Source organism: Rhynchophorus ferrugineus, unplaced genomic scaffold (genome assembly GCF_030347505.1).
Source record: "Rhynchophorus ferrugineus isolate W39M unplaced genomic scaffold, kcgeb_rfMv2 rfM8, whole genome shotgun sequence".
Lineage (NCBI taxonomy): Eukaryota > Metazoa > Arthropoda > Insecta > Coleoptera > Curculionidae > Rhynchophorus > Rhynchophorus ferrugineus.
This window is the reverse complement of record NW_027472587.1, coordinates 12,144,545-12,216,633: the sequence shown is the minus strand read 5'-3', so window position 1 is coordinate 12,216,633 and position 72,089 is coordinate 12,144,545. Positions and strand designations below refer to the sequence as shown.

The following is a 72,089-nucleotide window of genomic DNA, read 5'->3' as shown; positions in this document are numbered from 1 at the left end:
AATACAAAACTGAGTAATGAATTTGAAGCATTAAGAGGATTTTTTAAAGATTGACTTCATGAGATTGTCAGATATTGAGCAAATGGATTGTATATAAACTCACTGTGAACTAAGGTAATATATATATAACGATTTTATGATGTTTGTATAATAGCATGTACTATATATGTGCAGATAATAATGTATAATATGTATAGAACAGTTTCAAATGCATTAGATTTTGATTGCATCTAAGATTCTGGGCTATACACACTCAGGACCTTGAAGGTTTTGCATCCCAAGAGTTTTAAGATCAGTGTAGTTCTGGGTGTTCATGGCCTCCAATGAATTCAGTTAATTTCTAATGTTTCTGAAACACCCTTTTGGATGATGAGAAAAGGGGAGGTTCTTGGGAATAGTACCCCTCTTTTCTATAATGAGTATCTTAGGTCTATTGTTTTTTTGTTTGTGTCGTGTGTCATATTTTCTGTGTGTCGTTTATTTTACGCTAAATTCCATTAGCCGCATAGCATGTCTTGTCAGTTATCAGTAAAACAGCAATCAGTGTGACATACCGAGGATATTACTAACAATCTTATTCGCTTTAAAATATTAACATCTTGTCGTTGTTGGTACTTCTATAGCGTGTTACATATTCTAGTTTCAAACTAAATCAGCATAAGTGGAATACGATTTAAGTCCATCTAAATTCCGAAGGTTCTAAATCAACAAAGTAATGTAACGTATTCAGCGGTACTGTAATCACGTCTATTCAGATGTTCGGAATTCTAAACCGTTTGTATACGGGTTGTAATGTATTTAAATTACTTGAAAAAGTTAAAATATCCAAGTTTATTTGTGGAAATTCATGCGAAAGATAATCTAAGTTTATATATACATATATAGATAATTGTGAAGTTATATATTATGTATTTTGTGTTGTATTAACACCGGATTCAGTTTTCTAATAGTACTTGCATATTTTCTCATGAAGTATGAGGGCTTAATTCGGTAAATAAATATTTATTTTTATTAATTAATACTAAAAAAGGCATATAGTACAATAATTATAATATTAACTTAACCGTACTATTAACTTACGAATTCAACGAAATATGATACTGTGTGACATAGTGTGATGACATTTATATTTAATTATGGTAATGATAATTACTGAACTAGAAATTGACTGAAAGTGAACTTGTATGACATATATTTGAATTTTATTTTATATTAATATATAATATTAAATTAATTTTATGAATATTGAAACAATATTTATTTATAATATTAGTTAATATAATGATTATATTGGAAATTCAAAATTAGTTTATATAAATGAATAGTGAAAGTTCATTCAATAATTAGTGACAGGTAATTTAGGTGAATATCCCAATTTCTTTATGGAAATACATGCGGATGAAAATATTATTATGTATGTTGCTCTGCCTATAGTCCGATGTCTGTAAAACTATCATAGTTGTCTCAATTATAAATTGAAATAACCAAATTAATAATAACCATTCCAACAAGTATTCTAAAATAGTTCCAAATATTCTATATATTAAAATATAGTAAAGCAAGTGATATATGAAATACACAACATTTAATATTAAAACTACTATACTTAATAGATTCAAATTAAAATTAAAATTGCTTTATTTTAGTTTTAATTGAATAATATTTTTTATCATAAGTACATGTTTTTTTCGGTAAAACATATATGTACACTGTGTATTTACTTATATTCTATGTATAATAATGACAATTGTATTAAACACAGTTTGTACAAATATAGGCTTAGATATTGTATAAATATGTAATTTGTTGCAAGTCCAACATGCTTCAATACTTTATTAAACTGCGTTTTTTAAATAATCAAATCGATGTATTAGAGACTATTTGCGGCTACTGTTAATTATATTTCATTTATTTCATTATATTGATACATAAATATCTAAAAACTCAATTTAAGTTAATTTCAAAGTGTATATATTATAATTAACCATATGAAAAGTATGCGTCATACATTAAAAGAGTATAATTAAAAAACGAAAACATACGAATTCGAATATTAATTGTTTCTATTACCATGGCATGTAAACCACGTTGAAATTACACGCATGAAATTTACAACACATGGATAATATACACGTAATTCCTATATATAGACTATATCAGACAGGGAGACCTTCGAATAGATTTAAATTTAAAACCGCCATTCGCCGTGCGGGACATAGCAACACATGTTCATTTGAATATTTTTAGACGTTATTTACATCGATTATCTACCAACTTGGTATCAGATGCGGAAATAGGCGAATACCAATGTAACAATTAAAATTCGTGTTAAATGTTATGTGGTGAATAAATCTCGGCCTCGGACAAAATAACTTGTTTTTGTGGCTACTGACCATCGTGCTGTAGAGATATATATTTCTTATTTTTAATCCAAATTCTATTATTCCTTTTTGATACGTTTCTATTGTATCACCTTCACCATTTTATTAATAATTTTATATACTGAGGTAGATGTTTTACAGTTTCTCATTATTTACAATTTTTACAATTTTGGTCTGGTGTAGTAGTTTGGTTTTTGTCTCTTATATATTTTTACAATATAACGAGTTCTAATCTGTAATTTGACTTTTTGATAGTTTGTATATCTTTTTCATAATGATAAGTTTTATTATCTGTCGTAGTTATTTTAAATTGTCTGTATTTTATGTGCAAGTTACCTTGATAATATTTTATCTTTCCTCGCAGAATTTTTCCAAATGCGTGTTTTCCATGACATAATAAAATAATGCATGTTTACTATGCAACCAAACATACTTTTATTTTAGATAGAAAAATTTAAATTCAGTTGATTTAGAATTTCTGAGACTTGTTTTTTGATAAGGTTATACACATTTTGGTAATAATTATATATTGCACTATTTCATTTGGTCTGTTTAACATGCGGTACTAAATGTTACTTTATTTTTTAGTCTAAATATATCATTAATAACATACATTATATGAATTCGTGGCATTTATTTGACGTATCTTAATAATTTTATTTTATTTAATGTTGCTTAATAATTTATATAAGTTGACATATATTGAAGTATTTGTTTATACTAATAGTGTTATGGATTTTATTATCTAATTTTTATATACTTTTAAGAATGATTTTTTTTAGTACTTTTATGTCGTTGTAGGGTTTTCGTATTATTAAGTATTATGTCATCTGTTTACTTTAGTTATTATCTCTGCTATATTAGTGTAACATTTTTCATCTCGTGTTGAATTTGGTAAATATTTGGATAAGGTTATCGTAAATAGATGCTTCATGTGTAATGTTCTCACATGGATTTTATAAATTTTAGTTGTTGAGACAGCACAAATATTAAGGATTATTTTTAGATACTTATGTATGAAATTTATGTCATATGAGTTTAAGAATAATGGTAATGTTGATTTTAGGTAAATACAATTTATATTTATTAAGGCAAACATTTGAAACGAGTGTAGGTGTATAAAATGAGTAAATTGTTGGATAATTTGAGATATTATATATAGAAAATCCGAGCTTCAAACCGATATTAATAGTGAAAAATTCGACAGTAGATCATATTGATCATAATTTATGTAATATGTAAAATAACATATTGGTGGTGTATATTAAACGTTCTGAAAGAAAGTATGACTATTTTAGGTAATAGTAGCGAAGCAAGAAAAGGTTTTATGAGTATTAATGGAATATAAAGTGACAAATTATGCTAACAGTTGAAAATTATATAAAAATATCATTTAAATGAGATATATAGTAATATATGACGGGCACAATATGTGTTATTGTTTACAAAAATCTGTTAAAATCGAATGAGGTTCCGATTGTAAAGTATTAAAAGCGTCGAATACAGTAAGGTGTTTTATATACAGGGCTAGTTACAGTTGACGTATGTTAAAGTGACGGATAAACTACATGAATTAAGTAATAATGTGTTCAATATAAAAACATATATAAAGTGTGTAATTATATTATATTAAATGAAAGTGTAACAAAATGTGAAATGATTTTTGCTATATTATTCGGTATTTAAATATAACGAGTTTAAGAAAAGCAATCTAATTATTTAAGAACATTGAAGAAATGTTACGTATATTGTTAAAGTGATAGTAAGTTCATTATATCAGAAGTTTTGTGGAATAAAAGTAAAATAACATAGAGAAGAAATATATCATGAAAAATAAACTTAAATATTAATTTAAAATATAAGTATATATAAAATGTTATACTGATACAGTATTAATGTGGAAATATAGTAAAATTACAGATACAGTAATTAACAATTACAGTGTATTTAGTGTGTATTTAGAATGAAATAAAATTATGGTGTAACCAGTCGGCACTTCTTATACGTTGTCGAAAATAGTTATTTTATATGAAAGAACGATTATGTATATTTATATTTAATTTAATGATAACGGTTGATAGTTTCAGAAACAGAAAAGAAGGTTAAAAAAAAGTATTGGTTAATTTTATATAATTTTAATAATACAATAGAACAAATATATTTGTATGTATAAAAATATGGGGGTGTTGCGCGATATTAATTTTAGACATCATTATAATTAAAACAACATAATTATTTACAATATAAGTGTATGAAGGCATTGCATAAGCAACTAAAATGTGAGATATAGACAGGAGTGTTATCGTATATTATATTACAAGATTTATGTAATTACTTAAAACTAAATATTTCCGGGTTAATACGATTATGGTGATATGAAGAATAGAAAAATATAAAATGCTATACAATGTGATTATAAATATTTTTTATGAAATATACTATTTAGGAAATTTCATTTCTAATGAAATTAATAATTGACGAAATACTAAATTTATCATATGATGATGTATTGATATATGGCTTCATTGACGTATCGGTCTACAGTGAAAACTATTGCGATTCTATATATATTTTGGGTGTATTATAATACGACATTATATTTTACTAGTTATTAGTTGATCAAATGAGTAACAGTTGCTGAGTAAAAAACGAAATGATATTGAAAACGGATATTATTGTGTATACTAGATTAAAACATAATTAGCGTCATTTTTAACGGTTTTTGATATTATACGTCTCTTAATAATTAAACAGTAATGTAACAATACTTGTTAGCTGCTTTTTAGATGGGTGTAAGTAAATTGAAACAAAAATGGAATTACAAAATCATGAAACAAGGAAATCCAAATAAAGATGTAACGTGTGAAATTCAATAAAAACTATGTATTTAACAGTGACGTAGTGTTACTTAAAACATATAATATCTATAAAGAAATATATACTAATATATTAAAAAAACTAGTTAAATAAATATGCAAGAATAAGCGAGATAATCTTAATTAGAAAACAATTTAAAAAATAGAAACATCTAGATATAAACATATTAAAAACGCATTAGTAGGAAGGTGGATATTCTAATTATTATATTTGAACTTATGTTTATAACAAAGATATTTGGTGGTGAATAAATAAATACGTATGTATTATAAATGAACGCGTAAAGAGATTTTTGCTGGTAAATAAATAGATGTCTATATATTTTTATAAATTATTATCAAAAGTGATCGATATGATGAGATAAAAGCAATTTTAATATAAATGGTTCAAAATTAAACAGTAATATGGAAAACGTGAAGAAATATCTTAAAAAATTATATATATCGACCACGCAAATGAAAATAAGAATGTCTTTTCAAAATTTATGAAATAATATGTTAGGTTAATGAGTTTAATATAGGTAAATTAAGAATATAAAGCATTATTATAATATAAATAATTATTTCTTGATAAACTCATTGCGTTTTGAGTGCAATTATGTATTTACTGAATATGTAAATCGATATATTTTTAATAATATTTGAATAATAAAATGGGTTAATGAATGAAGATACTAGAGTTTCAACGTTTATTTAACAAACACTAAAATGATAATAGTTCTAATGATAATAGCTCTAATGAGTGACAAGTTGCTAAACAAACGAAAAGCTATAATATTTAAAACGAATTGTATTGTATGTATCAAATTAAAATATAATTATGTTATTCTTAACTTGTTAGAAACGTATTGATGAGAAACCTTATAAGAATGGGAAGAAAATTGTCGTGATTCTAAAATATGTTTTGGATGTGTTATAATATTATTAAATTTGCAAAACCCCATCCGGTTTTTTAGTTCACAATTTAATGATAATAAAATGATAATTGGATAAATATCAGAGATATCTTGATATCGCGAGTGCGAGAGACATAAATATAGATTTTAAATGTTATAGATTTTGCTTCACAGTCAGTTTTAGTTAAATAATCAAAAATTAGTCAATGGTAACTGAAAATGCTTGACCAGTGAGTGGTAGAGAGTAAGAGGCACCTTGATTCTTGGAATCTTTTGGGAAATATATCGATATATACTCATACATCGAAGGTAGGCGGGCATCCAGCGACTGATAACGGATAATTTCACGGGTTTTTCTTAGGTTTCTCTTCTCCATGCTTGACACACAGATTTTGTTTGCGATCAGTCGTGACCTACGATACCGCAACGACTTTCGATGTTTTTGTATCCGATATCTTGTTCTAACCAATATCCGACTATGCTTTTATCTTTTTACATGTTTTTCTTTTTGTTTCTGTCTGTTGTGGATTGTTTTTTTTACATTTATATAAACGTGTCACATATTCACTGTTCTTTGTTCTATTCTTCCCACCTTTACGTAATTTTTTTAATATGGGTGTTTTGTGGTTTATATTTTTATTATGATGTGTGAAACGAACAGGTTTAAGTTAATCAAATCGGTAATGAATGGACCGAAACCAGGTTCTTGATGAATATGGTGTTGGCGCGGTTGCCTATCATTCTTTGGTAATGATAATGGTTAGTGGTAATTACTAAAAATATTGCGCTGTTAATTATTAAACATTCTATAGAATCATTATATTAGTTACTTCTCAATATATATATATGATTGATAACGTATATGATTATATGATTATAAACATATACATAATTGTGTTTGTCTGGAAATATAATCACATAGGACACATAACCTTAATACTGACGGATATCTGAGGTTTTATTACATTACTATTATTACAAAACAAGTATTTCGGGCGACCAACACAACAATGTCTTAAAGGCAGATATGGTTGCACATAAATAAATAAATAAATAATTGCATTAGTCTTTAAATATAAGTCTATAAACCACAGAAACTTATTAAAATAATTGCGGTTATCTACGGCTTTATGACATTACTATTATTACAAAATAAGTATATGATGTAACTAATAACAAACAAAAATGTTTCGAAAATTATTTAGAAACTATATCAATGTTCAAATACTTAACATCGGTGTAGCTAAAAATTAATTATAAAGAAATAATTTTAAAAATTACAACGATTAGAAATTAAAAATAATTACATCTTCAGTTAGCACTAAAGTAGGTTTAAGATGCTTTAAAGATAAAAAATAGACATGACATGACGAAGGTTAGAATAAGATGAATTCTGGGATATGAACTATATGTTCGTTATTTGTTATATTTTTTCTTCTTGGGCCCAAGTATATTTTTATGATACATATAGATATATAATTAATATATATATGATTTATAATTACTTATATCGTATTGTAAACGGGTTGATTGTTACAAGTCATTTAATGAGAATAGGGTATATTATTATATATAAAATAGCGTTTTACGTTTAAAATACGTACATCTCGCAGACTGGTATGAACCAAAGAAAAATAATGTCGCTGGTAACAATGGTTTGGTGAAAGTAGTTCTTTATGGTGAATTGAGATCAAATATGAAAGGGATATGAACCGGGTTCTGAATTAGCATAAGATAGGTGAGCTAACAACAATTGTTTAGCAAGATTATTTTTCCAGTTTTCAATTGATTATATTATTGAGTGCGATATTCGTTATTGTGAGTTACTTAATGAACACATATAAATAACATTGGTGATTAACACTGATTAAGTATTATTAACATAATATATTTATATATATATATATTTTTTTTTTTGGCGGCAAGTAGATCATATAAGATAGTATGAAATAAAACGGTACAAGTGGTAGTCCAGCAAAGTGGATGTTAGGTATATATTGTATAATCAATACAAAAATAGTGGTGAATGTAAAGAGATACTAGAAATAACGAAAATACTAGAAATGCCGAATGCGAAATATGGGTATTTATAAAACAAGCGTGTGTAAAGGTGATATACAATACAAATTAGTATTCAAAATGATTATAGAACAAAAATTGTACAGGGTGTGATTGTACAATTTTAATTTCTAAGGCATAAGGCATGCGAGTATGCAATATATTTAACGATTATAAACTGGCTTAAAACATATATAAATATTATATAATATAAGCGGCAACAAATACATTATATGAGTTTGTAAAGCTTACCAGTTATTATAACAATAACTAAGCGTATTACGTTTTAAAATTAGTATATAAAACATAAAACAAATGATATAAATGAAGATTTCAAAAAGGTTAAATAAAATATTTATAAATGTTGGATTAAATCTAACAGAAACAGTTTTTAATTATGCTAAATAATTAGTGACGCGAGAGACAAAATCTACAGTGTGAAATGAAGGTATTATATATGTATGGAAGAACGAAATAATATACGTCGAAATTTTACATATGTGGTCGAAAGGTGATAAATATGGTAAATAGCACAGTAAAATATAAACAGGAATACAAAATAGTGGTAAAATATGTGATGATAAGTATGAGAATTCTATAGATACAAATGTATAATTTTAATAATAAGTACATAAAATGATATATTCTAATATCGAAATGACTGTCTAAGGGCACACATAAATAATTAAGTTTCATTAATTGTTGTGTTTAAATATGTAAGAATAAGCGGGAAAATCTTAATTGACAACAAAAACGGTGAATATATAAAAACGTATACATACAACAATCTAGGTATGATCATAATATATAAAAACAATAACCATCAAGGTTTTTATATATTCCAATTATTATTTCGTACAAGACGATCTTTTATAAACTAAAATTTTTGTTGAAACTAAAAGAGTAATTGTAAAGTAATAGATATAATGCGATATGGTAATAGTATGAATAAGGTGAAGAAATATCTTTAAAATTATATATAAACTCAGATTTATGAGGAGGGTGGAGGGACAAATAAGTTAATTAAAAATCAAAAAGGATTTTTTATAATATAAATTATTATTTCTTAATCAGTCATTGTAGCTGGAGAACAGTAATGTAACAATAGTGCAAATCAATATGATTTTATATGAAAAATAGATGTAGAAGATGAAGAGGGACAAAGATTTGATTGAGAAGAAGCAAGAAAGTATTTATAATGATACATTATGAGATAATATGTTGTTTTGTTATACAAATAAATGTAGCACTGAAAATGAAACAAATACGTATATGTGGTTATAAAATATATATTCTATTATTTAATGAGATAACATTAGTTATACATAATAATACAAGTCGTGAATGAAATATTAAACAATGGCTTAATAAAAAATATAACAAGGTAAATTCAAAATATACTGACTATACATGTCATGTGCTTTCGATAGTTCAACTCTTTCTTTCGAAGTCATGAATGAAAATAATATACAATAATATATAATAATGAAGACAGCAATAAACTAGAAGTAATATAATATAATATAATAATACGCAACTAGATATGCAGTTTAACATAAGTGTTTATTGGGCACTTACGTTTTACACTTTCTTAATTTGTTGTATTATTATTTTTTATATTTTTTGAACTAGTATAATCGGTTAGTAAGAGAATAAATATACCGATGATATAAAATGGATATATAATAATATAATAAATATAACATTTGATGAGGTGACAAATGTTTAAGAAAATAATAAACAACGCAAATGAAAGTTTACTTACTATATGTTTAATAAAAATGAGGGAGTTATATGAAATATATATAATGAGAAAGAAAATATTAATATAAAAAGATTTGATAGAAAAAAAACCATAAATGCTTTTATAATGATACATAATTAACAATGAAATGATATCAGAAATATATATGTTAACACAATAGTAAGGATATCAAATCGCCAAGAAAAAGGAATAATAGGCAGATAAAAGATAAAATAGAATTACATGTACAAATTTTAATTTTACAGTCTGAGTAAGTAATTAAATCAAATCATAGAATTATTAGAACAAAGAAGCACTAAATGAAGGAAATATATCTCAAACATTGATTGTTATATGGTGACCTTTTAAGAAAAGCGTAGACGCCTTTGTATCGTAAGTTCACAAGATTTAATAAAATAAAATGTACTACATAATAATTTATATCATATTTTAAATAAACAGTATGTTTAACTTAATTTTTCGAAGCTTAAAAGTATTATATGGTAATTTAACAGTTACATTACATTATAACTATTACTACATATCGTTTGTTATCTGATGCTCTTTATTTACAATATAAACATTAGTAACAATATCATTCGATAGAATGGATACATCAACGACATAATCAAGTATTTTAAGCACACAATTAAGGATTAACATCCCGTTTTTGGTGTGTTCATTCTCATATCGATTTGTGAACTATCGATGTCTCGGTGTCCGCTTTAGAGGCATTGATGCAACAATTAGTAGAAACAGCGTAGAAAATACAGAAAAAAGACAAAAGGATAACTTTATTAACACTAAAACAGAATTATCTTTAAATGCTTATAATATATACTATACAGTTCATACATGTTTGTATAAACTTTGTGTTTGTTTATAAACAATTTAATACAAGCATTTTATAATGGGTGATTAGACATATATATAGGGTTTGACATTATAAAGAAAATAAGTGTTAAAAATAAACCACTAGAGGTAATATATATTAAGTAGCATAAGCGGATAAAAGTACTTATTCGTATAATTTATTTAATAATATATGTAACTTTAGAACAGTTAAATTATGCAACTAGATATACAGTTTAACATAAGTGTTTATTGGGTACTTACGTTTTACACTTTCTTAACTTGTATTATTATTTTTTATATTTTTTGAACTAGTATAATCTGTTGAATAATAGTAAATATTATATGTTTAAGAGTAGATTTTGTTCTGGAGATTTGAATGTATATTTACATTAAATTAAATTAAATTGAAAAATTGTAATATAATTACATCTTCGGTTAACATTTTATAGAACAAGAATTACAGTTAATTATCACATGCTTGTAAGCAATTATATAACTAGATATACTTTTATATATTATTGTAAATTTCTTTTTACTATTTTATGCATTATATACTAGTATTAAAAATATAAAAATGTCTTGCATGAATCTAAAAAAACTGGAATAATTTGGATGTAACAATTTAGAATAGATTAAATTCACAGAGTGCCTTAGGTCGCTTGTATTCAGCCATTAAACAATAGAGTCACGAAAGAAATGCGCATTTAAATGCTTTTAAGGGATCAGTGATTAACTTTCAGCACTCAGTCACATTAAAATCTCATTTTATATATATATTGGTGTCATTTTGCATAATTTTCGATTTTTTAATCCATTTCCTAGGCGTTTGTTTTACATATTTTCCATATATATTTATATATATCGCTATTGTTTGGCTTTTAATATTAGACGGTGTTTTTGTTGATGTTTTATTGTTCGTATTATTGCGTTAATTTCCGTGTTTCTTAGGTGGCGCCGCGTGTGGCATAGGTAGCTGAATTCCAGCTTTCTACTAACGACAATTACAATATTTATAATGATAAATCAAGCAAATGTACAATGTTCTGAACTAATAGAAAGTGGGGACGAACCGAATGTGCTTGCATCTTAATACCTAGCTTTGGGCACCGTTTTTTTGTGTTTTAAGTTGTGCACAACAGAATCGAAGCTAAAACTACGGACTCTCTGGTATCGATTGAGGTTATGCGTTAAGGTAAAAACACACTGTATTTCCCCCCCTACCCCCATTAAATAATTAGGAAGATGCGTATCACAGATAAGTTCCGCTTGCTATAACTTTGTACCTTGCTATTTTTGTAAGTTTGTCTTAGATTGGAAATGGCCCTCTTGTTGCATATTTACGAGAAAGCATGCATTGGGTTTTGATTTAGATTGGATCTTATACTTATACGGTCATTATAGTTTGGCGGTGGCGCTGTTGAACGTACTTTATATCATATATTTGTTTTGTTATATCTAGAGATTTGTTCTGTTTATAACGATGTGTTATGATGAAATGGTAACGTTTAGGTTGTGGAACGAGTTTTCTCCGGATCCAGTCGAAACTTGAGCCGCTGCATCCACTCGGGATTCCGAGTTTTGCTGCTATCATTAATATTTTTTAAAATGTCGAGTGGCCGCAGTGGCGTACAAGAACATCAATGCCCAATGTTTACGTTCTAATTTCTTTACATTTGCACTGTTTGGACTTTTGATGATTTTAGATATCTGTTGTGTTTGGGATCGATGGCACTATCGTTGTTTTTTTCATTCATGTAGTTGTTTCTGGCTTTTGAAATAATACTTGTATTAATTCCTTTATTTTATACTCGGATGGTACTAATGTTTTTCCTATGGCTTTTTTTGACTGGATGGATAGTTGTGTATAAAATATAGTTTTAATTTTACGGACTAACTAGATCTTGGTAAAGGTAAATATTATCAGGTGTGTTTTGACGGATTATTTGCGGTTAATAAGTTTGGGTGTCGTTTTTTCATAAAAGCTTGTAACAAAAATGTGTTACGTGTGAACGTGTCATAGGTGAATGAACGAATAACATTTATTATTTTATTATATATAAAGAACAAATACATGAATAATGACAGTAAATAATAGTTATTGGATGCAATGCCGTAAAGATCACATATATAGACAATAAGAAAATAAAAATTAGCGATTTTTGAACAGAAATAAAATAAAATAAAACAAAAGGTATTAACCATGAAAAACATGGTGATGTAAGGTATCTGACGTATGATGATTGTGATATATGGTGAGAACAATATAAAAATAAGCATATAAAATAACTAAAAGTTTTAAAATTAAATACAACACGACGAGTAAAACGAGTAAAAGTATATATTAGGAATACAATAATAACATAAACAGGTCTACATAATGAGATTGTAATATCAAATAAGGAAACAGTAGAACCAGAAATTTCGAGACTGAATTGTACAGGTACTAATATTCGTATTTAAACCAAATAGCTATATAACTTAAGAAAATTATAAATAGAACGTAGTTCTAAAAAAGAAAGGAAACATTGAATCAGAATAAAGAATATTAATTAAATATATATTTGGTACATATATTATGATCAAATAAAGTGAGTTATGAAAGAATTAAATTTTCGAAGGTATTAAGCGCTTAAGAAAAGTGTAGCAAAATAAATCCAATATATATATAGCGAAGATAAAAACAATGTTTATGTGACATTTATAATAGAAAATAATATAATACTGCGGAAAATTACCAACACAAAATACAAACTTAGGTTAAAAAAGAAATTATAATTAATTAAACAAGAAAAAGGAGTGAACAAAATAGATATTAGTTAAACTAATAAAAACTTAAAATTTACCGAGTATATGTAGTAAAAATTGGAATAATAGTAAACTGAAACTAAACTTTTAAGTAACTCAATAAATGTATAAGCCAAAGAAATATTTGATGAGACAACAGGTATAATAATAAAGTTGAGTGTCCTTTTTTTGGTAAAAAGTTTGTAACAAAAATGTGTACATTTTGATGGCAAAAGTGCAATGTTCTTAGGGTTCTGAGATAATTCTGATTTATCGCATAATTGTAATTGCATTGCATAATTTAAATAATAAAAACGTCAATAATGACAGTATATAATATTTTTGTAAAAAAATGAGGTATTATCTTAACCAAACTGTTATAGACAATAAAAAAATAAAAAATAAAAATTTTTGAAAAGAAATAAAATAAAATATAGTAAATAGTATTCACTATGAAAACCATTGTGAGGTAAGGTATCTGACGTATGACGTTTGTGATATATAGCAAGAACAATATGATATAAACATCTAGGATAATTAAATTAACACAAAATACAAACTTATAATTAATTAATTCCAAGAAAAGACAACAAAAGAAAGGTATAAACTAAATAGTAATTTGCTGAAGTCACACATATAGTGAAAAAAGGTTGTATTAGAATGATATTAGTTAATCTAATAAAAGCCTAAATATACTGAATACCTGTAACAAATTTGAAAAATAGCAAACTGGCAGTAAACTTTTAAATAGTTGTATAAGTCATAATATATAAAAGTCCTAATAGAATCAATTTAATAAATATAAAGAACAAAAACTAAAAAGATATAATATAGTCATATGTATATACAATGAAAAACAGCGATAACGAAGATTATGAAAGCAAAGATGGGTGGTCAAAATAGACAGAAGTATGAACCAAATAAATATTTGATAAAATAACAGGTATAATAATAAAATTGAATGTTGTACATTAATTAGTTAAAAAAAAAACAGCAAATATACAGGTATAAAATAGAAATAAGATACAGGCGGTATATCTTACTTAAGAAATAAGAATAAATACAACAGTTAAAGATAGGAAGCTATACAATGACATAGACTGAAAACCAGTACAAAGAAAATTGTAAAACTAAACAACACAAAACACAAATATAGGATATATGGAAAATGTATACTAGAATGATATTAATTAAGCTAATAAAGCTTAAAATGTACGAATGCTTGTAATAAGATTATTAAAATAAAATAAAAATTGGTAATATAGTAAAGATGTACTAAACCTTTAAATAGTTCAATAAGCCATAATAGTTAAAAAATGCAGAAGAAAAACTGATAATATATCAATATAAAATGAAAATGAATGTGTATATACAATGAAAAACAGTGTAACGAAGATTATAAAAGCAAAGATGGGTGGTCAAAATAGACAGAAGTATGAACTAAATAAATATTTGATAAAATAACAGGTATAATAATAAAATTGAATGTTGTACATTAATTAGTTAAAAAAAACAGAAAATATACAGGTATAAAATAGAAATAAGATACAGGTGGTATATCTTACTTAAGAAATAAGAATAAATACAACAGTTAAAGATAGGAAGCTATACAATGACATAGACTGAAAACCAGTACAAAGAAAATTGTAAAACTAAACAACACAAAACACAAATATGGGATATAAATTAAATAATAATTAAACAAAAAGAGAAGAAAGGTTAAATTAAATACATATTTGGTGAGGTAACATTACATAGTGGAAAATGTATACTAGAATGATAATAATTAAGCTATTAAAAGCTTAAAATGTACAGACTGCTTGTAATAAGAATATTAAAATAAAATAAAAATTGGAAATATAGAAAAGTGGTACTAAACTTTTAAATAGTTCAATAAGCCATAATAGTTAAAAAATGCGGAAGAAAAACTGATAATATATCAACATAAAATGAAAATGAATGTGTATATACAATGAAAAACAGTGTAACGAAGATTATAAAAGCAAAGATGGGTGGACAAAATAGACAGAAGTATGAACTAAATAAATATTTGATAAAATAACAGGTAAAATAATAAAATTGAATGTTGTACATTAATTAGTTAAAAAAAAACAGAAAATATACAGGTATAAAATAGAAATAAGATACAGGTGGTATATCTTACTTAAGAAATAAGAATAAATACAACAGTTGAAGATAGGAAGCTATACAATGACATAGACTGAAAACCAGTACAAAGAAAATTGTAAAACTAAACAACACAAAACACAAATATAGGATATAAATTAAATATTAATTAAACAAGAAACAGAACAAAGGTTAAACTAAATACATATTTGGTGTGGTAACATTACATAGTGGAAAATGTATACTAGAATGATAATGATTTAGCTATTAGAAGCTTAAAATGTACAGACTGCTTGTAATAAGAATATTAAAATAAAATAGAAATTGGAAATATAGTAAAGTGGTACTAAACTTTTAAATAGTTCAATAAGCGATAATAATTAAAAAATGCGGAAGAAAAACTGATAATATATCAACATAAAATGAAAATGAATGTGTATATACAATGAAAAACAGTGTAACGAAGATTATAAAAGCAAGATGGGCGGTCAAAATAGACACAAGTATGAACTAAATAAATATTTAATAAAATAACAGGTATAATAATAAAATTGAATGTTGTACATTAATTAGTTTAAAGAAAATCAGCAAATATACAGGTATAAAATAGAATTAAGATACAGGCGGTATATCTTACTTAAGAAATAAGAATAAATACAATAGTTAAAGATAGGAAGCTATACAATGACATAGACTGAAAACCAGTACAAAGCAAATTGTAAAACTAAACAACACAAAACACAAATATGGGATATAAATTAAATAATAATTAAACAAAAAGAGAACAAAGGTTAAACTAAATACATATTTGGTGAGGTAACATTACATAGTGGAAATACATTACATACTACATACATAGTGGAAATACATTACATACTAGAATGATATTAATTAAGCTATTAAAAGCTTAAAATGTACAAATGCTTGTAATAAGAATATTAAAATAAAATAAAAATTGGAAATATAGAAAAGTGGTACTAAACTTTTAAATAGTTCAATAAGCGATAATAATTAAAAAATGCGGAAGAAAAACTGATAATATATCAACATAAAATGGAAATGAATGTGTGTATATACAATGAAAAACAGTGTAACGAAGATTATAAAAGCAAAGATGGGTGGACAAAATAGACAGAAGTATGAACTAAATAAATATTTGATAAAATAACAGGTAAAATAATAAAATTGAATGTTGTACATTAATTAGTTAAAAAACAGAAAATATACAGGTATAAAATAGACATAAGATACAGGTGGTATATCTTAGTTAGTAAATAAGAATAAATACAACAGTTAAAGATAGGAAGCTATACAATGACATAGACTGAAAACCAGTACAAAGAAAATTGTAAAACTAAACAACACAAAACACAAATATGGGATGTAAATTAAATAATAATTAAACAAAAAGTGAAGAAAGGTTAACATTAAATAGTGGAAAATGTATACTAGAATGATAATAATTAAGCTATTAAAAGCTTAAAATGTACAGACTGCTTGTAATAAGAATTTTAAAATAAAATAGTAGAAATTGGAAATATAGTAAAGTGGTACTAAACTTTTAAATAGTTCAATAAGCCATAATAGTTAAAAAATGCGGAAGAAAAACTCATAATATATCAACATAAAATGAAAACGAATGTGTATATACAATGAAAAACAGTGTAACGAAGATTATAAAAGTAAAGATGGGTGGTCAAAATAGACAGAAGTATGAACTAAATAAATATTTAATAAAATAACAGGTATAATAATAAAATTGAATGTTGTACATTAATTAGTTAAAAAACAGAAAATATACAGGTATAAAATAGACATAAGATACAGGTGGTATATCTTACTTAATAAATAAGAATAAATACAACAGTTAAAGATAGGAAGCTATACAATGACATAGACTGAAAACCAGTACAAAGCAAATTGTAAAACTAAACAACACAAAATACAAATATAGGATGTAAATTATATAATAATTAAACAAAAAGTGAAGAAAGGTTAACATTAAATAGTGGAAAATGTATACTAGAATGATAATAATTAAGCTATTAAAAGTTTAAAATGTACAGACTACTTGTAATAAGAATATTAAAATAAATTAAAAATTGGAAATATAGTAAAGTGGTACTAAACTTTTAAATAGTTCAATAAGCCATAATAGTTAAAAAATGCGGAAGAAAAACTGATAATTTATCAACGTAAAATGGAAATGAATGTGTATATACAATGAAAAACAGTGTAACGAAGATTATAAAAGCAAAGATGGGTGGACAAAATAGACAGAAGTATGAACTAAATAAATATTTGATAAAATAACAGGTAAAATAATGAAATTGAAAGTTGTACATTAATTAGTTAAAAACAGAAAATATACAGATATTAAATGGAAATAATAAACAGGTGGTATATCTTACTTAAAAAATAAGAATAAATGCAACAGTTAAGGATAAGGAGCTATGCCATGACATATAATAGTTCACTAAGCAATAATAGTTAAAAATGCGGAACAAAAACTGATAATATATCAACATAAAATGAAAATGAAAGTATACAATGAAATTACAATTATATATGAAATATACAATTTTTACAATGAAAAACAGTGTAATGAAGATTATAAAAGCAAGCATGGATTGACAAAATAGACAGAAGTATGAACTAAATAAATATTTGATGAAATAACAGATATAATAATACAATTTAAAATTTAAATATATTATAATTTAAAAATAAAATAAATACAACAATTAGAGATAGGGAGCCACACCATGATAAAAAATTAAAATATGGATATGGATATAGAATTAAAAGCAATAAAAAGAAAATTATAAAATCAAACATGATGAGGTAAGATGAAATTTATAATAGATAAATGCAGGAATTAAAGTTGATTAGATAAGGGATATATAACAAATGTAAAAATTGTTCAAACGAGAAAAATAAAATAAAATCATAATGAAATAAAAATGAGAAAGAATGTATATAAATGTTTTGTAAGAGCAACTTTAAAGAAGAATATAAGAACAGATATTTAACAGATAAACTAAACTACTAACCACAGTAACAATACAGTAAAATTGAAATATAAATAATAAGATATATGGTCCAAAATATTAGATGGGTATAACAGTTTACATATAATAGGTCACACAAGAAAGAAATGATGAAAAGACATTAGATAATTGAGGAAATCAAAATAATGATAACAATAAATGCGTAAGAAACGATAAGATGACTGTAAAAGGAACATACGAATTTAAAAAATTGAAAATAAAATAACAATGAAACAAAGAAGATAAATAGTTATAAATTAAAGGAATGTTGTGAGTTGAAATGGGTAAGATGTATAGTGGAAAAATAGAATATTTTTACAAGAATGGAGATTTGTTGTGGTAACAAATATATAGGTAGCAAAAATTCAGTACAACATAAAGTTAAAGAAACGATATAACATTATATAAAATGAAAACATGCAGTTGGTATCAATAAAAGGGTAGAGAAAAATAAAAACAAATGTGATGAAATTAACTATAGGAAATTGATATGACAAGACCAAATAACTAAACAGATTACAATATTACTAATGGCGGTGGTAAAAACTATATAGTGATATGAAGATAAAATGAGGTTATGTACAAAATATTAATTATAACAAAACATAGTACAATAAATGTAACAGTTCAACAGCAATAGTAAATATTAATAATTTTTATGAGGTATCCAAAGAAAAAATAAGTGTACGTAGGACTACGATAACGAAAACATTGTAGAGGTTCAAAATACGAGGTTTAATTAAGATATAATGAAAATAACTGAAATAATCTATGAAAATAACACTAGGTATACATACGAAAGATGTATAATATAAAAGGATGAAATCGGAAAAATATACAGTACTGGTTAGATAATGTCTATAATAGATAATGTGCAATAAATATAATACAAAACGAATTAAACAAAAATTAGTAATAATTTGTTGAGAAATTATAAAAGTAAGGTGTTAAATAATAAAAGGAAAAAGAAAGTAAAGAGAATAGGACAAATATAATAATTAGTATTAAAACAATAGATATGATAAATATATGACAAAAAATACATTAAAATCTGAGAAAATGAACTACTGGTTAGCAAGTTAAATCAACAATAATAGAAATAAATTTCTAAAAATTGTGTACGAATGATAGGCAGTGGGAAAAAGATGAAATACTATAAAAGAACAAATAAAATTATCGAATACATCGGAATAATTTGTATTTATGTTTAGAGAAATATATTTACAGATCATTTTATATCAATGTATGTATAATAACAAAGAAATGTGTATAAATCAAGTGTACAGTTTAATCTTAATTATCAAACTTACTTGAATATTTCTAGAGGTTATAGAAATAAGATAACGAATATATGAAACAAATATTTGCACAACACTCCAATTTTACAGGAAACATATCCTTGAAAATAATCAGTCATAATAAAAAAGTAAATAAATTCTAACCGTTTCTAATTAATTTTAAATTGATAAGGAGAAGAATATTCTAAGAATTTATATTTAATAATCTATAAAATGTCCAACAACATATTTAACAGATTCAGGTGTTTTACAATTTTTAAAGATATAAGATAATATGATTCAAGTTTAAGGCAGGGGCTTCCTAAAAACTTTATAACCCATTTACAAATATTCAAACTTGATTAAATTTACAAAAGTAAACAGTTGTATGAAGAAAACTTTTCTTTGGTACTAAATGTACAACTTTAATAATAAAAACCTTGGAACTATTTTGCAATATAACTTAAAAAAAATATAATAAATCATCGAAACTGTAGCCCAACAATATATATTCCCAGAATAACATTTCGTTGATACCAAAAACGTCTGTACTTAGTTAAACAAACTTAAATATATAAGTAAAATACTATATATTGTACTAAACATCACGGAATAAAGTATATAAAGTAATATATGTAAAGATTATGTACGAAAACATATGAGGAAGGTGATTCAAAAAGGTAGATATGTAGATAATTTGAAAAATATTTAGAAAATGTAAAAGATATTGTAAAAATGTGAGAATATGAAAATTATTTCGTGAGTACGAGATGAATTTCAGCATATATAAAGTAAAACTTTATTAAATATATAGAGAAAGAGTATTTTAAATTATATTTTAAAGTGGCGGGTGGTGGGCAAATAAAAAAACCAATAAATATTGTGGCTGATACATAAGGTTATATAAATATAGTTTATAACTATATAAACTAATATTTGTTAAGAAAGTCATATTTACGAAAATATATGGAAAAGGTGATAAATTAATTTAAAAACAGAAAAGGAAAAGGTGTTAACAGAAAATAGACATATCTTGTAAAAAAACTCATATAGATGAGAAAATGTCTAGTATATTAAAAAAAATTTTTGTATTAAAGAATTGTTTTAAATACTAAAACTAAAGTAAAATATTAATATGTAAGATATTGTATAAGGTATTAGAAAGTAGATAAGAAAAATGAAACAGCAATAGTTGTAACTTAAACTATAATATTTGTATAACAAAAATATAAATATATTGACAGTGATTGAAATGTATATTATATGCAGTTGTAAGGTAAAACAGTGTAAAAAAGTGTAAATAATATAAAAAATGTTATATGTAGAATATAAGAGATACAATATAAGACGGCCAATTAATCAAATATAAGAAAATAAGATCAAAAATAAGAAAAGAAACTATGATATAAAGTTATTCAGTATATGTAAAGTAAAACGTTAATAATACAATAGAAACAATATGAACATATCACAAATAATAATAAGTATTGTAGTTTATACATAATATGGTGATTTATAGGTTATTAAATTAATTAAATATGATTTATTATAAAAATAATTAAAAAAAAGAGATGCAAAAGAAAAATATTTTGAGAAAGGAATAAAGTAACGAAAAGATAAAATTATGTTATATAGAGTTGTATGGAAAAATGTAATATTAATCTAATTATATATTAGAAAGTAAAATATCATAATATTAGTATTAGTATATCTAAAGGAACAAAAGGAAGACAGAAATAGGCATAGACTTTTGTAAAAATGTGAATGAAATAATGGAAATAAAAAGCATATGATACAAAATATGTATTAAGTTATATTAGACAGTATTAAGAAATAACATAATGAATTGAAGAATTCTTCAAGTATATGAGATGTGCGATAATTATGTTTAAATATGATATAAAGGTTTTAAAAATACCTAAATATGTTAATTATAATAACAGCAAGTTATTAAAGATACATTTATTGACAGTGGTCTGACAGTGAAACGTATATTATGTGCAGTGGTAAAGTTAAATGAAAGTGTAGATATTTTAAGAATATAATACAGCGAAAATTGTGGTTAATGCAAGCGATACAATATAATAAGAATAATTTAAAGAGGGTGGTGGACAATACAACAAGACAGTGTGTGATCAAGAATAATAAAATATACTCTAATAGGGTATTTATAAACGAAGCCAGTACATGTAGACAAAATATTAATCGAAAATATATGGAAAAGATGATGAACGAACTTAAAAAAAGAGAGTTGCTAATAAAAAACAGACATATTGTAAAGAATAGGTTAAAATATTGAAAATATAAAATTATAATTTATAGAGTTGTATGAAAAGTGTAACGTGCTGTATGAAATGTATTAGTTATATTATATGTTAGAAGGTCAAATAATAATATGTAAAATTTAGTATAGCTATTTTTTTTAATGCTATAAAAAGGCAGGTATATATTGTAAAAATAGGGCAGAAAATATTTATTAAGTTGTACAATCGTGTTAAACGATGTCCAGTTATACAATAAAAGTGTAGAAAATATAAATATATATTACGCACAAAATTGTGATAAATATAAGAGATACATTATAAAAGATTAATTTGTGAGGAGGGTGGTTGGCAAATGCAAGTCAGTGAGTTATTAAAAATAAGAATATAAACTCTATACAAGTATTTTAATTTATATAAAGCATAAATGTAATTTTTATTTAGATGCATATTGAAAATAAATGAAAATTGTAAACGAATAAAAAACAGAAATGTGCTAATAAAATATTGACAGAAGTTGTAAAGAAGTTTTAAAATTACATAATTATGCAATTATTTATGTATACATATGTATAAAATGATATATAAAGTAATGTAATATATTTTATTGTATGAAGTTATTTTATTATCAATATATAATTTTAACATAATCTATTAATAATATGCAAAATATCGTAATATTCGTATCGTATATTATAAATAAGAAATACTTTAATATAAGAGTTATAAGGAATTTCAATATATGTATAATAAAAGGTTAATAATTTAATAAAATATATCTTATTGCTAGAAAAATATAGCATTTCTTTAAAGAGTAGTTTGGTGGGCAACATAAAAAAAAATAAGTATTGAAGCACCATATATAATATTGAACTATATAGTTCTTTAAAAATATTTTATACAAAATATAGATACAATTTTATTGAGATGATAATAGGTCTGAAAATATACGAAAATCTAGTAAATGAATTAAAAGACAGAAATATGACAATGAAAAATAAGTATACAATAAAACAAAAATGTGGATAATTAAAAAATATTGTAGATCAAAATTGTCAATAATATAAATATACTATATTCAAAGCAAACATGTTTAAAGAGGAGGGTGGTGGGTAATACAACAACAAAAAGTTGTTTTATTTATAAGTATGTGATCCAAATTAAGAAAATAAACTTTAATGTAAAATGTATAAGAAAATTCAATTTAAGTAAAATAAAATGTAATAATTTAATGAAGTATATTATGTTGGCAGAAAAACTGCAACATTTCTTTTAAAAGTTTTAGCGGGTAACATAAAATACCATAAATTTTGAAGCGCCATATATAACATTGAAATATCTGTAAATATATTTTATTTCAAATTTAAATACAACTATATTAAGATGGTAATATGTCTGAAAATATACGAAAAATGTAGTAAATGAATTAAAAGATAGAAATATGACAATAAAAAATAAGTATACCGTAAAACAAAAATGTGGATAATAAAAAAATAATGTAGAACAAAATTGTTGATAATATAAAGATACAATATTCAAAACAAAAATGTTTAAAGAGGAGGGTGGCGGGTAATACAACAACAAAAAGTTGTTTTATTTATAAGTATGTGATCCATATTAAGAAAAGGAACTTTAATGTAAAATTTGTAGGAAAATTCAATTTACGTAAAATAACATGTAATAATTTAATTAAATATAATATATTGGCAGAAAAACTGCAACATTCCTTTAAAAAGTTTTAGCGGGTAACATAAAATACAATAAATTTTGAAGCGCCATATATAACATTGAAATATATAGTTCTGTAAATATATTTTATTCAACATTTAAATACAACTATATTAAGATGGTAATATGTCTGAAAATATACGAAAAATGTAGTAAATGAATTAAAAGACTGAAATCTGACAATAAAAAATAAGTATACAGTAAAACAAAAATGTGAATAATAAAAAAATATTGTAGACAAAAATTTTAGATAATATAAAGATACAACATTCAAAACAAAAATGTTTAAAGAGGAGGGTGGTGGGTAATACAACAACAAAAAGTTGTTTTATTTATAAGTATGTGATCCAAATTAAGAAAAGGAACTTTAATGTAAAATGTATAAGAAAATTCAATTTAAGTAAAATAAAATGTAATAATTTAATGAAGTATATTATATTGGCAGAAAAACTGCAACATTTCTATAAAAAGTTTTAGCGGGTAACATAAAATATCATAAATTTTGAAGCGCCATATATAACATTGAAATATCTGTAAATATATTTTATTTCAAATTTAAATACAACTATATTAAGATGGTAATATGTCTGAAAATATACGAAAAATGTAGTAAATGAATTAAAAGACTGAAATCTCACAATAAAAAATAAGTATACCGTAAAACAAAAATGTGGATAATAAAAATATAATGTAGAACAAAATTGTTGATAATATAAAGATACAATATTCAAAACAAAAATGTTTAAAGAGGAGGGTGGCGGGTAATAAAACAACAAAAAGTTGTTTTATTTATAAGTATGTGATCCAAATTAAGAAAAGGAACTTTAATGTAAAATTTGTAGGAAAATTCAATTTACGTAAAATAACATGTAATAATTTAATTAAATATAATATATTGGCAGAAAAACTGCAACATTCCTTTAGAAAGTTTTAGCGGGTAACATAAAATACAATAAATTTTGAAGCGCCATATATAACATTGAAATATATAGTTCTGTAAATATATTTTATTCCAAATTTAAATACAACTATATTAAGATGGTAATATGTCTGAAAATATACGAAAAATGTAGTAAATGAATTAAAAGACTGAAATCTGACAATAAAAAATAAGTATACAGTAAAACAAAAATGTAGATAATAAAAAAATATTGTAGACAAAAATTTTAGATAATATAGAGATACAACATTCAAAACAAAAATGTTTAAAGAGGAGGGTGGTGGGTAATACAACAACAAAAAGTTGTTTTATTTATAAGTATGTGATCCAAATTAAGAAAATAAACTTTATTGTAAAATGTATAAGAAAATTCAATTTAAGTAAAATAAAATGTAATAATTTAATGAAGTATATTGGCAGAAAAACTGCAATATTTCTTTAAAAAGTTTTAGCGGGTAACATAAAATACCATAAATTTTGAAGCGCCATATATAACATTGAAATATCTGTAAATATATTTTATTCCAAATTTAAATACAACTATATTAAGATGGTAATATGTCTGAAAATATACGAAAAATGTAGTAAATGAATTAAAAGACTGAAATCTGACAATAAAAAATAAGTATACAGTAAAACAAAAATGTAGATAATAAAAAAATATTGGAGACAAAAATTTTAGATAATATAGAGATACAACATTCAAAACAAAAATGTTTAAAGAGGAGGGTGGTGGGTAATACAACAACAAAAAGTTGTTTTATTTATAAGTATGTGATCCAAATTAAGAAAATAAACTTTAATGTAAAATTTGTAGGAAAATTCAATTTAAGTAAAATAAAATGTAATAATTTAATTAAATAAATTATATTGCCAGAAAAACTGCAACATTTCTTTAACAAGTTGTAGCAAGTAACATAAAATACAATAAATTTTAAAGCGTCATATATAACATTGAAATATATAGTTCTGTAAATATATTTTATTCAAAATTGAAATATAACTATATTAAGATGGTAATATGTCTGAAAATATACGAAAAATGTAGTAAATGAATTAAAAGACAGAAATATGACAATGAAAAATAAGTATACAATAAAACAAAAATGTGAATAATAAAAAAATATTGTAGACAAAAATTTTAGATAATATAAAGATACAACATTCAAAACAAAAATGTTTAAAAAGAGGAGGGTGGTGGGTAATACAACAACAAAAAGTTGTTTTATTTATAAGTATGTGATCCAAATTAAGAAAAGAAATTTTGTTGTAAAATTTGTAGGAAAATTCAATTTAAGTAAAATAAAATGTAATAATTTAATGAAGTATATTATATTGACAGAAAAACTGCAACATTTCTTTAAAAAGTTTTAGCTGGTAACATAAAATACCATAAATTTTGAAGCGCCATATATAACATTGAAATATATAGTTCTGTAAATATATTTTATTCAACATTTAAATACAACTATATTAAGATGGTAATATGTCTGAATATATACGAAAAATGTAGTAAATGAATTAAAGGAGAGAAATATGACAATAAAAAATAAGTATACAGTAAAACAAAAATGCGGATAATAAAAAAAATATTGCAGAACAAAATTGTAGATAATATAAAGATACAATATTCAAAACAGATGTTTAAAGAGGAGGGTGATGGGTAATGCAACAAAAATTTGTTTTATTTATGAGTATGTGATCCAAATTAAGTAGATATACATTAATATAAGAGTTTTAAGTAATATATTCCATATATGTACAATAAAACGTTAATAAATTAATTAAATTTATCTTATTGCTAGAAAAGCGATAGCATTTCTTTATACATAAGACATATACAATCTAAGAAATAATATTAAGTTTTTATGAAGTATTAACAAAAATAATGAAATAATTAACTAGAAAAGAGGAGGGTGGTGGGCAAACTAATCAAAATAGTATGTTTTATAACTAAAATAAATATTAAGTAAGGTTAGTTACAACAAATAATGAAAAGTAAAACAAATGTTTATAATATTTTACTTAATTAAAATCAATAGTTCACAGATTAATATAAAAACAGAAAGATGACAGAAAATATAAGGAGTATCAGATAGTTTTATTAAAAAATCAAATGAATATTACATATTACATTAGTAATATACTGAATTAACGAGAGAGAAAAGGTTCTAAATACATTTAATAGCGATAGAAGGACCCTCTAGAACAAATAAAATATTAATTTGAAGTGGTAAATTAAACAACTATTACCCAAAACAATTTGGATGATATTGAATAAGTAAAAACATTTTATAATCAAAATAAATTATCTGCATAATATTTATTCTATAATAGGTTACCTCCCATTGCATTCACCACAATTCAATAAGGGCTATTATTTGTTATTTATTATAAAAAAATAAATAGGGTTGTCACGTTAAAAAGAGAAATGAGACATTTGTCGTAAAAAGCGAGGAGGGAGGTGGGCCAAACAAATATTATTAAATACATTTCAGATTATTATTAGAGTTAATTTAACTAATCAAATAAAGCATAAAAAAATAAGCGAAAGTATCAATTTAATTAGCGTTTTATTGTAATGTAATAAAAAGTATTAAATAAAAAATATAAAATTACATTATCACATATTAATATCGAAATATATGGACGAATAAAGAAATATATATAAAGACTAATTAATTTGTTTTATTACGCACCTGTCTTCCTATCCTTATATCCGCATTTACGCCTTATATTTACGTTCAACTTTATAAATGTCTAAAAGAGATCAGTAGAAATATATTCACATTTAATTGTATTATCAGTATTTTTAATAGCATTAAAAAAGAACTTTTAGTGGAAAGTCATTTAACAATTTTAATGCTTATTTTGATTAAATTACTAAAAGGTAACTTAATTTCATATGATTGATCATTTTCCATTCCAGCCAAATATTATTTTGTTTGAATCTGTTACTAAAGTATAATTAAAACAACATCAAAAACGCATTGATTAATAAGTAAAAACATTTTAAACTAAAAAGAAAGCTGTATAAGATTTGTTACACGATATTTCCTTTCGCATTTACCATAATTAACAGAGTCGATTGTCCGATTTTCTATCGTATATATCCCAGCAAAATAAAAACATTCTCATTTTATATAATATCAGAATTCATTACTATTAGTTGTTAATATTTACTAATTTTAATATATTGCTAGTATCAGTAAATGTTTTAAATTTATTAATTTAACATTGGAATAGAATAATAGGAATAGATTAGGATTTTATTTGTAATATTTTAATATTATTTTGATTTTAACTTCATAATATGCTGCATCGAGCATCTAGCAAAATATTTTAGTATAATAAAATCACTAGAGTAAAACAAAAATAGCTAATAATGTAATGTTCTCAAAGTTTGTGACACTATTTTCATCTATTAGGAACGGAGGAGGGGGAGTTTTATTCACATTGGCTTTCTTAGGAGCAAATTACAAGTAGAGTGGAAACTATTGTTAAGTTTTATATACATATATACTCATCAGTGTAACATAAATGAAATAACTAAACACTGCTAATAAAGATGTTATTTTTAAATAAATATGTTGTTTCTTTTAATTGCCTAATCCCATCTTTATTCCTGTATGTATCAGTGTAACATAATACCTAAATAATTGCTACATAATGCTGTTTATGTTGTTATCTTATAAGAATAAAATTAATAAAGACAATGCATTTAAAACGAAACTACATTTTAAGACTATACTGTAGCTTACAGTCCTCTCGACTTGAAGTAATGGCAAAGAATTCCAAAAATCACTAAATCCTAGTTTATCTGCTGTTCTCATTTCAATGTCATTAACATTATTAATATATAGAATATTTAGTTTGTCAACATGTCGATCTTGTGGTAACCATTCCACGTCCTTAAATTTCGGTATTCTAAAAATATAAAATTTACTGTTTTAAATGTTGTAGTAATCAAAATGCGCATTCGCCAAAATTTATAATAAAAAACTCCAATTAATTAATTTGAGTATTTTGCATTTGTTTTTATCATATTGTTCGAATATTTTGGCCTGGCTGGCTCACATGTATTGTAATTAAATTAGTAAAACAATAAGATTGTATTTTTAGATAATAATTTGAGGTTATTAAGGAGTAGCTATAAATGGAACCTTATTTTATAAAACCGACTGTAATAATTACTAATCATATGTTAATTTGTTTCTAATATTTATATAGAGAATATTATACATTTTTAGTTTAATCGCTTTTTACCGGTCGTAACCGGTTACTTTTCCAAAAATATTAAAACGCGAAGTAAATGTGGTGACATTAATTTTATATGGGCTTTATTAACTAATAATTATTTAGAATGAAAACTCCACAACACAATGAAACTAAAAATTATCATTTTCCCCTCACAAGGGATCTCGAATAATTTATAATCTTCATGTTATTTAGATTAGATTTGGGTAAAAACATTCGAATTCAACTGACAAGAAATTAATTTATTAATAACTGTTTAGTATCGAATAACTAGAATGTTTCGATAGACTTCTATCGAATTGGATACTCTTAATATATACATTTATCTTTGCCGTGACCTCGCATTTGCCATAATAAAAACAGTAACAATTATCACTCATAATTGGCTTTATAAATTCTATCATATTTTGTTTTGGGTAATAGACCAAAATATATATAGTAAGTTTGCATTATTAATTGTACATACCCTTTCTGCGCATACTCCGCTAGAAACTCTGTAAACAATTCCATCATTTGTTCATCATTATCTTGTAATTTACTAGGAGTTCCTATCATACCAAGCAATAACCTTGTGTCATCGCCATGAGAAGTACCTGTTATCAAACGATTTAATTTATTAATATCAAAGTACAAGTATTTTCGAATGTGGTTAGATATAAGTGTTTTGATCCTTTTTATCAGACCGAATAAAAATAAAACGGTTTTTTGATTTATAAATATTTCACCAAAATCAGTAATGCCTTTTTAAAAAATATATCTGAATGCTATTATGAAGCTTGATAGTATAGTTTAATTAAATTATTTCATAACAATATACTAGAATAAATGAATCTGAAGTTATTTGCTTAAAACTCACCTTTCACTTTCGAAGGTGGAAAGCTAGGCATTTTCAAAATGTAGGAAAATGAATAGTAATATACTTCTGATCTTACAGCAGCTGTATGCATCTTTATTGCTTCCTCGGCATCAGTTAAAAATAGGCGTTCAGTGAAGAGCTAATAAAACATATTTTATATATGAAATGAAGTAAACATAATACCTACATCAATCAAGGAATGAATATTTTCTTCAGTAAGTGGTTTATCTTTAAAGTAAAAGGTTTTGATTTTACTTAATACATCATGTTCTGTGTTTTTATCTAACTTATTATTGGTTTCTATTATATATGGCATTATATCGTACCATTGCTCATCTAAGAGTCGAAGTTTTTTAAGCCATAAAATAACTGAAATAAGTAAGTAAATATATATACATATACAGACATATATATATATATATATATATATATATATATATATATATATATATATATATATATATATATATATATATAGACTTACAACCAACAGGAAATAATCCCTCATCTTTTGTATTCGAGGTAATCCATGGTACATCATAGATGTTGCCATTCTCCATAATTTTATATGGATGCTCGCTGATGAAAGCATTTTCTGATCTCGGTTCTATAACAGGCCCAAAAATATTGAACGGTATACCATCCACGTGTTTGTAAAAGCTAATTGTTGCGTTCATCAAAGCGTTCCCGTCACATTCCCTCAGACAATCGAGGATTTTCTGTGACGATGAAGTTGGGCAACTTAAATTTTTTGCCAGAATTTTAGCATCATCCAATGGATTTAGTTTCAGTGACCAATGTTGCAAGGCCGTCCCGCTTTGAGATAGCCCTCGATGGAACAAACCTAAAATATCATGAACATTGACCTGGTTAAACATATGTTTTGTTTTAACGAGTTGTTTTACACCGACAAATGCGGTTAGTTGGAGCACAAGTATGTCTTGCTGATATAGTTATCTTGTCTATTAGTCATAGTGATTCATGTTTAATTTTAGGACGAAATATTTTTGTTATTGAATTATGCGAATAATAAACGACTATATATGATACCTTTAGAAAGTGGAGATAGGTAATGATAATGAACACTGGCAGCCCCTGCTGATAATCCAGTAAGAGTAATGGAAGTAGGGTTTCCACCAAAAAATTGAATATTATCTTTTATCCATTCCATAGCCAATACTTGATCTTTCAAACCGTTATTACCGGGTATCACGTCATCGCCGGTACTAAGGAAACCTACAAGAATAATTCTAAGCATATCGAACATTGTTTATCCCATTTTTACCTAATGAATTTAATCGGTAGTTGAAACTAACATAAACGATTTCTTTATCCATTAGAAACTCAGGGCCAGCCATGAATTTCGGGGAACCTAACATAAATGCACCTCCGTGGATGTGAACTACAACGTCCAAGAGTTCATTCGAGTTTATGATTTCTCTGGGAACGTATACATAAATATACAAGCAGTCTTCAGTTCCTGGAGTATATAATTAAAATGACTTAAACCACTGAAAACTACAAACATTACCTCTTGGACCAAAAAATAATGAAAATGGTATAAATTGGAGGCACTCGTATTTCTTATTTGCTTTTAAAATACCGTTCCATGCATCTGCTGGTACAGGTGCCTGTAAATTAATCAATTCGAACTTCGAATCGAATCATATATTTATTAGCGAATATTACCTGAAACCTCAAATTTCCAATGGGTGGTTTGGCGAAAGGAATGCCCTCAAAAGCTGAATATGTTCTATTCCGGTATGATTTCTCGTATGTACCTTTTATTAGACCTTGAGGAACTTGTACTGTTGGGCCATCTGATTCTCTTTGTGCTAGTGCTGGTATATCTATAATGTCTTATGTTAGAATTCGGCCGAACTTATTAAATTGTTCATACTGCTTAAGAAAATTATAAATAAAGTCCTCTCGCACCATAAAAGATTCATCATCTTGTCGATTGAAAGACTGATTGTCTAAATGACGATTTTTGAAATGATTGTCAAATTATTTTAAAAAGGTAATATAATAGTTTCGTCCAACAGTGGCTTACATTAAAATCTTTTTCTTCAAATGTATGTTATTATCATATAACAACACACGACACGCTACTGAGCAAAAATATTTTTGATTACTGGGAACAGGGTCAACAATTAAACAATTTTATTACAAGACTTCGTACCTGTAATTATATTTGAACATAGATTTATAATTTGAATTTAATTATTAGGTCTCTGCTGTGACCTGTAAAATAACAGGAAATGTGTTTTTACCCTTTCGTTAATTCCAAATAAAGAGAAATTTACAATTAAAATAAAGAGTGTCCTTAACTATGGTTGGTTCATGTAAAAGAAAGACCATTAAAGATTTATACCCGTTTATTATATCAATTAAAAGTAAATACATCAAAAACAAGCAGTATATATGTTACTGATTTCTTCACGTCTATGCCGCCTTGACAAAACCAATCTGTTTATTTCCCAAATCATAAATTGAATAATATTCTGATAAAAATGCCCCACCCAGTCCCCACATATTATTAAGGCTATTGTCTCCTATAAAGGCAGATAAACAAATAGATAATGAGTGCCATGTCATCTAGAAAACACCATACAACAATTATATAATATAAGTATTAATTATTATAAATATTACCTGAATTGTATAATCTCGACCTTTAAGGGAAAATGGTTTACCTCCAATGTAAAATATAATTTCAGGTAATTTGGAGATTGTATCGCAGGCAACCTAAATTGAAGAAGAAACAATGTTGTTTATATAATATAAATGAGCAAATAAATAAATATATTTATATTACTTACAGAATATCTTCCCAAAAGCCATGGCTTGGCATTAATATTATTATGTATTTGGTCTACTTGATCTTTTGGTCCATATATACTATTTGAACTGGTATCAGTTAATGCAGTGCATCCGGATGAACATAGCGTGATATTTGCATCTTTTGATCCATTAAGAAACACCCTAAAATTGCCATAGTCAGGAAGCCACAGAACAGTACTAACATTTAGTACATCTATTAACGTACTTATCCAGATCAAATTGCCAATATGTTCCTGATTTTATTGGCAAATATAAAATATCATCATAAATAGTTTGATTGTTACTATCCTTGTGACTATGGATATGCCTTTTTTCAATGAAACCAAGAATTATGTTTCCACCATGGTCTGATTGTTTATCTCTAAATAATATTTTTTTTTTAGAATAGTTAACAGCTTTTAAAAATTCTTTACTACCTGTTTAAATAAATACTGAATAATGGATTTTCTATTTTCTTTTGTTGTATGAGGTTGTAGAAAAATGGCACATAGGCGTCAATTTGAAGGCCCAAGCCAATTACACCATCTAACTTGCTAAAAATATAGGTATATGGAACAGATGTCATCTCTACAAACATCTGATCGGTCACATTGATATGGGAAACCTGGAATTATTGTGTTATGTTATAAAATCATAATTAACTATAAAGTACATACATATAAAACATCATATGAAAAAAATCCAGTTAAATTATAGCCTTCATCTTCAATTTTAAATTGTCGTCCATCTTTTTTGTAGAGGCTTGATTTTGAATGATCATATTTGTCATGTCCAACTAAAATATTCATAAAAGTAATTGTACCTATTCAGTTATAGTAAAATGAAAAGAATAAAAAAATATATTTTTTTCAGAATTATTTAGAATGTTTTCATAAAACTATATGAATTAAAATTGTTACATACTACAACCAATTGTGGTCCAAGGGCATTGTTCTGACATAAGCCAAGTTGCAGTCCATGCTGTATCAAATGCTACATTCATTGGCTGACTTGGTTTGCCTACTCTGATTTGGGCATAATATTCATTCTAAAACATTATATTATACATATACACAAATGTACATATAAATAAAATAAATTTATATATAAATATATAAATTTGTGAAATAGTCTTACATCTAAATATCTATATAAAGCAACCGAATCATTTGTTCTATTTTCTGTTAAAATATTAGTAAAGTCAATGCCATAAGTTTTTAACTCTTTGACTGAATTTATTAATACTTCGAATGGAGATTTATGCTTCGCTATTTTAATACTGCAAAATAATAATGATCATTAATTACATTATTAATATATTATTAGACTTACTTGAAACTTGAGCTCTCAAATTCAGCATTGCATTTAAGATATTTTACAAATAAAAAAAGTAGCACTATAGTAACTGTTTTATGAAGCAAATACATCTTTCAATTAAGTTTTAAAAAAATGAAACCTATATCTACAAGTTAAAGGGCGCTAGTACTAGAGAGTCTGTATTTTACACTTACATTGGCATAATCCAGTATACGTTTGTTATTTATAATCTCAATATTTGGTGATTACCCTATTCTATATATTATCATAATGTTGCCAAATTTATTTTTGTATATTAGGGATGTAGGAAAAATATAAGAATATCGATATATTTGGTGTATATTTTTTTGGCCAATATATCTATATCTCGATCTTTTTAGCCAGTATTTTTCGATATTGTGGACAACATCCCTATTGTATATATTTATATATTATATATTATATTTATATATTAATTATTAATCAGCATAGGATATTGAATGTTTACATTACTATTAGTAATTCTTCAATATATATATATATATATATATATATATATATATATAAATGGATTTGAAAATATATTTTTTGAAAAATTACTAATAGTAATGTAATGTAAACATTCAATATCCTATGCTGATTAATAACTAATATATAAGTATAAGTAATATATTAAGTAGTAATTATTTATAGTAATTATTCAATAAAAAATTATACATTTTCTTACAACTAATATAGGCAAAATACTTAATATTGAGCTAATAATTCGATACTGTACATTCCTAAACAAAAGTAAAAAGACTGACATAGCTACATAACCTCAGTTTTATATTTCTTCAAGTTGTGTTTAGCTCTAAATAAAATGAGGATTTCAAATATATTATTTAGCAGAATCGGCAAATGGTCAAAGCAATATGCAAATTTACCAGATCGATATATAAAAAGATCGATGGAACAAGTATACTGGAGGAATCCAAAAGGCATTAATTATAGGGCAAATGCTGTTATACAACGGAAAAAATTCTATTTTAGTGTACATAGGCCGTGGACTGCAGAGTTTAGAAATGATAATGCTCCAGGAGTATATAGACCTAAAGTGTTCGTAGAACCAGTTAAAGAGTGGAATTTTTTTTGTGGGGACAGAGTTGAGGTTTTAGTTGGTATTATTTACTTTAAGTTATGTTATGTCAATTATTAATTACATTTGTGTAGGTAAGGATAAGGGCAAGCAAGGAATAGTTAAACATATTTTTGAGGAGCGAAACTGGGTTATAGTTGATGGGTTAAACTGTAAATTGAAACAAATGGGCGCAGATAAGAAAAGAGAATTTGAAGGAATCTGGATGCAAGAAGAACAACCTTTATTAATAACAAACGAAGTCGCATTGGTTGATCCATCTGACTTAGCTCCAACTACAGTGGAATGGAGGTAGAACAATATTATTCGTTATTATAAGATATAAACTAGGTTTTCTTTTAGATTAACTGAAGCTGGTGAAAGAGTTCGTGTTTCTATCAGAACAGGTAGAATCATCCCTGTGCCAGCAACAGCATCACAAACAATTGATTATAAGTCAAAATCAACATATAAGGAACAACCCAAAGATACAGAAGGGAGTGTAGTAACTGAAGTCACATTTAAACCAAAACTATGCACTTTTGAAATGGATCTCATGGATAAAATGGGTATTAAAGAAGACAGAATACCTCCTAAATCATATTGGTATTAGTAATAAGATTATTAATAAATTGTCATGTTGAACACTTCCTTGATTTTATAATTATTATATGATGTGATTTTTTTGCATATTTATTTTTTTAGTTCATTATCCTAATCTTGTTTATTTTATTAATTGTAGTGTTAAAGAAACAGCTAATAAACATTCTGTTATAAAAATTTTATTTTCTTTATTATATACTGGATGCCATAAATATTAATTTTTGGCTGAGCTAAGAATAATAACTAGAGAAATGATGTGATTTTTGTTTTGTCAGTTTCATTGGAATTTTTAGTGACTGAGCTTACTTGTTTTCTGTCACCAATTAACATCCTTTGAGAAATGTTTCATTGTCATTGATGAATACTCTTTGGTGACCACAGTTTTTATTCCTTTGTTTATACAATTAAAAACATCTATGAATGGGTTATGCCTGATATGCAATGTATGTTGAAAATGATAATAATTTCTCCAAATGGTCTTAACAGTTTTGTATCATAGTATTTTGTTTTTATAAAGTTGCCTGTGATGTTTCTATGTGATAAATAAATAAATTAGCGAATTTATTTATTATTAGGTATATAAATTCTGAAATGAAAATTAGTTTTATTGTGATAGATCCAAAACTGTTGTTGAGATTGGTTGCACAGAGAGAATGCAAAATGACGTGTAGAACGAATTTTATGTGGGCGTAAATAACAAATATAAATTATTTTTAAAGGATATTTGTTTATTTTAGTTACAAGAAAATATATACACAATGAAAATGAACATCATATAAAGTATTTACAAACAACAATAAATCAACTAAATTAAAAGTAAACAGGTGGTAAACCTCTATTGAGGAAATAATCGGGCGTCAGTTCTGAAATAGATAAAAAAGTACCTGGGCAACGAATTTTCGGGAATAAGAATAAGATATAAAGAACTTTAAATTAGCCATATAATTATTAAAGGAATTAAGGAACAAAGGTGGTGATACTGATAATTAAGGCCAGTTGACTGGTAATCGAATTTGTACGTCGGTCTGTTGAGTTTTCAATACTAGATAGTGATAACAATGCCTAAACGTGTCATTAGAGAATAATGATGAAAGACAATAGCGATATCTGATAGCAATGATAAACTATGCTTGAATGAGGTATGACATGTGCACACAGTACGAAGGGATAGCACGCGACGTACCAGCTTATGCCCTAATACTAACAATAATGACGTGCAATGTGATCAAGGGAAAACGCGCGAGATCTGTTACTAAGGTTTGTAGGCTTCGCTAGGATTAAGCTGTATTTTTAAAATAAATAAACAAATTAACAAATGAACAGTACTGTTATTAGTGCACTCACGTCTCCAGCACCAGCTATGATGGATGTGCAATGCGCATAAGGGAGAAAGCTAAAAGCCACACGCCAGGTACGCTGCCATCAAGAGCCAGTAGCAACCACTTTCGGTGGCGTTTATGTATGCTTCAAATTATCCATAGATCATAACTATACATGAGAAACTTTGGCCACTATGGCATTAGACTCTGGTTTATAAGATAGCTACAATTTATATTTACAGTTGCAACCATAAAACTATTACCTTTGTTTTATAGTGATTATGAGTTATAATAATTAAATAAATGAATAGTGGAGAATGTTCAGAATAAATTGATAACTGAATAGACAAATGAATAGATAACTTACTAGGTAAATGAATAGATAACTGAATAGATAAATAAACTCCTCTAAATATACTCTGTGAAAAACTCATAATTTTGAAAGCTTGGGTTATGCAGCATAAAATACTATATAATCGACACGATTGAAAAACGTAGTTACTCTGGTGGTCGCGTCTGCATAAATGAACTTTGAACTTAAATAGAGCTCAAAAAGCCCTTGGGCATGTTAAGCTATCACATTTGGCAAATGCAGTCACGTTGCCAATTATGGCAATTGTTTTTGCTGCTGGGTGTCTACAAGGGTGGCAGATCCCAATCGAGCAGAGGTGACAACTTCGCTCTTTTAGTTTCTTAACCGGTATCTTAATTTTCCCAGAAACATAAAACACACCAATAAAATATCAAATTACCCTTAAAATATTATCGATGTTTTACCGTTAACGTAAACTTTATAACGGTCGATTCTGGGATTTACAACTCCTCGAACCACAAGTGTTTCTTTTTTGTTCGTTTTCAAATTATAGTTTGAACTTTTCATATATTTAAACTATAGATTGATGTGTTTCAATTATTGTGTTTAAAGTTTGCTAGATAAAAAAAAGAATACAAAATTGATTATTATACATTTTTAAGCGTTCAATAATGCATTTATATTTTATGTAATTTTGTAGAAATATAGGAGACAAAAATGAACAAATCATTTGCCATTGAAATATGTGATATTGCTTATCATTTAAATCTGTACTATTTTCTGCCACTGATTCATATTAACGATAGGAGATAATTTTATGTTTCTACACAAAAACAGTAGCCCAGTTTTCATGCCCAAAGTGGGAATTGGTCATTTCTATTGCGGACATTTTTAAATTGTTTGGAATCTCTTGAATGAGGGCATCATATATAAAGAAACTTTCATGGATATTTGAAATATTTCTGTCAATAGTCTTATATCACGCGTTGAATTGCTTTTGTTCTATTTAATCGAATCCGCTGCCAAGTTGAGCCTGAACTACCGGGCAACTAAGTGTTGGGGAAATTATCCTGCCCCATTGCGGCTTTTGTCAAACGCTATAAATATTCTCTGTTCGGTTGTCGGCCGTGGGCAACTTCATCGGCTTCGCTGTCGACGGGACTAATTTTAAAGTTGAATGTTGTTTAGGTCGGGTGTTTTTGGGGTTGTGTTTCGAGAATTTATGAAGACAATACTTATAATTTAGATAGGTTCGGAGTTGGAGGCAGTTTAAATTCCTCTCGAAACTAATTGTCTATGCTTTATTTATCGCGCTTCTAAATTTTCAATTCCTCAATTTCTTTATTGATTTTTCACTAATTATTTAAATCTTTTTAGCAACTTATTGATGATTTCTTAATTCAGACGATGACACGCGGAATTATTTTTGTTGTAAATGTAAATTTGTTATAATGTTTCATATATACTTATTTATAGCGTTGTGAACTATCGACTGAAAACAATCGAACCAGTCGATAGTAGTCGCAAAACAGTCGAAACAGTCGATAGTCAAAAAAATAGCTACTGAAAATAGTAATTACTATTTTCAGTCAAATTTACGGTTCGACTGTTTTTTTTTTCATTCGTGATTTCAGACAAAGATGTAGGAATTCTTGTCTGTATAAACTGTGAGATAGGAAAGGACGGAGATAATTGCTTGGATAATATAATTTTAAAGGCAGTAGAATTACTTTTATATTGAATGTTCTGTGGATTTGTAAAAAGGAATGGAATAATAACACCACAAATGTTTTATCCTATTTTAATATATTAATTGTTATTTTCAAAAATAACATAGTGTAATATTTATTAATAGTACAATACAACTTAAACAAAACCTAAACACTAAAGATGTTCAATAACCATAAATACTAAATAAAATGTAAACCTATACCTAATCATTGAAAAATCTAATCCATGACGAACCTAAAAATGATCGTACAATAATTACCAGACCCGTTTTAAAAAGAAGTTTTATTTATTTTTTTACGGAAATATTTTAAATTACTGTTCAGGAATATTATCATGTTTAACTTTTCTCCCGTGAGGCGATTTCTTCCATCGTTAATTATTTGCTCAGATTTTCAAAAAACTCGTTCCAAGGGGACAGATATTGCGGGCATAGAGAAATATTTTACGTGTAACTAATATAATTCAGGTAGTTTCATTTAATGGGTTTGCCAAAAATCCACTGGGTTTTCTAAACGCCTAATAAATGGAATTTCCAAATACTGCTAAATCTGTAAAGTTGCTGCAGTACTTGGAGTAATTACTTCTTTCATTCTAGCTATTTCTTTATTAAAATATCTCGAGATGTCAATACATTCTTGATCAGTAGTTGTGTCCTGAATTTCGAGTTGTGGAACTATATTTGTATTTTTTGAAGTTAGACTGGAAGCTACCTCTTTTGTGATAACGTTTTGTATCGCCTCAGCACTATTTACAATACTAAATCCTGCTTTTTAAAATCTAGGATCTAAAAATGTGGATTTTCTGCATATAATGTTCATTTCTAAGATTGCCAGTATTTTATTGATGACATCTAATAAACAATTTTGTAAATTTTTCCCCATTCACTTGTTGTATTTATTACAAATATTTAATATAATTTATTCACCTCTTTACCGTTAATATTTTTAAAAGAAATTTAACAACTACTGCAACAACTTCTTCAAATCTTTCGGAATCGATGCAATTTCTGAAATCTTTGGAACCTAATTTTATTTTTTAAAAAGTAGTAAAAAGTATTATTTATTATACCAGTCCAAAGTATTACCTATTATGCCAGTCAAAAGTATCTTCCTATTTATCATTTACAATTTTTTTTTGCCCATGAAAACTAACGTTCCAAAATGCTGCTATATTAATTTACAATATATAGTTACTCACAAGCAAAGTACAAAAAACATAAAACCACCTATATTACAATAAATCTATATAAGCATAAACACGGCACATTATTTTCAAGGTCGCGCCTAGGACAACACAGCCACATTGTTAAAATTCAGTCGAATGAACTTGTAGAACCTAAAATAGTAACTAAAAGTAAACGACTGAAACGGTCCATAGTAAAAACAGTCGAACCAAAAATAGCGACTGAAACAGTCGATAGTAAAAAGTAGTCTATTACTAAACAGACGATAGTCGATTTCAGTCGATTGTTTCGTCGATATAAGCGTCCTTTTGTTACCCATTCCAAGGGCCATGGAGAGGGAGTACTAACAATATATTTTTTTTATTAATGTATTATTTTATTATTGTATTATAATAACTATCTTAAGAACTAACGCTCACTAACCTTTTTTAACTGGCATTTAATTGAATCTAATTTCCGTTAAGTTTCAATAATCAACAAAGAATAGAAGTTTAAATTACTGAACTACTGAATATTATAACAAAGTATCATAAGTAAGATTATTTTTAGAACTCTAACAACTTTAGAGTATTATATATACACGATCTTTATTTACTTTTATGTTATATACATAAATATGAAATAATAAATGAAGCATGTTTGTATATGAACACAGAGCGTATATGAATAAAACAATTTTGAAATTGATATTTGAGTTTAGCACAATTAATTAATTTACAATTTAGTAATGTATACAATAATGAATATCTTATAAATATATTTATCATTAAATGGGCTATTTATTCCAAATAATTGACGCAAAGTTCAAACAATAAAATGTCATACAGTCCGATATGTTTTAATGTCAATAATTACACATCTTAATATTTATCAATGCTTTAAAATGTTTACAAATTTACCGTTAATAATTCATAATTTCTTATATTTGTTCTATATATTCAAATTATGTAGTTAGTTACATTTCATTTTCATTACTTCATTTACCTTTTATCTCCATATTTTTCACCCAAAGCATATATTGCAAAAATAACTAACGAACTAACAACTCCCCAACAAGCCGGCTTGGTGGCGTAGTTATAAAGGCGACAGAACGGTCCACCTATTGTTGCGATAGCCGCTGTAAATTTATGTTTATGACTGTTTAAAATTTGTGATTGTTCTAGGCAAGTGTGTCCGACCAGGGAAATAATCCCAGTCACGCCAGTAATTACCAGTAATCCTGGTCACTGGCCAGTCGGTAGGCTTAATGCTGAGAACCGTGGTTCGGAGCCCACGTTAAACTGTAGGTCCAGTCCAGATAAGCCCATAGTTGGTAAAACGAACCAGACCGGTAAACAATGTAAACAGACTAGTTGGTTACCAGACATCAAATTGAATAAAAGAGGACAGATGATTCTTGTTGTTCTCGAATTTGTTAATTTATGTTGGGATGAAATTTTCGCATATGTCGTAATTTTCTTTCATATCTACATATATAGTGTATCCATAGTTTCTGTGAACATACGTCATCAATGTGTTTAACATATTGCCTGTTGCAATTTGTGAATTCGTTTTAGAATTGGACAATATTTTTCTTCTCATTTTATTATGGTTAAAAATTGACACAATGCTGTCTGATAACTTCGAACATGTAACCGAAATAGCCTGCCAAAGTCGTCCGGTTGTCAAACGTATACAAAATTCTTCAAAACAAGTTTTATTAGTCATAACATTTAATGCTTTGCCTGTTTTAATAATTCATTGCAGATATATTGCATTCACTAACAAAAAAAAAACCGTCCTCATGTTGGAAACAGTTAATAATATCTTCGGTTTGGATAAATTCGATCAGACACATTGATGAAGAAATTGACAAATGATGGAATTGTGAACAAATATTAGATACATTGGAAATTAACAGATTAGTTATAGTTATAGTTATATGTTTGGCACCTGACAGCCTTGACTATATAAATATATATATATATATATATATATATATATATATATATATATATATATATATATATATATATATATATATATATATATTATTAGGGCATATTTTATTAGGGCTTTTAATATTTTTTCCCGAAAGATCATTATGGAATGTAGAATTTTGTTATATTATCGACGTGTCAAAATTGCTGAATAGAATGAGACATAGCTCAAAGACCTACTGACAGTATAGTAAAACAATTTTGTTGGAGTTTGGGGCACAAGATACTGTCTTGCCTCTATAGAATCAGTCTCAATTGTGTGTCTACTGATTTATTCATAATTGTATGTAAACAAAAATCACACTTAATTTCTTTTTTCAAAAGTTTTACTAAATAACTTGAGATGTACACTACGCTACAACGTAAAACTTTGTTTGCTCTTATAGAAACATCTAGACTGAAATTTTAGAGTCAAATAATTAACAGTAAGAATGAGCAGAAAGGGGGACACTGGCTGAATGAATACAAACTTCACCATCACCTTCTAGAGTTTGTTCAAATGTCGATGATACTTTCTTCGAACACCCTGGTTGTTCCACCCACTACAAATATAATAAAACAATTTAGAAATTAAAGATTACAATTATGAACAGAAATGTAACTGACTCCTTCAATTTACCTTCTATATCATGTTGATTTTGATCCATTTCCATTTGTACATATTCTGGGCTCGTGGTATTATTTTAACCATCACTGTTGTTCACAAATTGTTCGTAAGTACTCAAAGGAAAGTTTAAATGTATCACAAAAATGTCTGACATGGTAACGATCATAACTCTGTTTCATGTTTAACTCAACCAGTTTAGGATATTTAATTTTAGAAATTAGTTTAGTTTAGTTTAGAATTGTCTACTCTTATTTCTTAAAGATCGCCGGGTAATTTTTTAACGGAAAACGATGATGTATTTCCTCACTATATGTGTATCCGGACACACAACAATTCCTAGAACGAGAATGCATTTCAACTATCAACTAGTATATACTAATAAAATAAAATAATAATTCTAAATCTCTATTTCTTTATGGATGGACTATGTATATCTAGTTTTGAGTCACTCTAGAGAACATTTGTTAGTTTGGTAACAACTAGTAACAATATATTAATACATTAAAAAAAATATATAATAGGTTAACGAACTTTTTGAGTATTTTACAAGCGAACCGAGAACGATAAATACTTAAACTGTCGTTACGCCGTCGAACAAAAAATCTCTGACCGATAAATACATCCTTATTTATTCAAAACAATCGTCGTGTCGGCCAAAGCCATTACGCAAACGCCGAGAAAAAAACATCGTCGAAAATAAAAGGAAATTTATTGGGGTCGTGGAACTGCAGAATCCAGCGGCACCGCCAACAATAAAAACTATCTTCGGGAAACCCTCTCCAGTGCCAAGAATCTCGATTTTGGGACACACATCCATTTCCAACATGGAAAACATCCATAAAATAATTTTTAGTTCAGTAAATCTATTTTAACGGGAAATACTTAAAATTATTATGCGTTGGCTGTAATAGGACCAAAGGATAATATATTTAGTTTATAATAGGACAAGAAATTAACTTTCGTCAGGCATTGTAACTCTAGTATAGTGGTGGGCAGTACTTGAATTATTTACATAGAGTAATAGAGTTGCAAATATCAGCTCAATAGGGTACTCTGGTGCAAAGTTTTGCTTTGCCCAACATCCAGAGGGCGCCATTTGATTGGCTAATTTAAGTCTCCATTATAGGCACCTGTAAGAAAAATATTTTACTGTGAAGATATTTGGTTGGCTCATTAGTAACGTTTGGCACGTGATAGCCTTGACGTTATGTTTAATTGACCAACGAAATTTAAATAAAAAACAATTTTTTCTCAAAATAAATTTATTAAATAAAATTCAATTAAGTATAAATATAATATATAAAATAATATCAACAATAACAGAATAATCTATAAAATATTATATATATATATATATATATATATATATATATATATATATATATATATATATATATATATAAATTATATATATATATATAAATTATATATAAATATAAGCAAAAATATGTGGTACATTGCAATTCAAAATTATCTCTCTTCCCTCTTTTTCCTTTTTCATATTTGTTTAGTGCCATCAATTTAATAGGATGTTTAAAACATAATGTGTCTTAGTATTCTGTTCACCTGTTTTACTCGAAAGTATATAGCAAACCTTGTTAGTACTAATATTTTTTCCGAAAGATCATTATGGAGTGTACAATTTTTTAAAACATTTGACAAAAAAATTGTTATATTATCGACGTGGCAAAATAGCTGAATAAAATAAAACATAGCTCAAAGACCTACTTACAGTACAATAAGACAATTTTGTTGGAGTCTGGGGCACGAAATATTGTCTTGCCTCTATAGAATCAGTCCCAATTTGTGGGTGTACTGATTTATATTTTATATATTTATATTTGGTATTTTGCAACACTTTTCGATGCCAAGCCAAAACCATTGTAAATTATATCCCACAAAGCTTCAATTTTCGACTAAAAAAAATCATTGAAAATGCTTTTTTAGGAAATTCCCTTAATTTTTGACAAGACCAGCGCATTCACCATATCCTCATTTAATTCTTGGAACTGTATTTCGTAAATTAGTATGATGTAAACGCCTGATTAGTTCGTATTCAATTTCTGTTACAGGAACGATACAGTATCGACACTTCCCTGTTTGTCTGTATTTGTATACGTGTAAGTGGATGTGTGTTAATGTCCGTGTTTGTGCGACACCCCCTCCATTATCGACCTGATGCCGTGCTCATCATCTGTACACTAATCCAGAGACCTCGCGCCAGGCCCGTCTTTCAACATCTGGAACACGTCCGAGGCCCCCGTTTGCCTCAATTAATAACTGTTCAATCAATAAGGGATGAAGCATATCCGTAAACGGAGGATGCGGTATATGATTAGCATTCTGTAGACCGGGAGCAAAGGGAATCTTAAGCTGTGTTAAGTACGACAACCTGCAGATAATTAAAATAGATAGTTGCTCATTAATTTCATAAAAATAATCTCCTAGAACGTCAACAATCTGCTCGTGGGCAATAAGAATTATTATATGATTTCAGTTATATAATATAACCATCCTAACATGTAGAAGGCCACTTTAGTAATGTTAATCTACTGTACAATTTACAATCTAAATCTTATTCTAGATACGATTCTAATTTATTTTAAAGTTTAGCCTAACTTATTGTAAAAACTATTCTAACTTATTGTAGAGATTATTAAATCTCACTCTATGTTTCTATTAATCAGTTCGTACGGTAGTTTGCGTTTGAGCCTACGCATATCACAGTCATCGCGCACATTTAATTGTTTGGTGGGTACATTGGGATGCACTAATAGTCTTTCAGAGTACTTCACACTAACACTTCGACCACACTCATTATGGGTCCTAAGAGGATATCGCGCTGAATCAGTTTATTGGACACGTAATATGGACGATGACTCGCAACAATGTATTCTGGAGCCTCTGGAGGATATCTATGTTAGATTTACTATTAGCATCCCACAGTTCAATACCATAGGTCCAAAAGGGCCTAAGTATTGACTTATACAGTAAAACCTTGTTATTTAATGATAATCAGCCAGTACATTTGGTTTAGTTTAATTCCAAACTGTTTGCGTTTTATTACTATATGTTTTTTTCATGTCGAACGTCGATCGAAATGCATTCCCAGATATTTACCGTTGTCTGCTTGCGGAAGTTCATTATTATTTAATTTTACTGGGATATGTTTTTAGGGACATGTTTTTCTACAAAGGGTGAATGTCACATGGGTAGATTTTATCTCGTTTACTTTGATACGCCATGTTTTCAACCACAATTCGACTTTGTTCAGATGAAGTTGGAGCTTTCGTGTAGCTGATATTGGATTCTCGTGTGATGATAAAACCGCTGTATCGTCAGCATATGTTGCAGCAGTAGTGTTTCTTGGGGTCGATAGGTCAGCTGTATACAATAGATATAACAATGGGCCAAGAACACTGCCCTGCAGAACACCCGAATATATTCGGTACAGGTCAGTGTATTCGTTACTCTGTTTGACAATAAAATGCTTGTCTTGGAGGTATGATTTCAGCAGTTGAAAGTGCGTATGGGGCATACGTTTTTTTAATTTAACAGTATGCCATACCTTGTCGAAGGTCTGAGAAATATCGGGCAATATGTTTTATCGTTTATGTTTTTGTTAATTTGGTGACTGTTCTATGTATTTGTTCTATTGTTCCGTGTTTATTACGGAAGCCAAACTGAAGTTATGGAATAATATTTCGCTCCTCTGGGATTATTTAGAGTCCCTTAATGTATAGTTTTTCCAATAGTTTAGAGATCACAGAATGTTATTAATTTGATTCTTAAGATTCTTCCAACTATTAGGTCAAAACCAGGGATTTTTTTTAGAATTGATTTCTTTATGTTTTGTTTGTTCTACTTCATTAACAGTAGATTTCTCATGTGGCAGAGCCATTTGAAACGGACTGTCAAGAAAGTCTTTTTAAATGTTTAGAGAAAACTTCCGCTTTATCTTTATCATTCCTAGCTCAGGTATTGCCACTTTTAATGGGTGGATTATGTTGTTGAAGTTTTCCAATCTTTTTTGTTACTTTCCAGAGAGAATATTCTCTTTTCTTCCATTACATCAGTTAGCGTTAATTTTTCTAAGTAGTTTTGAATACCTTGATTTTGTTTCTTATCTATTAGCTTTTTTCAGCTTTATTGTGGCTTCTTTAAATTTGCTCTTTTTTTATTCTGTTCTGATTTGTTGAAGTTTTTTTGCAGCTTTCTCTTTTCGGCAAATTTTGTTCTTTTTATATTTTGATAGAAGTTAATTGGATTAAAACGTGACTTTTGACATTGATTTTGGAGAATTTTTTTTCCATCTTGGAATACGGATGAATTGACAAATTGATAAACAAAATGACACATGACCTTAAAAGTATTTGGCACAATATAGCCAACATAGCGACAAAAATAATTTCGGTAATTTCTTTAACAGTGTCTTGTTTTGTTTAGTCTCTAATGTTTTATAAAAAAAAATCAATATAAATTGTCATATTTATGCAACTCTTTATGCAGTAAAACAAACTTTGTTATTAAGAATGTAGTTTTAGTAGTTGCATATATTTAGTTATTAGTATTGTGCATCGATGGATTTAAATAACTAAAAGTTTTAAAATGAGTGAAAAAAAAATGAGTGTAATGAGCATAATTTAATTGAAGTGTGACCATTAAGCTATAGTAAAAATGCTACTAGTAGATTTTAGGAAGCTTTCCATCTTGGACTACAACACTCGGTAACAGCTCGGCGTAATAGTTTTTCGCGAAAAACAAAACGAAGGGTTAATGGTTCGAGACAGGTCCGTGAAAAATAAGAATCCGCCGGCCCCGGTGTTTTCCCGTCTCTTTTTCCGATCTGTTTTCATCAAACGTCTATCGATTAAGCAATTTGCTTTTGTTGATCTTCTAATTTTCGTAATCGAAACGAACTGCGGCCGCTTTTTTCCTCCCCTCTCAAGTCGAAATGAACATCGGCTTGGTTTTTGATGTTTATCTGTTATATATGTTAATATACGTCTGTTATATTGCGAGTCTTCTTAATAGGTACTTATTGGGTCATTATGTAAGGAATGTGAAATAATTTTGAGCTTCTTTTTGGTATAAATTTTATTTTTTATTGGCTTTTTTCAATTGGTAATTCTATTTTTCTGGATAAAATGTTCAGCACGCAGCAATCAACAAGGAGTTGAAGCACTCGTCCATCATTTACTAGGTGTACCGGAAAGCCATGTATTTTTTTCGAAAAAAATGACATAATTTTTAAGAAAATAGAAAAATTAATTTACCAAAGTATTGGTCATTTGATGTTACACATCTTCCTCATCTTTCAGGCAATTTTGTGCTGTAAAGAAGTGCTGTTCTGCAAGCCACTGATGCGAAAAGTTGACAGTCTTATAGGACAAGGTCTGAAGGGTAGGATGGGTGCGATAATATGTTACATCCAAGTGCTGATGTATCATCAGTATCGAAGCTAACACGTTAATTGAAAAGTCCCGGGCCTGATACATAGACAGCGCTACTAGAATTAAATCCATATGTTGAAAGCTGTCGGATCATTAGTTTAAAATACAGTTGAAGCAAAAACTTGGCTTGATGCCGAGTTTCCGGACACTGCCCGAGGAAATCAACCATCAACGACTGGTATGCTAAGTTTAGACGTGGTGAAATGAGCACCAAAGACGGTGAGCGCAGTGGACGCCCAAAAGAGTAACAACCTCGACGAAAACATTAAAAAAATCCACAAAATGATTTTGAACGACCTTAAATTGAAATTGAATCAAATAGCAGACACTCTAAAGATATCAACTGAACTTGTACATCATATCATTTACGAATATTTGGGTATGAGAAAGCTTTGTGCAAAGTGGGTACCGCGCGAGCTCATTTTTGACCAAAAACAACGAGTAGATGATTCGGAACAGTGTATGAAGATGATCAAGCGTAATAAACTTGAGTTTTTGCGTCGATATGTGACAATGGAAGAAATATGGCTCCATTATTTTACTCCGAAGTCCAATCGACAGTCATCTGAGTGGACTGCACACGATGAACTCGCTATAAAGCAAGGGAAAATGGAACAGTCGGCTGGCAAGGTTATGGCGTCTATATTTGGGGATGCGCATGGAATAATTTTCATTGGCGACCTTGAAGAAGGAAGGACCATCAACTGCGACTATAACATAGCTTTATTGGACCGTTTGAAGGATGAAATCGCCGAAAATCGGCCGCATTTGAATAAAAAGAAAGTGCTGCTTCACCAAGACAATGCACCGTGTCATAAGTTAGTGAAAACGATGGCAAAAATCCATGAATTGGGCTTCGAATTGCTTCCTTATCCAACGTATTCTCTAGATCTGGCCCACAGCGACTATTTCCTGTGAAGAGGCGAAGAGGCGATCTATAATCAGTGTATCATCCCTTGAAGAAAATTATGTTGACTAAAAAAACATAATTTTGGCAAAAAAATGTGTTTTACTATGATAGGCCGGGGATTTTTCAATTGAACTGTTATTTTGATGGCCCAGTACCGGAGCGCGACCAGACAAATAGGAAACACCGCTCTATACTCTCTTTATATTATTAAGATTTATTAAAAATAACTAATATTTCCGTAAGATGTTTACATTTGTGTTGCGAAGCGAAAAATTCGAATATTGTTGTTATACAAGTGATGTTCCTGCTCGCCAATTTGTGTTGGCCCCGGATGGGTGAGACGTGGAACAGTAACGCAGAAATGCGTCTCTACGCTGGGACATGACGGACGGTCGCCTTCTTTGAGAGGAGTCGTTGCGGCGCCACGGCCCAATCGATTGCCGCCGTTCTTTCTGCCTCTGCCGAAGCGATGTGCTGGCTGCCGCCACCAGCACCACACCACTGCCGCCAACAAGACGGACCGCCGGCCGATCTAACGGCTTCGACTTGGCGTTCTTCGAGCCAACGTTCTGGAAGGTCGATTGAAAGAATAACATATCTAATATATAACATTCTCGTGTCACAGTGTTTATTAAAATAAAAACGGCTTGACCGATTTTTATGAAATTTTATACGTATATTCGGTAGGTCTGAGAATCGATCGTGATCTATTTTTTATACCCCTACGTGATAAGGGTGGTCCACCTCAAAATAGATTTTTTATTTCTTGAATAATTTTTTTTGTTTTGCTAAATTACAAAATACAAAGCTAAATTTTTACAGTTTTCAGTAATACAGTAAATAATATTCGGAACGCTGGTTCAACAGTACACACATAGTGCAGAAACAGTATAAATTTATCATCTTTGATGAATATACTATGGCTTTTAATGTCTCGTGGTACTTTAGAAATAGTAATTTTTATGGAGATTTCACGAAAATTTACTTTTTTAAAAGTATTGGCCGTTTGATTCTATACATCAGGCAGTTTTTGAATGCCATATCAAAAAAACCGTCCTTTGAACAAACCCATTCATCGAGCTATTTACTAACTTTTTCTTTTGCTTTGTTTTATGGGTCGGCGCGTTGTCGTGCTGTAAAATCACTTTAATCGATCGAGTTTTTTGACCTGATTGACTATTAACTGTTTCACTAAGTGTCATCAGTTTGTGATATACAACGTTAACGTGCATTGTCTTGCTACCAAAACGGTTTTGCGTTGGAGTTGATCGGCTAGCTTCGCCAGGTTCATGGTTATCGATTTTTTGCGTTTAGGGTTTTCAAAATAAATCTACGTTTCATTACCCGTCACGTTATTCGATGCCAGAAATACCCTTGGAGCAGCATTTCACAGACGATTTTCCGATTTTCCATGTGCCTTTCATTCAATTGATGTGGCACCCATCTACTCATCTTTTGGATTTTCCTCATTATTCGCAATCGGTCGCTAATTGTTTCTTGGGCCATATCTAATGCTTTTGCCAATTGTTTTTGGGTTTGGGTTGGGTCTCCATCCAATAACTCTTACAGTTTCGCATCATCTAACTTTTTCGATCTTCCAAAACGTTATTTGTCTTGCATTGAATTTATGAAATCACGCCTTACATGTCTTTACGGTTAGAGCATCCTTCTATTTGCAAATGCATGTCTTCAGGCACGAAACTTTAAATTTTAGATGAGGTATAAATATATGAAAAGCCGGCAATGACTTTCCTGTACCAAGTGAAGTACATTATAAGGTTTGGTAAGAAGACCTTATTCATAAACTACAGAAAATGTTACTAAAACAACACACCGAACTGTTAAAATCGTACATTATAGCCCAGAGTGTTTAGAGTTAAACAAGAAGAAGCTTACTCTACAATAAAAGAAGCTAGAGCAGGTGTCGCACAAGGAAGTGTACTGGGGCTAATGCTTTATCTACTCTAAACTTGTGATATACTACAAATGGAGAATATTACGATGGCTACATTTGTTCATGTTACTGCGATTATAGCTGTCGGAGACAATGGCGAAGGAGCCACACGAAAATTACAACAAGCAATTGACAATATAAATAATTGGTCACAAGATTAGAAAATAAAAATTAACGAAAGTAAATCTGTGTATGTGCAGTGCACCTACTACATTACAGTCTGATGTACAAGCACCAATTACATTAAATAATACTATCATTCCATATAGCAACAACGCTAAATATTTCGGAATGAATCTTGATGTAAAACTTAGCTGGCAGGAATATATAAAGAAGAAAGGAAAATAACTGGAATTTAAATATAGGAAAATGTACTGGCTAATTGGGAGAAAATAACAATTATCAGTACATAATAAATTGCTATTATATAAGCAAATACTGAAACCTATATGGACATACGGAGTTCAATCATGGGGATGTTCTACAAAGAGTAACATAAACAAAATGCACATTTTTCAGAACAAAGTCCTGAGAAGTAATGTGGCCGCACCCAAATACTACGGGACTGGCTACCTACATCGAGACCTTCAGATACACATAGTCAGTCAAGAAATCAAGAGAATTGCAAGGGGGCATGAGGAAAGGCTCCATTCTCATGAGAATATTGAAATATTACAGCCTTTAGATACCACCAGAACAGGACACGGACTCTAAAGAATCAAACCATCTGATCTTGTGTAGAATTGTGTAGTGAGGTGCATATAATAAAAAATACAGCAGTGACATGTATAAACATTATTTCACTAGAGACTGAGATAGGGCCGACGGGTTCTCCTAGTTATATACCTAGATTTAAGTTATCATAAAGACAATTTGTAGGTTAGTCGGAAACGACTAGTAATAATGTAATAATTAAATAATAAAAAAAACTTGGTACATTATTATTAGAGTAAACAAGTTAATTGAGCCTAAAATATTTTGTTTAGGACAACATAATTATTGGACCCAACACATTGAACATATGTTGTTGAGATTGTAATTATTAGAGATATCACTGAGAAACATTAAAGGTAATTTAAAATAATGTTATCATGTATAATAGTTGAACAATTTTGCCTATTTAATGTGAAATAATAAAACGGAGTTGTAATGGTAATAATCAACTGACCAGATATACTTCCAAAGCCATATTTTATTTAAAAACTAGCTTCACATTAATCCGAGTCGATTTCCGTCTGGTGACGATACGTTTTAGACAGATCCAGAGGGACTTCGACCAACAATCGAATACAAGAAGATGATTTATTTTGACCCGAAAGCGTCTAATAAAATGGAAATTTGTTATTTGCAGTTTACATTATTCATGTGAGAACCTAAACAAGACGGGGGCGGTCTAAGTGTAGCTTCTTTTCGTCGAGTGTAAGTACGTTTGCTTTTCAGTCACCGAAAATATATTCCTTTGATAATGGGGGTTTTGATTTCGTTCCTATTTCTCATAAACATTCCATGAGAAAAAGTAACGGGGATTGTTAAATAAAATACACAGTTTTCATATATTCAGTGCATTAATATTTATTGGATAGTGTGACTATGTTTTTAGCAATGACTATATATTTTAAAAATATCCAAACCTTTTCGCGGATTATATTTACACCATTTAAATCCTACGTTTCCCATTAGTGCGTGAAGGGATGTTCTACCTACATCCATCAAAGAGATGCATATCTCTAAGTTTTCCATGAATACTTTCTAGTTTCCTCTGAAATGCGTTTATATTGAAAAAACTACTCACTGTTATATTGTTTATAATGTATTTAATTTTTTGAGATATTTTAGTAATTGTGCCCATACTAATATTCAGTGCAGCCGCACACGCTAAAATATTTTCAATAAAAACTGCAGCAACTTAATATGAACAATATCACTTCTTACCTCTCTAACTTATTTTACTGGCAAGAGGGGGTTACCATTATCTGGTTTCTGTTCGAAGTAACTCATTGGAGACGCAATCTCTTTCTGGTTCTGATTATACAATCAGAGCGCTAGAACAACGTTTGCCGGTTTATAACCTGCAATTATTATAACTAATGTTTTGAAGACTGATACCATACTAACTTATTGTCGAATTTTCAAACGAATTTTCAAATAACGATAGACAATACATTGAGCATTTTGATGACGTGAGTTCACTACTATTTTGGACATTTTAACAATAGTAATACTTGGCATAATTTAGCATCCCCACACACACAAAACCAAACGTCATAAAAGCACCGTGGCTATATTTTTTTGGGACATTTCTCTTTTAAAAAATTGTTGCAATAAACCCACTATAGTTTCTCCAATTTAATGACCAATTAAAACAGCCATAAGATATTTTTATTTGGCATCCATTCATTATACTCGCGAAACGTAACATTCTAGTAAATAGTTGCAATATATATACCCAAAACGTGTCGTTTATATCAGAAATTCATCGCATCGCCGTTATGATATAACTACGGTCGACGAAGCTAGCAATTACAACAGGCGTTGGTCCCATTGGGGTGCGGTAGTGGGGGGTGCTGGCGATTTATTGTGTTTATGGGACGCTGAGATTGGTAGCAGATGCACCGCATTGGGGAAGTGGGACAGTAGAGGCGTCGAACATTTGTGCACATAATAAAAATTTGGGAGAAAACTATTGAATATTTTTTATTGCAGGTTTGGAAATGTGTAGATCTAAAACGTACAGGAGACATTAAAAATGATTGTGGTCCGGTAGTTCCCACTGTTAGAAATATTTGAATATTCTCAGTGTTATATATATAACCAAACTTCTGATATCGGCATAGTATTATTCTTCCAGACTTAAAATATACTCTGTATTATTTTTGTATGTTCATAAGTTTTATATTAACTTATATATACCATATAGGTATATGTATAGTAAAAATTACTTTTAAAAAATAGTAAGATGACATTAATTTACAAACCATTCTATAGAAGGTAAAAAGAAAAATACAGCATTAAATTTTTAATTATAAATTAAAGGATGTAAAACAACGAACCTTAACTATGCCATAAAAATTTATTAAATTACCACATATTTGGATAATACAAATGTATTATATATAAATAAAATTTTATAACAAATTCTTTGTGGACACATTCCTTTATACTTCTCGAACTATTTACTAATTAGTTACAATACAATAAAAGCTGCAATAGAACACTTTTCCAGCCGGCTTGGTGGCGCGGTGGTAAAGGCAACAGAACGGTCCTCCTACTGTTGCGATAGCCGAGAGTTTGAATCCTGCTGGGGCATTGTGATTGAAATGATCCCAGTCACACCAGTAACCAGGCTGGGTAAGAGTGGATGGATGTCTTCTGGGATGATTTCTGAGTTGGTCACTCGCCAGTCGGTAGGCTTAATGCTGAGGACCGTCGTTCGGAGCAACTCTATGATGTTAATATTTTATGTTTTTTTTAGTATATATATACCTTTCAAGTTTTTATCTTTATCGTTATTTTCTTTTATTTCTTATTAGATATGCTTTTCTCTTCTTTGATATTTTGCCAGATTACTCTTCGTTATCAACCAATCATGTAGCTGTAGCAAGTACAATACTTTTCCAAATAACTACCTCTTCAGAATTAATGGTATGCAATCTTTTTCTGCACTTCTGCAATGCCTATAAACTGGACGACTGATTGATATTACTTAAATATATAATTCTCCATTACCTTGTCAAAATTCAATGATGAGATATTCTGAGATACATATTGGCTACTTGTATTTGTTTTAATATTGTTGAGTCGTATAGCATTCTTATATTATATATATATATATATATATATATATATATATATATATATATATATATATATAATTACTCCTGATATAGTTGTATATTAAGCTTCTTGACTTCTTGTCTTCTTCTTTCTTAATCGTCCGGTGCCTTTCAACTTACAAAGTCTTACAAATTCTTAAAATAAAGATTAGATTCTTTAACATCTGCATTACGGATCTGACAAAAATGCTGTGGAAATTCAGTATGGATGTATACTAAAATCATTATGTTGAGGACACAGAAAGGGCAGATGATCCTTCTTGTTATCGGCTTTAGTTGTGTGCAGCAACCTCATGATGAAATGCATATGTCTGTTGCTTTCTCTTGCTACTAAGTATGTCATATTACAAACTTGACATATTAATTTACTTACACTACGAAATTTAAGTCATTTAATTAATTTATCCTATTTCTAACAACTGAAACTAAACTTACCTTTGACTTTCCATTTTTATAATCTATTAAAATGCTAAAATCTTAAAGGCCTTCTTTTTAAGTAAAAAGGAACGTCAAAATATAACTTTATAAAATGCCCAACGTTTATTTAGAGCATACGGTACATCGCCATTTGTTTTGAGGAATGCTTGGCTTGCAGTGCCATACAGTGTTGCCAAATCTAAAGGCAAGAACTATATATTGTACTAAATACTAAAAAACGTGTCTACTCTATTATTATTTTTTGTTTCAAAACAAAATAAAAAAAAAAGTCTTAATAAAATTTAATAGTTTTAATAGTTTAAAAAAAATATAGAAATGAATTTCAGAAAGTCTTGTTAAATATATTATTTTTCTAAAATAAAATACATCCATAAAACAAATAGCTCAGCTGTACATTTGGCAACAACGACTTTCACATTTCGGCTTGCGGTGAGTAGATTGCGTCGACGCATATACGAATAGTTCCGAAAGTACCCGAATCTCCGGACCACGATGATTCTTAATGTATACTCTAATACATGGACTGAAAAGTCTCGGATGTAACAAAGAAAACGCGTTTTTCTTTGTTTAAAATTGGCTTTATTCATCAACAATAATCAATAATCTCCATCAAGAGCCGCATAATTCATTTCAGCGCCGCTCTAACATCTCAATACCACTTTTGTAGAACAATTTATCTTTTGCCTCAAAATAAGCCTCCGTTTCAGCGATAACTTCTTTATTCGAAGATCTATTCATGTAGTTTTGCCTTTGTTTTGATTGGCTTCAGACGCTCCAATAACGCTATATAATATTCGCTGTTGATTGTATTTCCCTTCTTAAGATAGTTGGTGAATATTACACCACGCACATCCCAAAATATCGATGCCAAAACCTTTCCAGCCGATTGTTGTGCTTTTGATCAGATTCATCGGTTGTTGTCCACTCAGATGACAATCGTTTTGATTCCGGAGTGAAGTGATGGATCCATATTTCATCCACTGTCACATATCGACGCAAAAATTCTGGTTTGTAGCGTTTAAATGAGAAAACATCAACCACTTTGAACACAGCTTCCTCATAGCCAAATGCTCATGTAATATAAAACCAACACGTTATTTTGATACATTTACGATGTTAGCTAACTCACGCAACTTTACGTTTTGATCATTCAAAACGATTTTATTTATTTTTTGTGTTTTCTAGCATTACCACTTTATTTGGACGCCCATTGCGTTCTGCATTATCGGTGTCTCTACGACCACGTTTGAAGTCCGCAGTGCAACGTTTTATTATTATTTCTGCAGGGGTAGAGACCTTATAACACTTTTTAGATGTTATCAGTTAGGTTATGTATTTTAACAGTTGTTACTTCGCCTTTTCGCCAATCAATTTGCTTATAATTTTTGTACTTTTATTCATATAGGAGACTAGCGACCCGCCCCGGTTTCGCACGGGTGCAATGCTGATACTAAATTAAATACACTACAGAAAAAATATGAACGTTGTATATAAAAACATAGCGGCCCGCTCCGACTTTGCACGGGCATAAAATATATATGCCTATGTCACTCAATGAAAACATGATTAAAATCGATCCAGTATTTTTGGTTCATTCATTACTGCCCTTGGCCTGCACGCATTAAATTTGGAGTAAAACAATTCCTCTTCCCCTATACTTACTATGAAGATCTCCTGCTATCTTTGGAATATCTAAATTCATACAATTTTTATTACATTACACATTTTTAAACGCAAATTTTAAATTTGTAATATCTCCGAAAATATTTGTTTAATTTACATGCTGTAAGGAACCATATTGATCTATATTAATTGCACACTGTATTTAAGGTACTTAATTCGATAAGGATTAATGCCGTATTGCTTAAAATAGCTTCGTAAATAAGCCATTTTCTCACTTAAAAAGTAAACAATAAAAATGGTTAATGTGGGTTATCCCTAAAAGATAAACATATACCATCGCGGACTTTTTTGTAGATCTTTTTATGGTGTACAATACTGTAGTACATTAATTTGCTCTAACTCGTAGGGTTAGGCAGCGTTTTTGCTAATTGCTAAATAAGCCTAAAAAAATAGGTTAATTTACGACATCACGTTAGAAACCTCTAAAATTAGCAATGTTGCCTTAGTATATTATGCATGTATTATACATATAAACCTTCCTCTTGAATCACTCTATCTATTGAAAAAAACTGCATCAAAATCCGTTGCGTAGTTTTAAAGATTTAAGCGCACATAGGGATATAGGGACAGAAAAGGCGACTTTGTTTTATATTATGTAGTGATTATGTATTATTTTTATGTGTAAAAATGTCGCTCTTAAAAAATTCAATAAAAGTATTATGACGAAAAAGCGAGCGGGACCGAAAATATAGGAAAAAAAAAAGGAAAAAAAATAAATAGAAGGAATCGGCTTTGATTCAAGTTTATGGATAACACAATTTGGTGTAGTTCCCCGAGATTTTTCAAATAAAGCCGAACTCCGACAGCCGTGACGAGGACATATCCAGAATGGATTGTAATGTTTGGCACGTCCTTTAAAAATAAGGCAAAGAGCTTCTTTTAATAAAATTTGCATAATTGTTTCCTTGAGCCCGTCTTGTTTTGCCGAAAAAGTCCGACGGATAGGACTGTGGATGGAACGCTGTGTATAGGAGGCGCAGATCAAATAATAGAGCATGGACTGGAGGTTGTGCGAGCCGCATACTAAAAAGAAATAAGGCTCTGGGTAAGGGAGCTTTCGACATCTGCTTCAGACCTGCTAGCGCCGACCCCCTGCCCCCCTCGCGCCTCACCAGGTCGTTTCCCCCTCACGCGGTGCGCCTCTCTCTTGTTCTGGGGGGGGAAGGTAGGTTTTCTCCAGATTTTCGTGTTTTACCGATGTCGGTAATTTGTTGGGAATTAGTGGAACACGTGTAATGGGGATCTAATAAGAAGTTAATAAGTTGGAAGTTGCGTTTGATGCTGCTTGCGGTGCTATCTATTATTTAGGCTGTTTCTAGCTATTTCTTCCTTATTGGACATCGAAGGAATTGTTTAATTTTTTTTTTCAGTGAAAATTATTCTATTTACAGCCATCCATATTTGTAGAAATTGGTTTAGGCGTCTAATGTATTTATGTGTATAGAGTATTATTTATAGAGGTTTAACTTAAATAGACGAAGAAATGCTGACACTGAGTCCATTTTTTTGATTGGTTCGTTTGAATTGCCCTACAAAAGCATTTCTTGTTTCAGGAGGCAAATCGATGCCCAATTCATTGATTTTTACCATCGTTTTCACTGACTTGTGACACGGTGCATTGTCTTGGTGAAGCAGCACTTTCTATTTCTTCAAATGCGGCCATTTTTTGGCAATTTCGCTCTTCAAACTGTTCAGTAACGCTATGTAATAGTCGCTGTTGATGGTCCTTCCTTTTTCAATTGACTACAATGAAAATTATTCCATGCGCATTCCAAAATACAAACGCCATAATCTTGCCAGCCGACTGTTGTATTTTTCCGCTCTTTGGAGCGTGTTCATCGTGTGCAGTCCACTTGGATGACTGTCAATTGGACTTCGGAGTATCCATTTTAACCTATCGATGCAAAAACTCGGGTTTATTACGCTTTATTACCTTCAAACACTGCTACGAATCACCAATCATCAGCTGACACGCGACAATCATCGCAGCACCCACTTTGCACAGAGCTTTCTCATAGCCAAATATTCGTGAATGATATGATGTACACGGTCAGTTGATATCTTTAGAGTGTCTGCTATTTCATTCAATTTCAATTTACGGCCATTCAGAATCATTTTGTGGATTTCTTTAATGTTTTGGTCGGTAACAACCTCTTTTGTGCGTCCACTGCGTTCAACGTCTTCGATGTTCATTTCACCACGTTTAAACTTAGCATACCAATCCTTGATGGTTGATTTTCCTGGGGCAGTATCCGCAAACTCGGTATCAAGCTAAGTTCTTGCTTCAACCGTATTTTTCCCTTCAGAAAGCAATAGCTTCAATATTTGATCAACACGCGAAATTCCTTTTTATCCATTTTTTTCACAATAACAAAAGTCGCTTCACTCAAAAAGCTCAAATCAGCCGTCAAATTTATACACGCATCCTTTCAGGGTTAGGGCTAACTAAAAAACATATGGATTTAATTCTAGTAGCGCCATCTATGTGTCTGGGAGTTTTCGATTGACCCGTTACAGACGTTCATAGATATTTCACAATTTGGGTTCACTATTCTTCGGCTTAGATCTTGGAAACAATTCGAGGTAAATTGAAATGCTTATATTCGTAATTAGCGGGATTTATATGGCCTAGGTCATGTACCTTTGTTAATCCATCACTGAAAGAGACTGCTGTTGTAAGAAAACTCTTCAAATAATGATTTTGTTAATACATTCGGATATTTGACTATATTTATGTTGCTATTATTATCTTAATCTTTTGTAGCTACTTTTTATTAATGCTGGCTTTCCAACGTAGCATCAGCTTTAAAAACAAATCGTAAAAAAAAACAAATGATCATGTATACATGATGGGGTCGCCAATATTTCTTTTATGTGATACGATTTGGTGTATGCGGTTTCGTGTAAGCCAAAAACATGGCCATATTAATACACGAGATGGTGGTTGCCTTCTAAATGGATCTGCCAAGTTCCAGCATTAAATATTATTATTCAAAGCACAGCTTACCGAATAAAAAAATCTGAGAGTTTTATAGTTAGCATTCATGAAGGGCGGCATTCTCGGCGAAAATACGCAGGTATTTGATTCGGATTCTATTTGTTCGAAGATGGAGACCTATTCCTTTCTTTCGCATAATTCACTGCCGTTGATAAATATGTCTCGAGTTTGGTTTTTGCTACGGGTAAAATAATTAAGGTATCATATAACTTTAAAAATGTTCTTTATCGGATTAAGTGATGTATACAATTTTTGATTTTTTTTTTAATTAATTTTTAGCTTCAACTCGAAAGGTTTAGTTTGGTCTTCTTGGTGTAAACGTTTTTGTTCGCGACTCCGAGCAAGCTTTTCAATGGCCTGGTAAATAGTATCCATTTCCAAGTCTCTATGGAGATTCTTATTTCTGAAATACCACATGTTATTAACAGCATTCCTCAATAATTTGGTAAAATCCCATATCTGGATGTCATATCTCCACACGTTTGTAAGGAATTGTTCTTCTTTCTTGTTCTTTACATGGAAACATATCGCTCTAATAGTCACTTATTATATTATTATATTTATTCCACAAAACATTGAAATTTAGAATGGGCGCACCCGTAGCCATGATCTCAGTGTACTGTCACATCGCTAGAGGGCCGCCGATAAAAATATTACAGATTTCTTTCTTTCGATTTGAATTATAAATGTCATAAAACATAACCTGAACGTTTGTCAAGTGAAGGTTCTAACACATAGAGTAATATATAGAGTGTTAACTTAATACAAATAATTTCAGAATTGTTTTGCGTGGTCTAATTTCATTGGCTAGTTTAAATTACCATTAGAGGTACCTATAAAGAAGATATTTTAATAGGAAAGCATTTCATTGGTCGAGGACCTCATACGCATCACGTGACCAGCCCTTCACGTCACATTCTACTGATAAATTAAATTTGAAATAAAATCCAAATGTAATTTTTCAAAATAATTTATTGAAATAAAATTCTATATAAATACAAATATTATAAAATATCATAAAGCTAAAATATAAGTATATAATGAATATATGTAATGAATATAAATAATAAATAATTAAATATAAATATATAAATAAAGAGTAATTAAATGTGAATATAAGAAACGCTGCAATCTAATTGAATACATAAGATATCTCGTGGCAAATATAATCAAAATTGTCTATAGCGCTTTTTCCCTTTTTCATATTTCTTTAGTGTTATCAATTTAAATAATATGTATTAAATGTTCTATCTTTTGGTTCCCTCATTCTGAAAGCAGAGCAGCTCAGCTGTAAGTCTGTGTCTGTTAATATTTTACTTGCTTGTTCAACACAAAAATATATTGAGACAAGTTATAATTATTTTTAGAATGTTATTGTGAAAACTGTGGATCGGATCATTAAACCGTTAAATTGAATGACATACATCAGTGTTCTCATTATGGTAAAATCGAGGAGTTTATAAGTATCTTAACCAATATACATTTGTTTCTACAGATTTTATAATTTTATTTTGTATTGAAGTATTTTTTTAACATCTTTGTTGAAAAGGTTTTCTCTGTTAAAGAACCTAAAGCCAAAATATTAATTATAAGTATCCCCCTTAAAATAATTAAGTTTTTAATTGATGGCACTTTACAAGCAACTTTTTAAAAGGTTACAAAAACTTTTCATGTAGTATAATCACATTTACCTTCAATATAATTTTACCATCGCCCAACTTGGACACATTTTGGTTTTAAAGGATGCGTAATATTTTCATAATTTCTTCTGTTGTATTCCTGTGAATAACAATATTTATGAATACAAATGCTCTATATAGATAATTATACACGTACCAGGTAAAAGCAATGCTGAGTCACACAAACATCTTTAATATAGCCAACTTGGATTGTTTCTTCCTAAGAAAACGACGCCTGGTTTATTTCCGCACATATACTAGATACATAACACTTTTGAGAATGAAGATATATTATAATCAAATAATAGTAATTATAATTAAAAATGCTGACCATACTTAATGTCAGACACACAAAAATAGAAACAAGCAATCAGATATGGAAACTGATTATATTGTATAGTGTTGTATAAATAAGTCGGTTTAAAGAATTACTTAAATTAGCCACATTCTGGATTCTTAGAACAATATATACACTAGTTAGTTTTATTTAATATTATTATTCAACAGACTACTAAGTGAATAAACTAAAGAGGTTTTATCGCTTATATTTATGGATACCCTGATAAAATAGAAACGTGACAAGCGAATGGGTGACACAAGCTTACTTATCCTGTATTTTATTTGTTGTTGTTCTAAATTATTCCAGATTTCTTGATGATATATTTCTTTGCTAGAAAATTTGGAGTAATTTCAACTACTTCTACTATTTTATATGATCTGATTAATATTAAATATAAAAATATCGTTTTGATATTTCAATGTATTTAAGTTTTATTAAACTATTCATCTATTAAATTCAATTTATTGTCTGTAATTTGCAAAAATCTAACTCAATATAGCAGCTATTGGTATGTTAATTTTATTTATTATTATTGTAGTGTACACAGAATTATTTTTTCTGTGAAACAGAGGGTTTTTCCTAGGTATATATCGATGATGGAAATTGTAAATATTTTCATTTATGATCCACTGTTTCTGTGTAATAAATCAACTTAGGATAGGAAATTCTAGATTCTTAGATATATTGCTACAATTATTGTTAAATATATATGTGTAGCGACCTTGAGGCATGTCGAATTTTACATAGTGGAATAACGGTCTACAAAATACCCAGAAATATAATCCCAGATGTTGAACACGGGCGGGGTGCCAGCAGCGCCAACTAGAACCCGATGACGAATAGCTGGCAACCCCGAAACCTTTTTCTGGGATGTTATTGAAGGGTATTTCCATTCATTCAGTACCCGACCATCGTTGGTTTAGACGTGCCACCATCGACTGCCCAAGCCTCGTCCCCACGTAACACCGCTGCCATCCGTTTTATCTATTTTGTATTTTCCACATTTTTATATTACTTCAATAAATAATAGTCACATAATGTAAACACCACTGTTTCATATCGTTTTACTCCCATTCACCAAGCCATATAATTTATAATTTACCCTAAATATGCAATAGTGAAACAATTTTTGACATTTCCTCAGTAACTATTCAAAAATCTTACGAAGCTTTCTTACAAATTTATGCGTTTGCGCACCAGATAGAAGAACCATTTTGTTAAATTATATAATCAGCGAAATACTTATTGACTTCACGTAGTTTTGATACAAATGCCAGGTATAGCTAGATATTTAATTTATCTATAGACTAATAGATAGACAATTATATAAGCAACTCTGTAGAATCTTTTTAATCGTGGTTCGTTGAATTTGATTGGTCAGTTATAATTTGTAGGCACCTATAGAAAAAATATTTTGTTGTTAACGCATTTCATTAGTTTTTAAACGGGACAATTTAAGAGATTTATTAAAATAGGATTTCATAAAAATGTAAATAACATCCAAATATTTCGAAAATAATATAATGATAAACAATATATATATTACAAAAACTGTCAAAAAATTTGTATATAAAAATATGAATGGAAATTTAAAAATTATGATCTAGTAATTATCCCTATCTAGTAAGAAGTAGTACTTTGTGAAGATATGGCAAGTCATTGAAATATAGGTGGCACACATGATAATGTTTACTAATTCGATACAATCATTATTCTTAAATACACCCATATTCTTCCAAGATAAACCTAAAAGAAACATTTCCCTATATTATTCACATAAAAAAGGTACCCAAAATAGGAAAAAATCAAATATCTCCACGGGCGTCAGCAGAGAAATGTAAACAAACCAATAAAATTACACGAAAAGGCGATTAAAGTGCCATCTAGCTAGTGGACGCCGCGAAATAATTCGTCGAGCCCAGTTTTATCTCATCAACCTTGCTTCAAATGTGATGAATGTCAAATATCAAATCATCTTTTTAAATATACATTAAACAACTATCACATACATTAAATAATGATTTTATACCTGGAAAAAGATTCGTGCTATCCATTTATTCAGTTGATATAGATTACGAGAAAAGTTGCTGGGGTTGCCATCACCAATCCTACTTCTGTTGTCAAGATAGTGATCTCTAGATTCTAATATTTCGAAGCACCTGTGCGCTCTGCTCATTAAAAACATTTTCTAGGCGAGGGGTAAGATTTTGGAGCCTAATACCTGAGTTTAAAAAAATAGATGAAGATAACCGAGAATATGCAAGAAACAAGCCCAAAAAATCTATATATAATATATTATACCAATTAATTAAGCATTTCTTATGTTAAGGCACAGTGAACAAAATTAAGTATTTATTTTAATAATTATTTCAGTTTTACGTAAATTTTTGACTTTAAACTTGGTAAGTGTCGATTAATAATAAATTCGATACTTGACGTAATTAGTGATTTACCTAAAAAGTGACAGGAATGACGACGGAGTAAACAAATTACGTTTCCGTATACGTAATATACGAGGGTGGTTCAAATATGATGGAGACAAACGCCGTAGATGGCGCGCATGTAGGTTTTGAAGGTCGTGGCTTGAGTATGTGATAGCTGGGTCTCTTACGAACAGTGTGGCATAGTTTTCTGCGGGAGAGTATGTTTCACGCGCATGCTACGACTATGAGTGAACGTCAAGTGCCTACCGCCGTAGCGCAACGTATTGTCATTCGTTTTTCGTGTGGGAAGGCGTTAAAAGGGCGGACATTTTTCTGCGTTTGCGAAATCGGTTCGGTAGTGAGGGCCTGATTAGGGCTGGCGTGTTTTAATGGGCAAAAGCATTCAAGAATGGCCGGGAAACCGTTGAGAATGAGCCACGTAGAATAACTTATTTTGGAGGACCGTAGGATGAATGTTCGAGACATTTCGGCAGAACTCGGCATCAATATTGATAATGTAGAGTCTATGATCCACGAACACCTTCAATATCGCAAAATAACGGTGCGATGGGTTCCTAAACTGTTGAACTTGATGGGGCCGGTTTTTATACGCGAATTTTCATTACAGACGAGACATGGGTACACTATTAAACTCCCGAAAGGAAGATGTCGCCTAAAGAGTGGAGGAAGACGGAGGAAGGGGCTCTACTCAAAACGAAGACAAACAGGTTCGCGAGTAAGGTTCTGTGTACTGTGTTCTGGGACCGGCGGGGCGTGCTGTACGTCGATTTCCTGCGCACTCATTGTACCATTAATGCTGCATACTACCCTAACCTTCGAAAAACACATGTGAGACTCGTTTATCGATCTAAACGATCGATTCTTCTCCAGGATAACGCGCGCCTTCATACCGCGCTTCTAAAGCCTAATACAATATCGCAATAGGGTGGCAAGTACTGTAACAGTCTACAGTCGGGATTTATCACCCTGCGACTACCATATGTTTGGACCACTGAAAGAAACCCTCGGCAATATATGGCTGTCCGAGTTGCCCAAGGAATTGTCCGATCCGGCATCAATAAACTTTCGGAAAGATGGACAAAATGCGTAACTAACTGAGGGGAAGTACCTAGAAAACTGTACATTTTTGTACATTTTTCAACAGTAAATTAACGTGCCAGAGTATTTGTCTTGATCATATTTGAACCACCCTCGTATATAGTGACACTTCTAAAAAAAAAAATTCGAAATGAAATCGAATCTTGTTGAAGTTCGGTAAAGAGAGAACTGTTCGAGATACAAATTACGTAGGATGGAAACAAGTATTGTTAAAATAGTCCTTTTTTTGTGGTTAACACCGTGTTCTAAACCTGAGGAATCTATAATTAGTTGTTGGTTTTAATCTGGCTTTGGCTCAGAGTTCTTTTACCGATGGTCCGAATGGATTTATGGGTTTAGTTGGGAAATAAATTTATTCTGGTCTTCTTACATGGAGCTTTCGTTTCATCGGTTGGAATTTGTCGGAATTCTACATAGAGATCGATCATGATTTTGTTTTATGTATGCCTTTTGTTGTATGCGTTAGGTGCTCGCATGTATTCTGATCAATTTTTCACTTCAAAAAGTTATTGAGAATAATTGGTATAATATACATTAATCAAGGTTTTTTTTCTACAGCTTTTTCCCATCTTTCTAGTAACATTGAGATACTGTGTTGAAAGAACGATGTTGATCTGCCAGCGACCAAATTGTCGATTAATTTTCGCATTCTCTCAGTTTCCTTCATAATTCTCGCAACATGTAGCTTTACGAGTGCTCTTACAAGAAGAAGACTTTCCGTCTTTTACTCGATATTGCTACTATTACGAACAATAAATCGTCAGATATATTCAATTGTCATCAAGAAACATTTCATTTATATTTACCGAGTAACAATTTGAAATAGCTCATTCTTTCTTAATTGCAGCCTTTGTTGATGTACATGTTGGGATCTTCTCCATTGGTGTACTATGGTATGGTGAATTGTCCATAACAATAACTGATGGTTCCTTCAAGTTCTTTAAAAGCTGATTTTCAAACCATTGCAAAAACAAGTTATGGTTCATTTCTCGATGGTAGTCACCCTTGGACTTAGAGGAAAACACTAATTCTGAACCAGGAATAAAAATATTTTATTTATATTAGTAGTTCTTTATGATATATGATTATGACTGCAATGAATTATTAATAAATGTTGTGACGAACAAAACCTAATCGATAATTATTCCCACGTTTACCTTTTTCCATCAACTTTTGTTTATGCTATATTTATTATCATCTTGCCAAGAGATCCAATGTACTATTCTGAAATTTCTACGTCTGATCTAAATATACAAAATGATGTAATAATTCTTCCTTGATTTTGTTATGTGTTTGGAAATAGTATTCTTTTAAAAGCAGTGTCTGCAAGTTCCATTAAACCTATTCGTGTATTCGTATTTCGGGGTATCTTTACACCAGTTAAATTCTATATTACCTAACAGTGTACGAAGGGATGTTCTATCTATGAAGACTAACAATTTTCTCTGAAACAATTGTATTTATACTGTTCGTATATTTGAACTCTGATACAGCTAACATCAAGCTGATTTTGATTCATGATCCGTTTCGCATAAAGACGGTTTCTTTTTGGTGAATTTAAGGTAATATTGTTATTTTATTTTTTGAGATATTTTAGAGACCGTACCCATACTAATATTCCGTTCAGCTGCAACATATTAAAATATATTTTCAATAAAAACAGCGGCGATATGAAATTTATAAAAAAAATTAAAATATTTTGAATAATTTTGCGTAAGTTTGACAACCGAACTTCTACAGGCTAGTTCGGTTTCAACGCGCGAACTTATCCAACAGCATCTTGTCTCTTTTTAACCAGAATAAAATGAGAAGGAAAATATTGTCTGATTGTCAAACGATCTTATAAATTGCGACAGGCAATACATTAAACATCTTGATGACGTATATACAAACAAACTCTGAATATGCTATAGTAGTAGAATGAAAATATAAAAACTGACTAGCACAAGCTGATTTGGATGGAAGAGCCAAGGTCCTTATAAGAAAATAAAGTTACTAACAAGCACATTTGAGACGTATCTTCGGAAACAAAACCTGATAGAAAGGAGCAACGAGCAAGGAGAGTAGCTACACCAAGATATAGCGGAAACCGAAAGGCAATACCAAGGAGTTTGGGAAAAGGCATGACGAGCGATTACCGTTGGACCCTAATGCGTGAAATAGATCTTAAGCAGTATAAAAGACTCAGTTTAACCTCTGTTCATTTCTGATTTATTACTAGAAGAAAATAAGGTATATTCTGCAATATTTTTAGATGTTGTTCAAGCAGTCGATAAAGTTTAGCATGAGGATTTAAAATATAAGATTAAAATGCTTCTCACTGACCGACAGTCAAAAATTCGTTTTTATTTGTTCAATGTTTCTATCAATTTCGTCATTATTGTGATATTGTATTGAATTATTAATATTAACTAGAACCCGATGTCGGACATTTAACGTCTTCAGGGCCTACTATGCAAATTTAAAGATTGAATGGCGCGGTCGATATACCTCGCGGACACTCCGCTAGTGGCTATGCCGCAAGCGGCAGTCGAGCCGATCGTCATTCGTTTCACGGCCGACTCGACGTGAGGACCACGGACGGGATAGAGCGAGAGCAGATCGCGGGCGGCTCTGGGTCTGACGCGTGCTCAACCGGCGCGCTTATTTCAAACAGACGCACACGATTTTTTCAGCTGTTTTTCTTTTGATTTCGTTTGTTTTTTCGTTGTTTGGCGGATTTCCACGACTCGGGGGAGACGGGGTGCGTCCTTTTCCCTGCATCGGATTCGGGAAAAACACGATTCCGCCGATGAAACATTATTAGATTGTTGTTTGGTTCTGGTGGTGGTTTTTTTTAAAGAGTTCTCCGCTGTTCTGTTTTAGACTTACAGTGGAAGTGTCGTTTTCTTTTCGAACCGGCTGGAACGAAAATTCGATTCACGACTCTTTTCGTAAGTCTCAAGTTATTTGTTCTTTCTTGCCTTTTGTTTTTCTTTCATCTAATCGAACCAAATTGATTTCTTTCTCGTTTAGAATCAGTCTACCGTAAGTAAACTCAATTATATTTATTATTAATCATTTGAAACAATTTAATTCGCCATTATTATACCCATTTTAATGATACAGTTTAACTATATATTGTTTAAAAACATCGAAGTATCAAATTGGTTCATATATTTTCGTTTTTAGTGAAATAAAAAAAATCATAGTTTTAAACAGGTAACAGAATTAATATAAGATAAAGTTTCAATATTATCATTTTCTAGGACTAATTATTAAATTCTATTAGTTAAAAATTAATTATTACCACTTAAAATAAGTACGAATGATATATTTCGAAGATATTCAATAAATAATGTCGTAAAACTAGATTTTCTAATTAATTTATAGGGCTAGATTAACTAACTAAATATGTGTCAATACATGATGTCTTTCTGATATCAAAATCAGAATATGGGGGTAAATTCTAAGGATTGGGAATTATTTTCTAAGATTGGATATTAAATTTGGTTAGCTAAATATTAATTAATTATTCGTCATCTATATATATATATATATATATATATATATATATATATATATATATATATATATATATATATATATATATATATATATGTATATATATATATACACAATAAAATATTACAACATATATGCAATGAACTATTATTAAATGTTATAACTAAATAATAAACTAATATAATAAAATCTAATCAATTTCTATTCCAACATTTACCTTTTTCCATCAACTTTTGTTGTCATAACACTATTTTTATTATCATCCTGAGTGACCGTTGGATAGATTGGTCCCATTCTGAAATATCCATGTCTCGTCAAAATACATAAATTGAAATAATAAGTCTTCCTGCATTTTATGATATGCTTTTAAAAATTTTAATCTTTTAAAAGTAATATCCCCAACTTCCACTTGATCTCTTCGATACTTTTCAGACTAACAGTTTGCTTTGAAATAATTGTATTAAATTATGTTTGTATTGAAAAACTACTCACTGTTTTCATGCATTTCATATATTTAATCTCTGATAGAACTAACAATAAGTAATAATAAGCGGCGATTTCAAATTTATCAAAACAAGCAAAGCATTAAAATAACGTTTACCGGTTTGTAACCACTTATCACTATGGTTTTGAAGAATTTTGCATACGTTTGACAACCGGACGACTTTGACAGGCTGGTTCGGTTACACGTTCGAACATATCAAACAGTATTGTTTCTCTTTTTATCTGGAATAAAGTGAGAAGGAAAATATTATCTGATTCTAAAACGAATTTACAAATTGCGGCAGGCAGTTCATAAACATCTTGATGACGTATGTACAATAAAGAAACTTTGGTTGGACTATAGTTTTTAAACCGCCCAACATAATATTGGTTTTATGAATTTTCGTTTTAGATGAAATGAAAATGTCATAACTTAAAACACGTATCAAAATTAACAAGTTTTCGATCAATATGTTTACGTAAAATATTAGCAATATTTCAGTGTAAATGACGCTAAAATTGTTAATAGTAATATTTAGTATTGAATAAAAATGAATGAACGTCTACCGTGAGTCATTTATTCAAATAATATTGAAAATACATTAAACTATGATTTCGTATTCTGTCTGGTTGAAGTTAATAAAGAAATCTAATATTTAAGTATATACATACACTTTTTTATATTAGAATAATCGCTTAAATGCTTATCAATTAATAATTAATTTTAAAAATAATGTCCTAAGGTCAAATATTAAATTAGGTTAGTGAAGTAAAACATACAAAATAACAATTACTTATTAATATATAAAATCAGTACGAGGATATATCTGAAAAGAGACTCAGCAAATAATGTCGTAAGATCAGGTTGTTTAATTAAATTATACAGGTAGATTAATTAACCAAATATGTCATAAAACCTGATCTATTTTTTACTTTAAAATAAAGAAATAGCTTAAATTCTCATAGTCAATGTCCTAAGAACAATTTGCTAAGATAAATTATTGCATTTGGCAGATAAAAATTAATTATTACCACTTAAAGTCATGATCTTAATGAAGATCGATAAATTATTTATTTTTGACTGAAAGATCAGAATGTAGTCCAAATTCTCCATAAGAATAATATTCTAACAATAAGTATTAAATTAATACTAATAATAAGTAAAATAATAGGTTAGTTAAAAATTAATTATTTACAATTAAAATCAGAATAACAACGAAGAATAGATATCGAAGGTATTCAATAAATAATGTTTTAAGAATTATTGTTATAGTTAGATTAATTAATCAAATTCGTTTGTATATCATTTCCATATAATAATAATTAGTTTACCTAGACCTAGGTCAGTTAAATTATGTTTTTAGCATTTCAAAATAAATTTTGCATATATTATATTAATGAATGAATGAAAACGACAAATAATAATAATAATTTAATAATAAGTATATGTTGGGGCATGGTCGTAAATTTATATTTGTGATTGTTTAACATTTGTGTCTGTCTTTGGGCAAGAGTGCAAAATCCGACAAGGAAAATGATCTCAGTCACGCCAGTAACCAGGCTGGGTAAGACAGGATATCTTCTGGGATGATTTCTAAGTTGCTCACCCGCCAGTATACTTAATGCCGAGGACCGTGGGTCCAGTGAAGATAAACCCTAGTAAAAGAGAAACTTGAAATAAAAAGGAGAATTTGAAATCCTGCTTTTCAGTTTTGTATCTTAATGTTATTATTTGAAATACACCAGTATAACCTATTATAATAGTTCTTATTAGCTTTCACTGTATTTAAAAATAGGGTGATGTTATTCGTCATAGTAATAATGATTTGTTACATCTATATGTAGGTGTACAGGTATTTTTTTTCAATAAATGTCAAGTAACATCACTTAAGGATAAGATATTTTGTTTTAACGATGTATTGCAAATTGTTATCAGGACAGTCACGTCTTTATTTTTCAAAGTTCGATCTGAAATCTACTATAAAAACATTTCAATTACGTTAACAGTTTTAAAATGATTATGAATCACTATTACATAAAATGTAATTAGATAAAGATCACTTGACACATCACTTGAAATGTGTTTTTTAATGATATGTACGGGAGTTTGTGAAGTGATTAGTGTTAGATAAATAGCAAGTATTTTCAAAAAATATGGTTATTTTGTTCGAAAATTATTATTAATGTTTATATGTGTTATTTACTAGCTTT

General features: G+C 28.9%; 3 protein-coding genes and 3 long non-coding RNA genes across 6 annotated transcripts; 2 read left to right on the top strand and 4 right to left on the bottom strand.

Moving 5' to 3' along the window:
• Positions 1-13,952: 13,952 nt before the first annotated feature.
• On the bottom strand, positions 13,953-17,131 carry LOC143200825 (uncharacterized). Its single transcript, XR_013006822.1, has 2 exons — positions 16,447-17,131; positions 13,953-15,845 (listed from the first exon to the last, which is right to left on the bottom strand). It is a non-coding gene; the product is annotated as an uncharacterized LOC143200825 (long non-coding RNA).
• Positions 15,146-19,742, top strand: LOC143200823 (uncharacterized). The gene is made up of 3 exons (XR_013006820.1): positions 15,146-15,951; positions 17,157-17,524; positions 18,095-19,742. It is a non-coding gene; the product is annotated as an uncharacterized LOC143200823 (long non-coding RNA).
• LOC143200827 (uncharacterized) lies at positions 18,341-21,408 on the bottom strand. The gene is made up of 2 exons (XR_013006824.1): positions 19,300-21,408; positions 18,341-19,246 (listed from the first exon to the last, which is right to left on the bottom strand). It is a non-coding gene; the product is annotated as an uncharacterized LOC143200827 (long non-coding RNA).
• A 7,052-nt stretch (positions 21,409-28,460) lies between these two features.
• Positions 28,461-32,153, bottom strand: LOC143200800 (venom carboxylesterase-6). Its single transcript, XM_076411514.1, has 10 exons — positions 31,991-32,153; positions 31,780-31,940; positions 31,622-31,721; positions 31,376-31,570; positions 31,141-31,326; positions 30,575-30,934; positions 30,278-30,459; positions 30,091-30,229; positions 29,701-29,827; positions 28,461-28,904 (listed from the first exon to the last, which is right to left on the bottom strand). The coding sequence occupies exons 1-10, from the start codon at positions 32,040-32,042 to the stop codon at positions 28,667-28,669; spliced, it is 1,740 nt and encodes a 579-aa protein (XP_076267629.1). The 5' UTR covers positions 32,043-32,153; the 3' UTR covers positions 28,461-28,666.
• A 297-nt stretch (positions 32,154-32,450) lies between these two features.
• LOC143200804 (lysosomal aspartic protease) lies at positions 32,451-34,463 on the bottom strand. The gene is made up of 9 exons (XM_076411522.1): positions 34,246-34,463; positions 34,051-34,192; positions 33,838-33,961; positions 33,591-33,709; positions 33,351-33,538; positions 33,140-33,295; positions 32,913-33,075; positions 32,746-32,838; positions 32,451-32,688 (listed from the first exon to the last, which is right to left on the bottom strand). Exons 1-9 carry the CDS (start codon positions 34,338-34,340, stop codon positions 32,536-32,538), a joined length of 1,233 nt encoding a protein of 410 aa, XP_076267637.1. The 5' UTR covers positions 34,341-34,463; the 3' UTR covers positions 32,451-32,535.
• Positions 34,464-35,013: 550 nt separating this feature from the next.
• On the top strand, positions 35,014-36,107 carry mRpL24 (mitochondrial ribosomal protein L24). Its single transcript, XM_076412681.1, has 3 exons — positions 35,014-35,369; positions 35,422-35,638; positions 35,690-36,107. Exons 1-3 carry the CDS (start codon positions 35,072-35,074, stop codon positions 35,937-35,939), a joined length of 765 nt encoding a protein of 254 aa, XP_076268796.1. The 5' UTR covers positions 35,014-35,071; the 3' UTR covers positions 35,940-36,107.
• Positions 36,108-72,089: the final 35,982 nt, after the last annotated feature.

Bases quoted from the DNA above. Each gene is read 5' to 3' on its own strand.
- LOC143200804 (XM_076411522.1), bottom strand. From the start codon at position 34,340: ATGTATTTGCTTCATAAAACAGTTACTATAGTGCTACTTTTTTTATTT. The intron at 33,962-34,050 runs GTAAGACTATTT...ATAATGTTTTAG, and splicing joins CTTTATATAGATATTTAGAT to AATGAATATTATGCCCAAAT. The intron at 33,539-33,590 runs GTATGTACTTTA...CAATAATTCCAG, and splicing joins TTTCATATGATGTTTTATAT to GTTTCCCATATCAATGTGAC.
- LOC143200800 (XM_076411514.1), bottom strand. From the start codon at position 32,042: ATGATGAATCTTTTATGGTGCGAGAGGACTTTATTTATAATTTTCTTA. The intron at 31,327-31,375 runs GTAAAAATGGGA...TTATTCTTGTAG, and splicing joins CTACCGATTAAATTCATTAG to GTTTCCTTAGTACCGGCGAT. The intron at 29,828-30,090 runs GTGAGTTTTAAG...GTTTGATAACAG, and splicing joins TCCACCTTCGAAAGTGAAAG to GTACTTCTCATGGCGATGAC.
- mRpL24 (XM_076412681.1), top strand. From the start codon at position 35,072: ATGAGGATTTCAAATATATTATTTAGCAGAATCGGCAAATGGTCAAAG. The intron at 35,370-35,421 runs GTATTATTTACT...ACATTTGTGTAG, and splicing joins CAGAGTTGAGGTTTTAGTTG to GTAAGGATAAGGGCAAGCAA. The intron at 35,639-35,689 runs GTAGAACAATAT...GTTTTCTTTTAG, and splicing joins CCAACTACAGTGGAATGGAG to ATTAACTGAAGCTGGTGAAA.